Source organism: Haemaphysalis longicornis, unplaced genomic scaffold, assembly GCF_048455015.1.
Source record: "Haemaphysalis longicornis isolate Haplotype H1 unplaced genomic scaffold, Haemaphysalis longicornis Haplotype H1 scaffold_1, whole genome shotgun sequence".
NCBI classification, from domain to species: Eukaryota; Metazoa; Arthropoda; class Arachnida; order Ixodida; family Ixodidae; genus Haemaphysalis; species Haemaphysalis longicornis.
This window is the reverse complement of record NW_027526203.1, coordinates 169,084,508-169,156,596: the sequence shown is the minus strand read 5'-3', so window position 1 is coordinate 169,156,596 and position 72,089 is coordinate 169,084,508. Positions and strand designations below refer to the sequence as shown.

The following is a 72,089-nucleotide window of genomic DNA, read 5'->3' as shown; positions in this document are numbered from 1 at the left end:
GGTCCTTGGAACTCTTCCAAACGTGTCGCTCGTGCAACGAAAGCCTTATTGGCATACCTAAAAGACACAAGTCTCGATCAGACATTGTAATTAGTTAAAATCATATGTATTCCTCTTCATCATTATAATTATCATCGTCATCGCATTCATCTGGCGTAGCAAGCCAGGCATCTTAGCTGGGCTGACATCGCCAGTTTTCATTAAAGTCTGTTCTCTCTCTCTCTCCAAAACCAATGCATGAACACTTGATTCAGTAGAAGAAGTGACAACTGGGCTAGTGCGCTACCTTCAAGATGTCCCATATACTTGATTCAGTATCGCTTTGGCACTGTGCCTGTTCCTCTAGCCCGAAAATTAATACGCGCAGTAGCAAGCAAGCACCCGCAGAACAATACTAAGCACTCAAGGTCTGCACAGAATATACCACGCACGCATGCTCAGGTTATCAGTTCCGCGCGATAATCGCGTTTTTCCCCCCTTCAATGTTACCCGGGTAGCAGCTACGCTGAAAGAAAGAACCTCGGGCTCTAAACAAACGCCAAGGTGATCGTAGCTGACTAGTGCAACCGCGCATTGCTCGCAACGGCTGCCTGCAACAATCGCTGCCCGTGCAAGCATCGCACTCAGCCGCCGAATGCGCCGACATGAAGGGCGATAGCGCAGAGAACACACCCGCACTCGGCCCCACCTCATTCGCGCATTTACCATGGGCTACGCCGTCACCGCAATCACAAGCCGAATGTGGTAGTACGTCGAGCTCTACGCCCCGATGCACACAATCACCTTCACCTCACAGTATTCGCCATATCGCAGCACGGCATTTGTTCGTGTGGTGATCTCTGTCACATTGTTGCAACGTGGCTTGTAGGATAGGAAGTGCATAACTAGCGATGGCAAGTTTCGTCCTCGATTCTTCAGGAGAGGGATCGGTGTCGTCGTGGTCGCCGTTTCTCCGACGAGGGCTTAGCACGCCGGCTTCACCCGTGAGCTGGCTGGCTCAGGACAGCACACAACGCGAAGCCGAGCGTCAGCAGACCGACGCTACACTTGGTTTAAGTAAGGAAATCATCGTACTAGCGGACACTAAAGTAACCGGCCACGACAACGTAACGCGCGGATAGCATCCAAGTTGAGAGCGGAAGAAACTGGGGCGTCCATAATAACGCCCGGAAAAAGAAACTTGGCACATTCGGGCTTGAGGCGTGCGGACAATTTTAAAAGTTATCCGCGCGAAGCGTGCGGACAGTTTTAAAAATTATCCGCGCGAGGCGTGCGGATAGGGAAGTTTCACTCCCCTGGCGGCTTCGAGCATTATTCGCAGCATACTGCCATAGCCTCCTATAAAGGAGGCTATGATACTGCTCCCAGCGATGGCGCTGATGGTGGAGGCGATACCTGGCAGCGTCGCTCACACACTTTCAGCGCACGCGAGCTGCTGGAGAAGCATCACAATCGCAGGGATCTGAAGTAACAATTTTTCTGTTCTAATGTTCTTTAGGTGGCTCTGCTATCAGCCCCATCGCCGAGACCAGTATGCTGCTAACAACGCTGGAAGCCGCGTTAAAGGAGGTGGGTTGAGACGTACCGTGGGGTGCGTGGGGCTATATATAGGCGTCGGCAGGCGCGCATGCGTGTTCTGTTCCTTCAGTTTACCGCCGGTGCAGCTACGCGGCACCGCATTATGGATGATAAGGCGCCTGTGAACAATAAGACCTCCCCCCCCCCCCCCCCCAGCATGTGTTCCTGGTAAAGATTATGTTTGCAGATTATCTTTGAGGGCTAGGCAGGACTAGTGACACTAAATAGAGCAGCCGAGCGCTGGCGTCAGGCTAGGCAAGACCCAGCAGTTGCGCCGGAGAAGCCGAGAGTACAATCAGTAGAAAGTCAGCAACGGCGGCCATTATGGCGTTTGTTGCGAGATTGCCGTATCTACGGCCCGTCGCCGTATTAAACTTCGACTGGTCGTTTGTTAACACTACTGAAGATGCAGCAGAAAGGCATCTTTGGACACACTTCTGCTGCTGCTGAAATGCTGTTGCACGCGTTATCTTTGATTCGCATTCGGAACGACGTCACTCACGCGCAGCCACAGAACAGACAGGACAAGCTAAGCCTACCGGAGTTGACCGACTAAAACGCATAAACAACAAAATGGCGGCACCCATGAACCGGCGCAGTGTAAACAAATGTCCCGTAATGCGAATTGACCAATGATCATGGCGGCGGAACGGAACAATAGGAGAAAAGAGTGCCGATACTCTGTGCCCTTATCTAGCGACACTAGCCGACCGGAAGCGACAAGCCCGGCGAGACATACCATCCTCCCTCACCATTTGTAATGGTCTACAACCGCTTTGGTGTACATCCAATTTTGCAGGGCGGGATGGCGACCAATTTTTTTTATGTTCCATGGTCATTGAACTGTAGACGCGGTTAAGCAGCCGCAAAAAACAACGGTGCAGTTTTCTTTGCTGCAATGCTGTCTTTTATGGCACGTGTTGGAGCGGTCCATCAAAAAATATTTGCCAACAGACTCTCACAGAATTTGTATCCTTCCTGCGGATAAAAATGTGCAAGTCATGTACGATTTATTTACTCTTTGGTAATGCTACATTGTATACAGTGACACCACGTGAGCTTGTTATTTAAGTAGCAGGCTTTCAGGCATAGTCCAAGTACACGGGTTTAAACCAATTTCACTGACTGCCTCGTACTGTGAATTTGGTGCCTTTTGGCCTTTGACTATGAAGCACTAGAAAAACTATTACAGGCTTTAGATAACTTGCACCTACCAGCCATGGTATCGGACAGGTAGGCATGAGAGAAGATTGATGCTTTTGAAACCTGTGGTAAATTCACCCAAGGAATGGAAGTGTCTTTTGTTAGAAAGACCGAAGTCACTTGTCGGAGTTATACATCAATCACTTTACTTGATACTGTAGTGAAGCCCAAGCTCCGGCATTAGCTAACAAAGGAGCGTACCCTGTTTTTGAACGTAGATGCTCCTGGATTTTTATTTTCGTTCTGGTACCATGAATAGTGGTACACAACTACAAACCCTTCTGAACGCACGGTGCTCTGCATTCTGTTTTCATTCTAGCGTTTCAGAAAACCCGCACGGCCAAGTATTCGTCACCCAAATAAGCAACAGAATTAGACAGACAACTTGCCGTCAGCTTGAACTCGCATTCAAATCATTGCCAGACAGTTTGGAAAAAAAGGCAGCATTAACCTCCGATGATCGTCTTAAATTGAGGGGCACTGTTAGGCTTGGAACTGCTCACAGAATTACTTCCAATGAAAATTGCTTGGAATTTATACACTAATTTCCTGGAATTACTAGCAATTGTTCAAACTAGTTGGAACTGCAATGATCCCATTGCAATGAACCCATTGCATTGGAATTTGCTTCCAATGTGTATGTCAAATAACTTTACTTCAAATTACTTGTAATTGCTTTAAATTTCTTGCGGTATACTTTGAATTTTTCGGAACTATTGTTTGGCGTGGAAAAATTACTCACAAAATCACTCGGAATTATAAGCAACCCCCAGTTAGTAAGGAGGGTGTTATAATGATGGCTGTGTGCGTGTTGAGTGTGTATAGGCCTTATGCAAAAGTGCTGCCCTCTGTCGCAGCCGAATCGAACCCTCGCTTCGACGCCATGTTTAACGCCGGTCGGGAATACGTGTGCTACAAGATGCTGCGCGTGCGTGTTATCGCTTCTTGGTGACTCGCTGCACGTCTCGTGCTGTGTTGTCGCACGTAATGACTGATGAATGGTGTGTGGACTTGTCTGCGTTGCCCCGGTTCCCGTCCGGCTTCGCGGAGACATATTACGCGTCCAAAACGCAATCGCAACGGCACCAGGAGCGCAGTTACAAGTTCGCCACCGAATCGTACGTTTGCCTGCCGACGATGAAGACGAAACGGTGCGCCGGGTAAGTACTCTTGGTTTGTTGTTATTTGTATGTGCTTTTGAGTTTGCGCAGAAGTTCTTTAATGGTGCCTAGAATTAATTACATTCTAAAGCTTACCGAGCCATCAATGGTGCCGCACGCAAATCGAAGTTTTGAAAAATCAGTCGCTCGGGCAGCCGCAACACGCGTGTTCCGTTTCACTTATTGTGCGTTTCTTATTTTATGCAATAAATATTTGGCTCACGGCTCTTGTTTGTTCAAGTAGCGCTGGGGTATCGTGTTTTGCAACAAACAGTGCGGTAAATCGTCCTTATGAAAGTGAAAAAACATTGACGAATGCTCGCTCTTGCGCGATTCAACTTTGCGCTTGTTTTTGTAACAGCAATCCTGGATCGCTCGCAAAAAAAAAAACCGTTTTTAAGAAATCAAATAGCACTGCAATGCTGCAGCCCGGTGCAGAGTAAATTTTCGATTTATGGAAGCGTTTTGAATGAAAAATAAATACTAAGGAATTCTTGCCACGATAATGAATGCGCAGATTACAAACGATCGAACACAGTTGGTGATTAATTTTTATAGGACTATATATGGACTGCGGATTGCGCTTTCTGTCGCGTGAAAACACACCTGAACGCATCATGCGCAAGCGCATTGTTTGTGCGAGGGTCATTAAAAAGGCTGTCATATTTTCGTCACCTTTGCTTGTGGCGCTCGTTTCATTTATTTTGTCAGTGTGAAGACTCTGTTAATTGATTTTTACCCACGCTTGTTAACGTGTATACTACTTATGGAGTGTTTAAGGACTCTCTTGTTATGCAGAGCAGGTACTGTAGTCTCTAACATGGTCAAAGACTATGGTGCTCTAGTTGAACACTACGTAAATCATCTTGGATTATTTTTATAATCGTCATAAATGCTTCAACTACCAGCCGTCCTGTTTATTCCCAAGGGTCTGCATTAAGGCCACGTCACACCGTATTCAAATTTAGGTCTAAATGACGGCTTTCTCCCCTTCTCTTATTTGTAAGCACTAGTCTAGTTCTTGAACAGGTAATGTTTCTGTGCCTGTATTGAATTTCACGGGTCTGTTGTTTGGTTTCAGTGTCGCTGGTCCTGCTGTTGCTGTGCGTTGTGCCTGCTACCGGAGCCTACAAAACAGCTACCTACGAAATGTCTACGAAACAGCTACCCCCTCCTCCCCTTCGTTCTACCTCCTCAATTATGCACTGAAAATGCTCAATAATCATTTATTGCGCTAATTGCAGAACTAAGGCATACAATAAATGTACCTAAACTGCGTCTTTTTCCATGTATCTTTTTTCGTTAGAAGGGCATCTTTTTTTGCGCAGCGTTTTTTTTTTTTTTTTGCGTGTGCTTTTGGCCAGATAATCGTCATTCATGGCAAGAAAAATCGCGGATCAAGCGATGGTTCGTGTTCGGCACGGAGTTCGTTCACGCGACCACTCGAACTTATTTTGCCCTGCATTTGGTGTGAACGCAGAATGCTTACATCGCGTGCAAACTCCTCTTCGTTGTGAGAATGTAAAAAACGGAATCTTTCAAACAGTACATAAAGTACGTCCGGACATGAACTGTAGCAGCGACGTTCGCCTTGAACTCGCAAAGCATGTAAACACAGCGGTTGCACCCTCTATATATGTTCAAGCCAGTTGACACTCCTGCCTTCCGAGGGATCAAATAGTTTCAAACACCGGACCAGCAAGCACGAACGCTAATTTATCAGTATTACACGCACGAGCGCTGGCCGTTCCATTCAGCATTCGCTGTAATTCTTTTTATAGCTTCGATCGCGTTCGCGCCGATCACCGAAGCATGGCCTCCGTGATCGGCTGCCGGCGGCGAGCAACGGCGCGCCGCCGGCAGCCGATCGCGGAGGCCGTGACCGAAGTAGTAGTCCGCAATCGCCGCTGCGTTAGCGCGAGGTAATTCTGGCATATTGAGACAAGCAGGCAGTTCTTTGGTAACCCCTTTCATATCACAAGGACATGATTTGTTGTTGTCATTGTTACATGAACGAATTTTACACGGATACGATTCGCTGCGCGCGCGACACGCACGCGCGGCACGCACACACGCGCGCGCGACACGCAATAAACAATAATACTGTGACTTCTAGCATTCTTACCTTTGCCCCTTGAGCATCCTTGTTCCCACTTTGTGTGCAACATGGCACACAACAGTATGTAGGCATCCTGGACGACAGGAAACGATAGATCGCCGGGAACTCGCTGCAGTTCGATGCTCCGCTTTCCAGTTGAGCCCTTGAACATGGCGGTCGCGCTCGCGGTGGCCGCGAGAGGGCAGCAGATTTTGCATAAGGCCAATGGCAGCGTCTTATGTTAATAGACAGACAGAGCTCAAGGATAACCAAAGCGAAGTGGCGTAAAAAAAGCTTTATTTTCAAGAAACTGGGCATTGGTCCCGATGTTTAGTCAGAAGTCTCTACCTACACTGCCAACATCTCCGCAGGCTGTTTGCACATTATAGGCTCAGTAAGACAAAACGCGGCAAAATTATAAGAACAGCGTGGGCCCATACTGTGATGTGCCCATAGTTCTTTCTCTCAAGCAGGCATTTCTAGCTTGGACTCTGCCAGCAACCGGCCCTGTCAGACCAATCGGTCTCTTGAGTCTTGGGCCCGCACCCGCAAAACCAAAATAAATGACTAAATTGCACTTGGGTGCCCTTTTACAAGAAATTGAGCATGTGTGGCCACCTTCAATTGCTAGTCAATCACCTCCAACAACCAGCACTTCAGCTCCCCGTCCAATGTGTCGTCAGCCTACCCCGACGAATGCTGCACCATCGCGGACTCTATTCATTACTGTAGGGTTTGTGGAAATGTGCCCACTTGAAGGGGCCCTGAAAGGCTTTTGAGCACACTAAGTGAACTAGCGCAATCGTTAGGTTTGGTGGTCAACGTCATCTGTGCCATGTGTAACTTTTTTACGTGCACGGAAAGCTCACAATTTCGTTGCACAGTTCGTTGCCGCGCTTACACCCTCTCCTGCGTGTTTTTGGGCTCCGCCATGTTCCCGTGTGTACGTCATCGATTCCCCATGCGCGTCACACAGCATAAATTTCGCAATTGAACGGATTTTTCTCGCACTTCCGGTGAAGAGTAGCGTTATCTGCTCAGCATCGACGCATCGCGGCGGCGCCTTTGCTCAATTAGCGCTTCCTGCAGCACGCTTAACGCTATCGTGTTCATCCATATTTATCTTTTTTACTCTATTACCACACTTCTCGTTAAGGCGCGGTGGCTAGGCCGACCCGACGACGACACGACGGCGACGCCGACTTCCCGAGTTCGCAGAGCGCCAATTGTCATACGACGGCGACACGAACAGGTCGGCCGATCGAAAGTCCGCGTGGTGTGACTGGCTCGCTTACCGAAGACGCCGACAATACCAATCGGCCGAACGGTCGTCGGGAAGCGACCGAGAAGCGAAAACTGCGTGTGACCGGACAACATGCGTGCTGTAATGAATCGGGCCTGCTCTGTTAGTTTCTACTGTAATAAATATAGTAAGGTCCGTGAAGTTTATACAACTCGCAAAGCGCTAATGTAATCCGTATTTCGGCTTACAATGCTTCGGCACTTCGGCCGTTCGCTTAGGCAGCAATTCGTTCCCCAGAGTTGCAAACTGCCCATTCGTGTGCGAACCGCAAAGGTAGTAGAAAATATAAGCTCAGACACATTCTGTGGTCACTAGGAATCCGAAAGGGAAGTTCCCTCCCAAATGAAGTTGACCTCCCACCCAAATGGCGAAAATAGATTCGCATCCCGCCATTACCAAGAAATATGCACCCAGAGCTACACGTGGAAAGGAGACAAGCTAGAGCACGAGCCCTTGACAAACGTTTCCGAAACCATTGTGAGCCACGGGAGATTGTATACGTTGGCGCTGCCGACTACCACGACGGCGGCTCTTGTCTCAACGCCATGGCAATTGCAGTCGTCAGCTATAACGGAGTCACAATGGCGTCAGCATCCACGCCGGCCAAAGATCCCACTCAGGGCGAGGAAATGCCATAGCCCTTGCTTTAAATTCTACCCGAGCAACCACAATCATAAGCAACTGGAAGTCCGCACTTAACTCCGCGAAAGGTAGGATCTCCCCTACAGCAGCCTCACCGTTAGAGAAGACTACTAACCAAATATGGACTCCGGCTCACTGCGGTCTACAGAAAAATGAACTGGCCCACGCAACCGCTCGAGCTCAGGCCAACCGAACTGTGTTACCTACGACACCACCGCAACCACCATCATGCCCACATCAGACCGCACAGGAAAGTCAACAACAAGCACACATTATTAAATCTCACAAAGACAGACTAGTCACAGGGATATAATCAAACCCTACAGGTTATCCAGATGCAAATCTCCGCTGCCACACCACACCCTTTCCAGGAGAGAGGCAGTCAGACACTTTTCCAAGCCGTTTCCCTCAACCGCTGTTACCCAGACCTTTACTCAAACCTCTGCACTTTGTGCAACAGCAGAGCGAACCTACACCACATGATATGGTCCTGCCATGAGCTCCAAAAAATACGCCTCGAGCGCTGCCTGAATTGGGGGGGGGGGGGGGGGGGGGGGGCGGCTAAGGCAAGGGGCCTGAGTAGGGGCGCCACTGAAATCCACCTAGCGGCCCGTTTCGAAAGCAACCGCGGGAGACTCCGGCGCGCGCTCCTCACTCTCGCCGCTGTTTTTGCGGCACGTTCACGACCGAGATTTTACGTTTGTATGCATTGGAAATACATATTTATGTGGAGCAGTCACTCTGTTCGCAAATGCGGTGCATTTATGACAGTAAATATTTCTGACGCGACCTCAGTGTGGTTAATTCGGTCTGAACAAGCGACAGCTCTGTGTCACTGGCCGACGTCGAGAAACCGCATATGCATGGAGCTGATTGTAATTTTACTGCCCTAAAATTTACTAACAGTGTGCCCGTAAGCAGCATTTCCGCAGATGGTCATGCTACGGCTATACACAATGATGTAAATCAATTTTGTGTGCTTACATAATCTAATGCAGCGCTCATACCTAACAGCGTGCCAGTTACGCTTGCCAATATCGTACCTGAGATATTCATCCCTACCATTGACATGCCAGTGTGGCATAAATTTCACGAACATTCTACATGAGAAATGGAAAATTATACTCGGGGATATGCAAACGACAAAAAAATTAATGCTGGGTCGATCGTTTGTCCTGACGTGAGCGCCGGCAAACATTCATCTGCTACATGCATCCTCAACGAGCAGCGCGGAGACGGGCTTATCCGCGACTCAAGGCTTCATCGAAACAGTCTTATGACGCAGGGAGCCTGCAGAATCTAGCACAAACTGAAATTACAGGGCTTATCAGATATCAGACATCACTTGGCTTTTTTTAAGACCAGCCCCTTCTTTATAACCGTTTTCTGAATAGCATTTCTGTCAAACAAACACAGTGAAAAAAAAAAAAAGAAATGACAGGAGCAGTCTGAAATCGCGCCAAGTTGTCCAGTAAGAAGCCTCCATGGCCATCAGTTAATGGACAGTTCCTTCGACTTGATTTCTCCTGCCGAGGCGGTATGTGTGCTCGCGTTCACGAAGGCAGAGACAAGAAGCTTGCTGTCTTGCCTGGAAGATGGCCCTTCGTCAACGGTCTGCAGACGACTCGCGGACTCTCCTTCTGCGCTACGAGCTCCGCCGCCACTATTCTGGCCAGCCGAAGGAGCACATGGTCGTCTGCACCAGCAGAAGGGAACGACAGCTCCGGAGTACCGCCACATGCTGACGGCTCCTTGTGTGCTCCAGGGGACCGCCTGTGGGCTGGAGGGCTCGCTGGCGTTGGTAGAGTGGCAAGAAGGCCAGCCAGAGGCCGAGCTGCTCGCTTTAAAATTCCCGTACTGGGCACCGTGTCCACTGGCTGTTCTTGTGAGGGTACACCACGGGACGCCTCACCAGCTCTTCCTATATCTGTCTCGAAATCTTCAAAGCAGAGCGAGTTCTCTGCGCCCTGCGTGTAAATCTGAAGCCGGAGCCCAAATTCTTCAACACTCAACTGCCAGACACCTTTTGGTCTCCTGCCCTCCAGACGAGGTCGCAGCGCATTTCTTCCCTCATTCCTTTGGCGCCAACCATGTAGTAGAGGAACACCGTGTCGCCCTCACGAAGCCCTTCGTTGAGGTCGTCCTTGAACATGGTGCCGTTTTTGTAGGAACACCCGCTCGTGAACTGGATCTTTCTCGTGGCTGTGCGCTCCCGAACCTCGCAAGTACCGGAGCACTCCCTGGTCTTAACGATGGTCCCCTTCGCATCTTTGTAAATAGAGATGGAAAGCAGGCAGGTGGAGATCCCGGGCCAACATTTTGGGTGCTTTTTTCTCCGCTAAAATCACCGCTTGGTCTCGGTTCGGCTCTTGGCAATGATATCTCACTCCCAAAGATCTTGTTTTGGATTCTGTTAAAAATTTCCTCGCAATCGCCGCGAGGTGGTTTCTGGGACCTCTGTCGATCCAGCGTAGCGATCAATTTCTCGTCTTGCGCTTGTACGGCATCGAAGCGTACTTCCTGGCCATCCGCCACTTCCCAGAAAAGGTTGTCGATTACCTTCATGTCGCGGTACGTGACGTCGACGGCCGCAGTAGCCGTCAGGCCACGGCGGGGTCCGAACTTTACCGTACCGACCGACTCGGTCACGGGGTAGAAGAATCCCCGCTCCCCGGCCAACTTCCGCGTGCCCTCCCACTCCGACAACGTGTCTCTAAAACCCATTTCCTTTACCGCGGAGATCCTGGGGTCCGCGTTAACTGAGATTGCATCCCATTCTACGCATCCAGCAGAACGCTCCTCAAGGTCAGCTTCTCGGCCCTCGTATTCATCGAGCTTGGCCTGAAGGAGGTTCTGAATGTCGCATTCTTCATCAGACATGAAAACCTCGTTGACGCTCGGCTGACCTGCAGAGTCGCCGGCACAACTGCGGTTGTCGCTGCGGCAGAGGCGCACTGCTGTGGCCTCAAACCTGACCTTGCCGGACGTCGTCTTGATGCGCTTGGCGTAGAAGCGGACCTTATCTCCAACGGTGAACACGCCTGCGAGATTGTTAATCGACGGGCCGAGTGGCTTGTCCACGGTGTCCGCATGGAAGATGGCCCGGTCCCTGTGATTGCGGTCGAATTTTATGAATCCATAGCTGGGCTTGACCGTTTCTACCACACCGTACTGCTTGACAGTGCGCGTTACGGTGTTGCGCCGTCCTCCGTCATTGTCGGCGTGGAGTGAGGGAGATGGCGACGACGAGGGCGTGGTCACGGGGGCACGGGTGACCCGGTTGGCTCGGAAGCGGGCTTTGCACTCCTTGGGCCCCTCCTTGGCGTCGAGAGTGACGCAGTCGCCCACCCGCAGCCCTGAGGATCGCAGGCTTCTGTGCAGGGTCTTCTCAAAGACCTTCACGTCGTAGTAAACGCTCGTACTGATGTGATACTTGACGGAGATGAAACCGTAGACGCTGAATATTCGGCATACTTTGCCCGTGACGTTGGCCAGGCAGGCGACTTCATCCTCGTCCGTGCAGCTGTGCGACGTGGTGGCCATGAAGCCTGTGCCTTTGAGCGTCTAAGTCGCCCTGCGTTTTCTGCGCCGCACATACACCTTGCCCTGTTTGCCTACGACAAACACTTTGGGGTACTGCCGCAGAAACTCCTTGAGGGACTCGGCGGGGTTGCCGCGCTTTGTCCTCATGCGAGGCGGCAGACTGGACAAGTGGTAGGTCAGCTCCTGGAGCGAGATGCCTTGGTTCTGCTGCACTCGCCTCTTCAGGAATTTCACCGCAGCGTTGCTCGAGCAGCCCATCCGCTTCGACGTGGGTGGCACGTCGTGCACCGGTCGGATAAAGCCTCTACATCGGCGCAGTATTACGCAAGATTCTGTCTTGATCGCGGCTGACTAGCTGCTGGTTCTATCTCGCGCTGGGTGTCGTGGCACGAACAGCGACTGCGCGTGCGAGGCGTCCACTGCGCCTCGGCTCGGAGCACCCCTTGTTTGTGTTGTTCGCGATGACAGCTATGAAATAATATGGTTTAAAAATGCTAAACGTCATAAAAGAATAAAGAGAAAGTAATGTACCGTCACCGTGTCTCGAAGCCAGGTATTTATTTGGGGAGCGAATCGCAGCGCCCCTAGATGGTTTGACACATTTTTGCCTCACTTTATCGGGCCCGTTTGAACCACGCGAGAGTTCTACTTCATTCTAATAATGGTATGGCGGCATCTACAAAATATTGATACCAGCGTCTCTTCGTAAAAATTAGGGTTGAGTAAAACTTGCACCGTTTGTTAATTCCTGCGTCAAACTGCAGCGTAGAATTTGCGGAAAGAGCTGCTGGAAAGGACGAGGAAAACGACAAACACGGGCATGAGCTAACTAGCCGGCTGCCTGTTTCCAAACGCTTCGCTGCACAGAGCATCCACGTGACATGTGTGATTTCACTGCGCGCGCTATCCTTTGAGCAACTGCTAAAAAGAACCTACGGTTCGGGCTCTGTGGCCCTCACATCTTGAATAGGGAAACTTCTTGAGCATATCATACATTCTCGCCTCCTCAAACTCATAAATCAAAGGAACTCTCTCCCATCCACAATGTTTGGCTTTCGTGCTGGGCTCTCAACTAACGACATTCATCTTCAACTTCATCATGACATCCTAGCCACACCACCGCGGGCCGACACAGCTGCAATTCTAGCCTTAGACCTTACAAAGGCCTTTGATAGAGCCACGCATCAGGCAATATTACAGGGCCTTTCTACTATCTCCCCCGGCATAAAAACATACAACTACATTAAAGCCTTCCTCACCTCACGAACAGCGACGCTCCGCCTTGGCCCTCTAGAAACGGAAGAATTTAGCTTACCATCAATAGGAACACCGCAAGGAGCGGTGCTTTCACCGTTACTCTTTAACTTAGCCCTACTTCAAATCCCGGAAGCACTGAACAAAATACCAAATCTTCACCATAGTCTCTATGTGGACGATATTACATTCTGGACGAAGGGGGGCAGTGACGCCGAAATAGAAGAAATTCTCCAAGCTGGTGCGACAGCTGTAGTAGAGGGCGCTGCCCTCGCTGGCCTCCAATGCTCCCCCACGAAATCTGAGCTATTGCTTCTACTCCCAAGGAAAAGACAACATTGGAATCCAAATATCCATGTTTACATTGCGTCAACCCCTATACCGATTGTCTCAAAAATCAAAATTCTCGGACTCACTATAAATCGCTCCAGAACTACTACGGACTTTATAAAACAACTTTCTTCTCACGTCACCCAAACCATCGGGTTAATTAAACGCATTGCTACCCGAAATAACGGCGTTAAAGAAGCTTATCGACTACGTTTAATCCAAGCATTTATCATCAGCCGTATAACTTACTCCCTCCCGTACCTCCTCCCAACTGACGCAGACCTAGCGAAAATAAATTGCCTAATACGGAAAATCTATAAGGTTGCCTTACAACTCCCACCCGGCACTTCCACTGCCAGGCTTGAGGCCACCGGTACCTACAACATGGCACAGGAGCTCATAGAAGCGCACCGTATTGGACAACTGAATCGAATAACCAAAACACTTCCCGGACAGCATCTGCTTCAACGCCTCCAACTCAAAGCGCCCATCATCACAGCTTCCAAGTCTTCTATCCCACTGGAAATCCACGCTGACATCAGAATCCGCCCCCTCCCTCGAAATATGCACCCTGATGTACACCGGGGCCGCAGGATGCACAGGGCCAAAAAGCTTGCTAAAAAGTACCCGATACGCCCAGACACAGTGTATGTCGATGCAGCTGAATATCGGCACCGCAATGCATTCGCTATAGCAGTCATCAACGCCCCAAACAATCCGCCACTCACTTCTCTCACGATCCGCACGGCAGAACCGGTCACGGCGGAAGAGGCGGCAATAGCAGTAGCCCTTGCAAGTCGGCCACCACCCTCAATCATATTTTCTGATTCGAAAACGGCCATTAGAAATTATGCTGCGGGTACCATCTCACCCCAGGCCCTAAAACTTCTCCTCCAAAACCCACCTACTACCCAAGTTGAGCTGATTTGGACTCCTGCCCACACTGGGCTTAGGGGTAACGAGGTGGCACACACGACAGCCCGAGCACTCACCTCCCGGCGTGCGCCACCTCCGTAGCCTCTCACGGAGCCAGATCAGCCCGAGATAGCCTGAGCTACAACGAAATAACTACTCATTACCGCCTCTCTCGCCTCAAATACCCACCGGCCCACCCCTCACTGACGTACACGGAAGAACGACTATGGAGGCTCGCACAGACCGAATCACTTCCCAATAGGGCCCTCCTCCATCACATACACCCCTCAGTTTATCCCTCTCCCTTTTGCCCACTATGCGGAGACAAGGCCACGGTGCAACATCACATGTGGGCCTGTCCATATGATCCCCTCCCTCAAATCAATTCCTCGGAGCTCTGGGAGGCAGCGCTGAGCTGCTCTGACCCGGAGAGACAGAAGATCATCATAGCCCGGGCTACGAAGGTCGCCACACAGCTCCGGCTGCCGGCCACCTCCCTCGCTTAGAGGTCTTCTTTAATAAAGTGCTTCTCTCTCTCTCTCTCTCTCTCTCTCTCTCTCTCTCTCTCTCTCTCTCTCTCTCTCTCTCTCTCTCTCTCTCTCTCTCTCTCTCTCTCTCTCTCTCTCTCTCTCTCTCTCTCTCTCTCTCATGCATTGCTCTCCCCACAGGGGGCACCTTGACCATGGGTCGGCAAACTCACTCATGAGTGCACTCACGCACCCCCACTCACCACTCACGAGTGAGTGGTGAGTGAGCCTCACCGTCGTTTTGGCCTGGTGAGTGCGAGCGCGAGTGAGTGCGAGCGCCACTCACGGTGAGCCCCGTTCACAACTCGCGAGTGCTAGTTCCACTCGCGGCGAGCCGCGCTTAGCACTCGCGAGTGCGAGCGCCAATAGCGGCGAGTGGAACTCGCCACTCGTGAGTGCGAGTTCCACTCGCGGCGAGCCCCGCTCAGCACTCGCGAGTGCGAAAGCCACTCGCGGTGAACCCCACTCACCACTCGCGAGTGCGAGTTCCACTCGTGGTGAGGTCCACTCACCACTCGCGAGTGCGAGTTGCACTCGCGGTGAGCCCCACTCGCCACTCGTGAATGCGAGTTACACTCGCGGCGAGCCCCGCTCAGCACTCGCGTGTGCGAAAGCCACTCGCGGTGAACCCCACTTACCACTCGCGAGTGCGAGTTCTCGCGGCAAGCTCCGCTCACCACTCATGAGTGGCGAGTGAACGCGCGCTTCTTGCGCGATGTGCGGGGCTTACCGCGGTGAGCATCACTCGCTGTTGGCATTCGTCGCAGGATCCGCTTGCTGTGGTAATTGCTGCTGGCGATATCCACTCGTACGCACAGCCACTAGTTAATGGAACGACTGCGCTTAGCTTCGGGAATATGTGGCTACTCTCCTTCATAACCCGGCAATCGGTGATGGCCGCGTGCTTAGGCGTAAAATACACGGGTGAAAATATCGCGCGGAAAGCCTCTCATGCTAAAAAATTATCGGCTCACGTTGGCGTTCAAAGCCGGCAAGTTGCTCTGGTAACGCCTGATAACGGCGCTACCGCCGTTATCAGCCGATTGTGAAAGAGAAATCGGTGGTGGCGAGGGGAATAACCGTTGTGAAAGCGGTGTCAGCAGTGGCGAGGAAAAGCCTAGTTGGGTTCGCATTATTGTGGGCTGCGTTTTAGGTTTCATGGTACACAAAATTAGCGAGAGCACACGAACCAAGAAGTCAGCACAAACGCAGCTATCAACTTATTTATTACAATATTTGCATGGACATCATGAGGGACAGCAAGATGCCTCAATAAGAAGCTTCAAGAACACCGCTACACATGCCAGCAAACAGCCCCCTCAAGCAATCTGTCGCTGCACTGGATTATCGAGAGTGCAGCCCAATGTTTGAAAATTCTTGCTTTGGAAAAATAACAGATCAACCACACGCGAAACTTCGGAAGACTATCACATATGAAGCGAGCAGAGTGCATACGTGAACTCATGCTCGGTTATTCTGACCGCGCCTGAAATAGCCCTAATGAAACGCAGCTTACAGAAAGTCGACACATGGAAAGAAAAGGCGCCAGGTACGCGGGTTCGATTCCCGGCCCCGACGGCCGCTTTTCTGGTGAAGGCGAAAAGCAAGAACGCCTGTTTTTTTTCGAAATTTAGGCGCATGTTAAAGATCCCCAAGTGGTAAAAATTAATTCGGAGCCCTCCGCTACGGCGCGAATCATAACCTTCGTAGTTTCGGTGTGTTAAACCATATAATAAATCAAAAGCGTCATGCAGAGAATATACTGCTACTTAAAAATTAAAAGAAAAAGTGCCTTTTACCAGCTTATGATGCTTTGCCGCCTGTCACCTGTGAGTTATAGTGAAAAGTTTTCCCACACTTCCCCCCTTCTATTTGTATCTTGTAACACTTCCGACGTGTTTGGTCTCCAAGGAAATAAATCAATTGTAATAAATCAGTTTACAGTAGCGCTCACACCGCCCACTTCGTGTGTCTTAATTTTTTTCACCATGTAACCAAAGCGCACTCTTCAAAACGGAGGTTAAATTCATTTTTATGCATTGAGGGCGCAATGATCGGCCTGGCAAAGTAGCAGACGCCACTGCCTGGAGCCTGCCGTTAAAGCTGAGACTGTTGCCGTAGAGAAATATTTTTTTAGCTGTTGCGCTTAGCAGCTGCATTGCCGCTTTGGGAGGTTACGTGTTACTCCTTTTTCAGCATGTGCTTTTAACAGTGAGGCTGTTGCTGCTGGCCGTAATGTGCGCGGTGTGCGGCGTCATCAAAAAGAAATTCCCGCGCCTTCCCGCGAGGGGAACACGAGTAAATGCAGAGCATTGGGGCCTCAGTACTGATTGAAGGCAGTGTTGCTTCCATCGCTTCTTCCGTGATGCTGGAGTAGCAGACACGAGTAAACGTGGGGGCGAGCGTCAACCAAGGAAGGAAGGAGCAACGCAGTGACTGAAACACGAGCGACCGCTAGCCGCTATATTTGCAGCGCGCGCAGTAGAGGGAGAGCAGTACGGGGGGGAGAGCGCGCATGCGCAAGCAGCGCGCGCCCTTCCACGCCCCACCGCGCTGCTATCACGCACCTGTTACGCCGAGACCGCGACGGAGCGAACGGGCTGACTACGACGCATGCGCGCGTCAGCTGCTGTTGAGAGAGAGGAGGGAAGGAGAGGCGCACCTGCTGCGGACGCGGAACTGTTGACACCGTCCGACGCAGGAAGAGGCGAGGCTAAGAAATGCTCTGCATTTAAAAAACTTCGTAATAGTTACTCCGGCTGTTTACCGAGCGCACGAGCAAGCGTCTCACGAGGAGCGCCCGGCGTCGTCCTGGCTTGCGCGTGGCGCTAGCAAAAAAAAAAATACCAAGACAACAGTTCACGTATGTCTGCACCTCAAGGGGGAGCACAAGGCAGCTCGCGCTACAGACGCCCAGTTCGCGAAGTCGGTTTCACCTGCGGACAAAACGACACGGACCCGCCAGTCATGCATGAACAACGGTATCGATGGATGTGACAATGACTACTACTACCGCAGTGAAAAGCGACTATGCAACATGTAAACAAACAATTTCAAACCTAATGCAATGCGTCGTGGTGCTTACATCGAAAAAGAGTGCCTACAGAGAGAAATAATCCAGCTTCGTTGTGGTGTAAGCCTTGCGCAACTTAGTGCAGACTTCGCCATTTTTTTATGTGAAGCTTTTACTCCTCGCTGATGGCGTGGGAGCCTGAGTAAAAGCCCTGTAGGAAAGCCAACTTTACGCAGTGGGTTTCAGAAAACGATGATGATGATAAGCGAAGGCATATCAAGCGCCTCAACAAAAGCCTTTCCCTTGGTGAGGATTGAACCGGGTTTCTTGCAATATGAAGCCGACGTCTATTCAATTGCACTATCCTATCAGTTCCGATTTTAAACTGTGACTTTGACTCAGGTTGCACGGGAGAAAGCTTCGCGCTTTAATTCTCGTAATAAGTTGGATCAAGTTGGTAGGAGTTAATGACTGTTTTGGGGCATGCCTCATAGCCAATGTGAAGCTTATCTCTTAAAGGAGCCATGAAGAGAAAACACAAGTTTGGTTCATTCAAAAGATTGTCTCGTTAGAATCATACTGACACCACTTTTAACGTAAACTTCGCTCAAATAAGCTACATAATTAGGAAAAACGGGAATGGTCATGCGACCCACCAGCTCATTTCCCGCAACAGAACCTATGTCGTCACATGAGCTAAGCTCTGCGATTGGCGGAGGCTGACAGAAGCAGACGCAAATTAGGTAGAACTTACAAACTAGACGAACGAGCGATTTGCGCTTAAATTTAGGGCACATTCTTTACAAAGCAATAAGAATGATGGGACAAACAGTGGAAGTTACGAAAGCACATGTAAACATAGAAGTACTGATGCGTTCTGCTGTTCGTACTGCGCACAGCATGCTTGGTTTAGCTGTACAGCACTACGGGGCTTGGGGTTGTCTCAGACGACACTGGCCGATTGACGCAAGCAACGGTGTCTTACGTGACCCCATTTGTTGAGCGAGCACTGTTTCAGGGAACGAATATTTTCTCCCAGAACAAAAACAAGTCAGGTTTAAATGCGGGCAAAAACAAACCAAACGCTTGCCACGGTATGGTGGCGCCATCTAGGTTACGGAACGTAAAGAAACGCGGGAACAAACCAACACCGCTGTACAGGGTGGAGACAAACCTTGAACGGTCCCGTGCCGCCGCAATTGGGCCAACGGGCTCAATGCGTTATTCTTTTCGTTTCCCACGAGACCTAGCAACGCGAAACAGACAATATGATTCAAACTTTTTCAGTAAACCGCGTTGCGGTGATAATTTTAGCGCGGTTTTGACACAATGACTTGCTTCGGCGGCGAGCTAGCAACCGAAAATGGCGGCGCCAGCGTATACGTGTCTCTACCCTGTACGGCGGATGCGTGAATGAAGCCTTGAAGGTACTCTAGGCTGCAGAGCGGTCGGTTCCAGTGATGTCACTTGGGACCACGAAAACGCACGATTGAGCGGGAAAATCAAAATTTTAACCGAAATTGTTTAATTTCTCAGTGAATAAAGCACCGTTTGTATCCGGACAAGCGCTGGGGGCACTATAAAACACGAAATCTTTGGAATAAAACCAACTTGCATTTTCTCTTCATGGCTCCTTTAAAACGCCCAATTTTTTTCTCGCTTCTCGTAACGTATACTGGTGTCGGTGTCAATAGGGCCGCATCGAAGGTCTCCGCAAAATGGAACGATTCATGTGGTTTACAATAAAGACGAAGTTTAAACTCCGGTGCTGTGAAAAAAAACAGTCACTGGGAGTGTGATTTTGCAGTGGTTGTGAGTGAGCGTGAGTGGGGGATGGGAGTGGAGAGTGCGTGAGTGGAAGAAGCGAGTGGTGAATACGAGTGAGTGTGAGTGGCCATTGCAAGTGGTGAGTGCGAGTGCGAGGGAGTGTGAGCGGCGAATGCGAGTGGTGAGCGTGAGCGGCGAATGCGAGTGGTGAGCGTGAGCGCGGATGAGTGCGCGTGGTGACGATGAGTGGTGAGCGTGAGCGCGAGTGAGTGTGAATGGTGGGGATGAGTTGTGAACGTAAGCGTGAGTGAGTGCGAGTTGTGACGACGAGTGGTGAGCGTGAGCGCGAGTGAGTGCGAGTGGTGAGGACGAGTGGCGAGCGTGAACGGGAGTGAGTGCGAGTAGTGAGGCCCGAGTGGCGAGCGTGAGTGCGAGTGAGTGCGAGTGGTGGGGCAGAGGGGTGAGCGTGAGCGCAAGTAAGTGCGAGTGGTGGAGACGAGTGGAAAGCGTGAGCGCGAGTGAGTGTGAGTAGTAAGGGCGGAGCGGCGAGCGTGAGTGCGAGTAAGTGCGCGTGGTGAGGGAGTGGCGAGTGTGAGTGCGAGTGAGTGCGTTAGGATAAATATATTTTTTTGGGGTGAGTGTGAGTGAGTGGCATTCAGTTTTGCCGAGCTATGACCTTGACTAATCAAGGTGTATGGTGAGTAGCGCCACCACAGTCCTAAGCTCCGCAGGGGTGCCTACATCTGTAGGCATTTGATATTTGCAATACCACGGACCTGAGCACACATGGGTTGAACCCACCCACGCCCCAGCTGTGCGTGGCTTTGCCGTGTCCAGGGAAAAGGGCATCCTGGTGGCTGAGCCAAAGCCAGGGTTGTTTTGGACCTTCACGGCCCCCTGGAAGCGGCAACACGCCATTTTGTCTCCCGTTTCCCGAAAACGGTGCCCCCGGTCTGACCTGCCTAGGGGGTAATCAGCCAGTCACCCTTTCCTGTCCTCCTCTCAATTCCTTCTCTTTCCTATTTCCTTTCCTAACCCTGTCCTGTCATCCCCTTCCTTATTTCTATGCTTTTCCAGGTGGCGAGGGTTAATCCTTTGCAACGACATCACTCTCAATTACAAGTAGCAAGATACGGTGTGCTTTAAAGTCACATTCCCTCGTTAAGCTCAGTGGTGGGAGACCGGCCTTGCTACCAAATGTACACCATGTATTTATGGCTTCCTTTTTTTACCCCTAGAAAAACCTATCGGTCCTTGAAAAGGGGCTCGACCGAAGTAATTAGCATCAAACCTGCTTTACCAGTTCAAACCTTCAGCAAATACCTTGCGATAGATTCAGAAGAAGAGAATGCACCTCTAGCAAAAAAGTATGTGTTCCTCATCGCAAAATGCCTTGAAGGGCGTTGTTGCGAGAGATTATCACGCAAAGAAACTTGCCTCAGGTGACGTGTTGGAAGTACACAGAAAAAAACAGTGAAAACCTTCTGAAACAGAACACCTTGGCTCAACTAAAAGTGACTCTCACACCACATCGTAGCCTAAATACAACCCAAAGCATCATCTGTGAACAAGAGCTACTTTTTGAGAGTGAAGATGATCTCCTTGAAGGACTAAAGCAGCAAAACCACATGGAGCGGTTCGCTCGCGTCTGGTAGAGTTCCTGTATATATACGCCTCGAGCTTCGCGATCGCTGCGCCGCCTGCCGCCGCTTCTCCGCGGCGTTGACGGGATTTGCGCTGCGTGACTGATAGGGGCTCGTGCAGTGTTTTGGTTCTATTTCGCTTCTTTTCGCCTTTCCGCGCCCTAAAAAAACTTGTTATGGTGACGACTATTGGCAAATGGTTCGTTTAAGTCACTTAAAAAGCAGTTGCGTCTTCGTAGAGTACGCGATCGCCTGCAAGAGCTACCCGGGGACGCGGTTCTGCGCGCTTCGTCGCCGCTCTTCCGGGCGTCGGCGACGGCAGCAACATATCACCCATGTCACCTCCAAAACATCAGGCACAAATGAATTCTACTGACGCCTCGTTTAGACCTCATACTGGCACAATGAGAGGTTGGCTTCATTTTGCTGCGTGGACAACGAATGCGGCTTCGTTTCGAATATATACGTTGCAGAAAAATATGTTTCGGGGATGTGATTACCCAATCCCGGACAATAACTTATGCCTTTTATAAGAATATAAACCATGCGAAAATGTAAAGTATATTCCAAGCCTGTGCGTCGTTAAATATGTGCCCACACACGCCATAGCAAGAACCAAGGAAATGAAACCACAGAAAAATAAATGCTGTGCCAATGCGGAATTTAGAAACATAATAGCTCTAACGGAAATGAAAAAAAAAAAAAAACAGTGCAGCTTCTGGCACACTAAAGACGTTCGTCTAAACTTAAGCCAGGTAGGTTTCACTAGACCAACTATACGCGAAATGCACTGCAATTTCGCGAAATCGGTGGGGGGGGGGGAGGGGGGGCGGGGCGGGGAGGGGGACGCCGGGTACAAATGCGGAGCGGAATCAAGCAATGAACGTTTTAGTAATTCCACATATAAATCTGACGTTCACTTTCCTTTTGTTTTTCTACTTCAACGAAGAGCTGATCGCACGGCGGAAGCATTTTTGGAAGTATACAGGGTAGGCTGTTAATTCAACGAGCGATGAAATGGGTCGTTGGAAGAGTGTGGTATGTGATAAGGCCCTCTGATTTCAGTTTCGGGTTTATTCTGCAGGCTCCCTGTGCCATATGACGATATTTCAAAGAAGCATTTAGTCGCGGACGCGGATTATATTGTAAGCCCGTCTCCGCGCTGCTCGCAGAGGATATATGTAGCAGATGAAGGTCTGCGGGCGCGCACCTCACGACAAGACGACTCTGTCGTGTGCTGATCCCCGAGTATAATTATGCATTGTCCATCGTACTTTTGTTGAATATTCCCGTAATTAACACAGGCTGGCTTGTAAATGGTGGTGATCAATATCTGAGGTATAATATTGGCAAACGTAACTGGTGTGCTGTCGGGTATGAGTGCTCCGCTGATTATGTAAGCGCACAAAACCGATTTAAATCGTAGTGTATAGCCGTAGCATGAACATCTGAGGAACCGGTGGTTACGGAGACACGGCTAGTAAATTCAGGTCAGTGTAACTACAATTGGCTCCATCATACGCCGGTTCCGCGACGCTGGCCTGTGACACACACCTGGCGCTTATACAGACCGAAAATACCACACTAAGATCGCGTCGGAAACATTTACACTCTCGTAAACACACCCCATTTGCGAACCGAGTGACTGCTCCACACAAACATGAATTTCAAACGCCCACAAACGGTATATCTCAGTCATGAACGTGCCGCAAAAGCAGCGGCGGCACTGGGGAGCGATGCGCGGACTCCCGCGCCTGCTTTCGAAATGGGCCGCTAGGGGGATTTCAGTGGCGCCCCTACAGGCCGCGCTCGAGGCGTATAGCTCCCGCAGGGAGCTAAGAGTTGCGCGACCGCCCGCCATCTTGTTATCCGGATTGCTGCGGGAAAGCCGCCCGTCGCGGGTGTAGGAGCCTCGCCGCCAGACTTCCGACAGCGGCCGACGCGCGGTGGGGGCGCATCGGTCGGCGGCGCCTTACGGCGGCGGCGGCTACGCTGGATTCCTGCGATGTCGCTCACGCTGCTGCTGCTGTTGTTCCTGGGCGGGGCGCGGTGCCGCCCGCGTCGGCGGCTGCGGCGCAGCCGTAGTGGGGGCTTCTCTGCGCGGCATGGATAACCGGAGTGTCGTCATCACGGCGGCGCGTGGAAAGGGGTCGCGCAACTCTTAGCTCCTCACCTCACATCCTCACCAATCACAAACCACAAATATTGTGCCTCCAAGAAACACACCCGCGCCCATCACAGACAAACTTCCTAACACAGTACATTGTTTACCGTAAGGACAGACAAAATTGCATCCAGCCGTCCAGTGGTGTGGCAGTAGTACTCCAAAAATATGTGGCTTGTCAATATGTGGCTTGTCAGTACCCCCAGCTACAGACGTCACTCGAAGCTGTAGCTAACAGTGTGCTCCCTTTACATTCCGCCTGACTATCACTTCTCCAACTTCAAATTTGAAAACCTCATACATCATACATCATAAGTGGTGATTTTAATGCTCACAACCACATCTGGGGATCTGTGCGAGCGATGCTCGAGGGCGGCTCTTTGAAAGGTTTGTTACGTCGTCCGGATGCTGCATATTTATTAAGAGGCACCCCACATATTACAACATCCCGCACCCCTCTCTCCGCAATCTTACTGCCTACGTTTGAATGGAACTTAATTAACAAAAACTTAATTAGCAACCCTATGGCAGTGACCATTTTCCTGTAAAACTACTAGCTACAAACAATGACTCTCAAGACACAGAACCACTTCGAATGTTCAAATTACAGGCGGTTGACTGGAAAACATACAAGGAGCTTTCCAGGCTACCCCCTACAATAATAAGCCATTTAGATGTTGAAGCGGCCACTTCACTGATTTCAGCCCACATTCTTCACTGTGCTCAGAAAAGCATTCCAGAGACCACTTATAAAACTCTCCCAAAACCCAGACCATGGTGGAATGAGGAATGCGGGCGTGCACGGTCTGAACAGAACAAGGCGTGGGCACTTTTATGGTGCTATCCCACAGCCGACAACTTGCTCAAATTTAAGCGGGCAAAAGCCAAAGGAAAGCGTGCGCAGTGCATGGCAAAAAACTAAAGTTTGACCAGGTTTATATCTTCATCTATAAACTCTTATATGAATTCTAGGAAAGTATAGACTAGAATAAAGAAACTAAAAGGCTACAAGACCCATCTCATTCCCCTAGTAAGTAGTGTGGGTAACACTGTAAAAGATCAAGCAGATGCTCTTGGGAAACACTTTGAACACGTATTCAGTTCTTTGCATTATACACAAACATTTTTACTGCTCAAAAAGACAGCTGAGCATCAGCCTCATTGTGTGCTCCATTTACCATGCTTGAATTCGTGAGTGCATTCTAGACACGTGATATCAGCCTCTGGAGCTGACAGAATTAGCTATGACATGATCAGACACCTGCACAGTGACATCCTACATGCAATACTCTCTTTTTAACAAAATATGGCAAACAGGTCACTTTCCAAGAACATGTAAAGAGGCTATCGTTGTACCGCTTCTAAAAGAAGGAAAAGAATCCTGTCTCGCAACGAGTTACAGACCTGTCGCCTTGACTAGCCGTTTATAAGCTGCTCGAGAAAATGATAAATCGGCGTCTTTTTTACTTTCTCGAGCTTAATGATCTTTTAGACAAAAATCAGGCAGGCTTCAGGTCTGGAAGATCAACTACAGAAAGTCTGGTTGCTTTTGAATCATATGTGAAAGACTCCTTCACTGATAAACAACGCTGCTTTTCTGTGTTCTTTGACATGGAGAAGGCGTATGATAGAACATGGGGATACGGTATGTTGCTGGATTTGCAGTCATTTGGCCTTACTGGCAATATGCTGAATGTTATTAAGGACTATCTCTCTGATCGTACATTTCGTGTTTGTGTGGGTAACGTGCTGCCTACAACCTTTGTTCAAGAAAATGAGTTCGCTCAACATGTTCTATCCCGAACTGTCTCGTACGCCACTTATGTTGATGACATTCAAGTCAGTTTTAAGACCTGTAATTCATCTAATGCGTACGCCAGATCCAATTAAGTGTCAACAGACTGGTTGCATGGGCTCAGAAAAATGGGTTCACGTTTAATGCTGATAAAAGCGCTGTTGTGGTATTTTCCGGGAAACGCAGCATTTATCCCCTTCCCTCAATTACGCTAAAAGGTCAGCCCATACCAGTGAAAAATGAACACAAGTTTATGGGCATTTTACTTTACCACAAACTCACATTCATTCCGCATATTAAATTACTAAAAATTAAATGCCTGAAAACGATGAACATTTTAAAGCTACTATCCCATCAGTCATGGGGAACAGACACAAAGTGTCTGCTTTCACTTCTTAATTGTCTTGTAAGGTCGAGGATGGACTATGGATGTATTATATACCAGTCTGCTACCAAAACAGCCCTGAATATGTTAGACCCAGTATACAACTTGAGTCTTCGCTTGGCCACAAGTGCATATCGAACAAGCCCCATTCCATCCCTCCACGTTGAATCCAATCAGTGGTCCTTTGAGTACCAGCGCACCTACACAGCTCTCATGTATGCTGCAAAGATCGCTTATATGAAAGAACACTCTTTGAATGCCTTTATAAAAAATAGAACTAGTATTCAACTCTTTGAAAATAGACCATCCATAGCACCGCCCTTTTTTTTGGCAGTGTCACGCCTCTTAAAGAACCTCCAAGTTCCTTTTACTGAAGTTTACTGTGCCTCTATTGATGAGTTGGCTGCTCCGTGGGACATTTGCCCAAATCACATTTTGACATGTCATTCAGAGAAATACAAAAAAAAATGTACCAAACTTCGTTATTACTCAGCACTTTCTGTCCCTCAGGGACAAATACAAGGCAGCTGAATTCTACACGGATGCCTCGAAGACCTCTGCAGCCGAGTCTTGTGCTGCACATGGCCCCCTATTTACTTTGTCCAAAATTATGGACAGGAACACTAGTATATTTACTGTAGAGGCATATGGTATCCTGCTAGCTTCGAACCACATTCTCCAACACAAAATTAAGACCACAGTTATCTATACTGACTCTGAGTGTTGTTTCAATGCTTTCATCTCTGAAGGCTAGTAGAAACCCAATTTTTAATGCTGTACTAAGAGCTGTTTACCCGGCTTATAGCCTCAAGCTTGCTGTCACAGTGTGCTGAATTATGGGCCACTGCAGCATTGTTGGAAATGAAGCCGATGACCGAAGTGCTGCAGCTGCTGCTCTTCGTGACAGCATTAACATTTAGCTGGTTTCGTACCAAGACCTCAAACCTTATGTGAGGAGAAAGCATCGAGACCACTGGCAACAACAGTGGGATAAAGCAATAGATAATAAATTACGTTATTAAACCCAAAATAGAAAAAAACTCCTACCAAGAAGCATGCCAGATCCATAGAGGTGGACTTATGCAGACTTCGAATTGGCCACTCATGCCTGTTAACTGACACAAACAAGCCACTGTGCTATCGATGTGGGGGGCAGCTATCTGTCTTTCACATACTTATTGAATGTGTAACACCAAAAGGAAACGTCACTTTAATGAAGCTTACACATATAACATTCCCTTGTACCCTTCATTAGTCCTATCAGACCATCCCATGTTCTCTTATAAAAAAGTTTTTAGTTACCTTGCAGATGTAGACTTTTTAAAATACATATCATACAGCCCATAACCTCACCTGCATTTTAAATTACCTGTTTTAAAACAGTGGCAGAACCTGAGGCTTTACCCCTTACGTGCCAGTACTCGTTATGTTTTAATTATGGCCCTATACACCAACTTCCTTAGTGAAGTTTTTTGAACTATTTCCTTTGCTACAAATCCTTCTCAACTCAATCCACCATTGTCACGGCACTCTTTGCCTTTGTCGGCCTTTATGCCATTAAACCCAAAATCATCATCTTGCGCATTGCTCTAAGCTTTCTCAGCACCGTGCGAGATAACTTCGTAGCCTTCCACCGCACCAACTTGACAGCCACAACAGAAAGCTACACGCCGTGAGCCGTGCTTTGGTATGCTCCTCAAGGAGCCATTTTTCTATCTTAGATGCCAACACCGGACGCCGGATTTTTCGCACAATGGGCCATTTATAGCTTTCGCATTAAAGGAAAACCACTGAGCCACAAGGTATTTCATGAACACAGTGACTGAACATAAAATGAATAGTTTTTAAAAATTTTTAATATGGAAACATGATAAAAATGCAAAAAAATAGAACAATGGATGCATAAATAATAACAAGATAAAATTAAAACCTTTGGCTACTAGCTCAAAATCTCACTTTGATTGTCACTTTGATTGAAGAGATACAAAGGCAAGGCGGTTGTCTCTAGAATTTGAGTAGCCTGCTTTGGGCTGCACGAGCGGCAGCTGCCGATAGCGCTTGTTTGAGACCAGTAGCACGTCAGCATGCGTAGTCCAGTGAACGTGAATGCTGTCTTTTCTTGATTTGCCCTTTGCCCTGGCTTTGGCATGTACATTCGCTGCGGGAAGCCACCGAGAAACAACACTGATCCCTTTTTGTCTCCATGCCTGGCACAGTAGAAAGTACTACTCATGCATGCCAAAGCCAGGGTGAAGGGTGAAGCAAGAAAAGACAGCATTCATGTTCACTGGACCGCGCATGCGGACGTGCTAGCGGTCTCAAACAAGAGCTATCAGCAGCTGTCGTCTGTGCACTCCACAGCAGGCACAAGCATCCTTGCAATCACAACGTCGGGCACATCTCGCAGCCTTATTGGGCCAGAGGGCAGGCAGGTTAGTCGTCATCATCCGAACTAATAATGAGCGGGTTCGAGGCGGTAGTCCCCAGGGGTTCAGTGCTGGCCTTCTTGTTGGGTGGGCAGCTGGACTCTGTCGAAAGAGATCAAACATCAGGTAGAGTTTCCCACGTGTAACAGTTGACTATTTCTTAAAGGGTCACCGACTCCAATTTTTCGAATTAATATTACTCTACAGTTCTATTTCTTAGCTCAACAGAATACCCTGGCTGAAGTATGAATGGTCTGCAATGCGTGGAACATAATTTGACCTCATTTATCGCACCGACGAAACAGGTTGGGGAGCAGCACGCAGCAAACCAACATCAGCGTGACATCACCAAGTGGTAGGGAAACTGGGTGACGTAGATGAGATTCGCCAACGTTTGGCAGGAACTTGTGATTTCACTACTCACGCTTGGCTTAGCGAATGGCCGGCACGGCACCAGCAGCGTTCACGAACTGGTGCACACGGCCACTTCTACAGGTATCACCTGTCACCGGGATTGCACTCTTAGCGAAACAAAGTTCCACACACGGGAACGGAGTCAATGATATAGCTGAGAATCGCAATAAAAGTCTCCCTCCGTGCCTCTATTGAAAGTGGTCATCAAATATACACCGCAATGGTAGGCCTACATAACACCTATCAGGCAGCACAGCTTGAGCACAAGGACGCCGGTTCGATTCCCGGTCGCGGCAGCCGCTTTTCTGATGGAGGCGAAAAGCAAAAACGCCCGTGTGTACGAGGTTTCCGCGCACGTTAAAGATCCCCAGGTGGTCAAAATTAATATGGAGCCCTCCCCTACGGCGCGCCTCATCACCTGCGCCGCGTAGGCGCATTCAACCCTACAATCAATCATCAGAAACCAACACCTCTACCGGCCTCTGCACCATTATGATGTCGGCGCAAAAAAGCAAGGTCACCGCATGGTTCTGCTGATGCACTTCTCGCTTCTTGCTTTCTTTGTCAATTGTTGGTCTTGGTTTTTGACCTTTTCTTTTCCTGGTGTCAATCACTAAGCTGGCCTTATTTCTTATGGTACAGCCCGTGAACTTGTTAATGATAAAAAGACAATATCTTCTTCCCGCACAAACAGTTGTGGGGTCAAGGCATTGAAGTCAGACCTGGTATATATGGTACACCTGTGGTGAACAGTTATGAATTGAATGAATAGATTATCAAAATAACGAAACATGCATGAAGGAAATTGGTGCAATAAGCTAGCCAGAGTAGTGTGTTCAAGAGCCACCGATGAGAAATCGTGGGAGCCATGCAAACGTATTTAAACTTAGTGTCATACACTTCACCTTGTCAAGGGAGTAATTCTTAAAAACCCTGACATGTTGTAGGGCATTTGTGCGAGTAATCTTTACATGAAAAAAAAAAATTGAGATTATAGAAACAAGATGCTGTTACAAAGACACATTTAAGCTAGGTTTTCTTCCTTTTAACCGGGCCATGCATGAAATTTCTGAAAATCCTGAAATTTTTAAATATAAATGCTTGCTTTCAAAAACCAATTCGATTAATTTACCCACTCAACAGTTATTGATATTTGTGAAGACAGGTTTAAGCCAGGTCTTCGTTAAAGGAGCCCTGGTACAGGATACACTGCAACTCCTGCATTCTCAGCAAATCAGCCCATCATACCCACTCCTGTAAGAATACTTAGAACGCCTGCAGCACCAACGGAGTTAGAATTGTACAAAATTTCCACAGGTGATCTCTGAAACTCCCTCCTCTGCACAGCACTAGCTTCTCAGAGCTCATGGGACAACTTCAAAATAAACGTAGCACCTCATGCCAAGCTCCTGACCATGATAATGAGTCCATCCCCCTGCTGCGGTGGTGCAGTGGCTATGGCGTTGTGCTGCTAAGCCAGAGGACACAAGCTCGATCCCGGCCGCGATGGCTGCTTTTCTGATGAAAGCGAAAAGCGAAAACGCCCGTTAGTCGAGATTTCGGCACACTTTAAAGATCTCCAGCTGGTCAAAATTAATCCGCAAAATCCGAACTCCCACAATTTGAATTTGATGAGTTTCTACCCGTTTCCATCAGCATAACCAGCACGCATGTGTAAGTGTGAGCATTAGACTTCAATGTAACTTTCGAAAGTGACCGGTGCGTGGTTGGCAAGGCAACCAAGGCTTAAGGCTGCCGAAGCAGCAATGCTCTCACCAGCCCAGCACTAAAAATAAGCGCTGCTTCGGAGTGCTCCCTATGAAGAAGTGGCAGAACCTTATTCACATGCAGCCTCTTTTCGCCACGCATCTGCACCAGCCTAACTGATCACGCCTAAAGCACTAGGAAGGTGTTCACAAATGTGTTCACATTTAAATTCACATTCCCATTTAAAGGTGTTCACAAACACATTGGGGTCTTTTCTTTGTTTGCAGTGTATTTAAATTGAAGTTTGAACATTTGAAAGCCAAGAAGGAAGTACTTGCAAGTATTTCTTGCAAGCCCTACATGATGAGTTTCCATGCTTTGTAACTTTGCAGAAAGGTGACAAGCATGGATTCTGTACCACGTGTGCCTAGTAATGGCCACGTATTGTGCACGGTGGCAAGACTGGCATCAATATTCATATCACACCACGAAAACATCACAACTGTCTTCGTGCCGCAGAAAGGAAAGAGTACCATTGGCAGTTTTTTCCACACAACTGCAAGAACTGGGCGATTTGCGCAGAGTGCTTGTTTACAGGATTTCGTATCGAACACAACCTGCCAATAAGCGCGAGTGATCTTGCAGGACCATTATTTTGGAAGATCTTCCCGAAGTGTGAAACCGCGAAGCATTACAGACGCAGACAAACCAAAACAACTGTCACTGTCCGAAGGAATGGCTGTGGATGCGGAAAGCTCCACGATAGTTTTTGAAACAGCATGCTTTCGCAATTGCGATGGACGGGAGTAATGAACTATACAGAGGAAGCACAGACCATCAAATGCAGACTGCTTGATTTGCAAGCTTTCCACAGAGAAGCCACAATGGAAACTTGTTCTGGACGCATTGAAGTCACGTGCTGTACACGTGAAGAACTGTATACCAACTACTGCATTTTGTGCCAACAACGTGAATGCCATGACTTGGAAAAAGAATGGCGTGGCAGCTGTGCTAAAGGAAGCCAGGCAGAGTTTGATAGTGGTTGGCTTCCCATGTCACCTTGTCAATCGTGCAGCCAAGGAAGGAGCTGCCTGCTCATGTGCAAAATTTGACAAGTCCTTATTAAAGGGACAATAAAGGGTGAATGAAATTTTGTTTTAACTGAAAGATCATATGTGTCGTAGCTCTCTTGGCTTTTGTTCGACGAGCAGCAATGCGTTTTTTCAGTTTTCAATCAATCACTTGAGAGTACAGTGATCTGTACATTTGTCACACATGTAAGGGGCAAGGCTGGCAAAAAGGCAAATTAATGCCTCACAAAGTGCTGTAACCTTTCCCACTCAATAAAGCGCACAAGGAGCATGTTTGAAACGTAAAAGCAACCAGTTTCACATTTTTTGTAACAGTTTTAAAACATCGTCTGAAGAACATTCATACTCTGAGACCTAGGTGTCTGCAAGACTTAGTTTATAACAATGATGCATTGTAACGTTTTTTTTTTTTTTTTTTTTTTTTCAATTATGCAATGCAAGGAATATGTGCAAATACCCAGACTTATTCTATAGCAGATCATGCCTTTTTTTTTCACTAAAAAAAAAGCTAAAATCATTTGACTTTACTACTTGAAAACTCATTTTTACTTTACTTGGACGGAAACTCATTTGCTGAGAAATAAGTAAATAAAGCTGGCAATTCTCTCTTCCGCTTCCCTTTCATTTTTTAATGACGTAGCCATTGGGTCACAAGTAGGAGCGAGGCACCGCTGTGGTCTAGGCGCTCTCAAGCTGGCAACGGTAGCTTTTATGCCTGCGAAGTGAAAAGATAGGCCTGTCGACCTTCCAGATATAAACAGTACTAAACTGTGGAAGATTTCAAAGCGTGCACCAAAGTGGCGGTGGCTATCGCTTGGAAAGTGCCTGATTAGCTCACTGGATCAGTAACCCTTGGTCAGCTTCTCCTTGAATGAGACAAAGCCAAAAAAAAAAACAAAAAAAACAAGCAACGTACCTTCTTTCTTGGATCGTACCACATCTCCAAGAGAGCTACGGATTTGGGAGAAGTCGAATGAAGTCGAGAAAGATTGCCAAAAATGGAAAAAGCCCAGAGACAACCAGAATGCTACAGTGACAAAGAAAGTCAAGCTTTCATCTGAGAGTACAGGACACACCAGCTTTACCCATGAGGGACAGTTCCACGTCCTCGCCACTGAAGTCAACTTGGCAGATGGCCTTTTCCTGAGTGTGTAGGCCACCTGTCAACCTTAATCCCAGGCATGTCAAGTTCATCCGCTCTAGTACCTAAGATTGCAGCTCCCGAGAGACCTTATGGCTAGGATTGTCCCTGCTGTTATTATTCAGGGCGCCGCTACCCTGTGTGCATGTGCTACAGGTGTGGTGCAGTGCGGGGAAGCTTTGCGTGCTTGGCGGCAGAGCCCACCTTTCTCGAACATGCTGCAACAGGCCGGAGTGTTTCCCTCGCGCGGGCGCTGGCTGCAGTGACTCCCGCCACGGCAGTTGCAAAATACAAAAGACTGTTCTACGTGTAAAGACATGCATCTGTGGGCGGCCACTGCTCGCTGAGATATCCTCCCCCCTCTTTCTCAGACCCAACGTGTGCCGGCTTCCACGACACCAGGAAAGAGTGTTTGTGTGTGTCTGTACTGTGTTCCGAGTCGTGTGCACAGCTGTTCGACCGCTGGCACTTCAGGTTATAAATACACGTTTCCTCCGAGCGCATTTTCACTCGGTCAACAGCATCGGATCCTGCTGTTGCTCTGTTCGAGTCGTGCTGTGAGCTCATCCGGAAGGGTGCTGCTCCTGTATCGTGGCTGTTCATCTCTTGCCATGCAGCAAGACAGCTAAGTTTTGCCTCCATCTTCTTGCCGTCAACACCGAGGCAGCTGCTTCTGCTCGCCGCTCATCCACCACGCTACCACTACATGGCTGAGGCGACTGAGCCCGGTTCGTGGACGCCCTCGCCAATGTAACACCCCCTTTCTGCCAGGAAGGCCTGTGCTTCACCAGTGGAGGTTCTCTACCAAAATTTTAACCAAAAAACGACCCGAGGCTTGGGGTCAACATTGTGGTGAGGGGCCTGGCTACCAGTGAGAGCAATTTTCTGCTGGATGAAACGAAAGTGGAAGTGCCCAATTTGACCCCTTCAAGAGTTTTCAAGAGAAGTGGCCTTGGATGCCCCAGAAGTGGAATTTAGAGAGCTTGAGGTACATGATGCAACTGAGGGCATCTTGAATAAAGACAGGATTGATGTTCAGTAGTCACAAGTGGGAAGAACTACTAGCATTGATGGGGAAGTGAAGTTTGGTGGAGTGGCGAAGCTGATGGTGCAACTTCTTGCCATTTCACTTGGCAATGCCGAATATAAGTGGATGTTCAGCACAGTTAAGAAGATAATAACCGAATTCCAGCCTTCACTTACCAACAAGCCTCTTGGAGGCCTCCTTGTCGTGGAGGGTCACCACTCGAGACATTCTTTCAAACAGACATATTATGAGAACTTTTTTTTCTGAAGCTTGCAAAATTGGTGATGGTCAGGTCTCTTCCAAAGTAAAGAAGTAATACACCTGTCACACAGCAAATCTCGTGTCATTTAGAGTGAATTACATTAGCTGTAAATGCCATTATTTTTGGAGATGCATGAAACTGACGAGATTGACTTTGACGTGAATGGCATTTGGTGACTGAATTAGTTCGAGGAACCCATTCACATTACCTTCAGAGCCGAATGAGTAGCTTGACAAGAGTGGCCCATCACTAAGCCACAGGGTTCGTACAGTATTCGGAGACAAGAATTCAAGGATATTCCAGGATTTTCAAGGCCCTGCCAAAACATTTTCAAGGGCGCAGGGGAGCACGTGTCCTAACATTTACAGACTTTGCAATGGTTTTCGATGGGAAAACTTTAAAAACTCGCATCATATAACATTTGCAACCCGACATTGCGACTTTCGAAAACATTATCTCAAGGCCGATTTTGTGCAGGTTTTTTATTGAATGATCAATCAATTAAACTTTTACAAACAGCATCACCTTGGAGGTGCTGGAAAAGTATGCCGTCAGGAAGCATTTGACCCACTGAAACTCTCGGGAGTGTTAAAATCCTTGGCTCTCAGACCGTTTTGGAGCAGTTTGGTGCAATTTTCTAAATTTTCAAGCTTTTGGTGCAGCCTGGCGCAGGAAAATGAATTTATCAAAACTGCGCAATATGCGCAGCTGTCTCACCCCTGTGCTAAGCACAGTGCCTCCACCTCGAGGCAGGTCAGAAAAATCGGTCCGAACATTCCCCATGGCCGGGTGCACTGTCATTCTACCTGGAGAAGTTTCCTACCACCATGCCGACCACCGTGCTGGCAGGCGTTTATAAGTTATTAGCGATGGTGGAGAGTGCTTCAGGACCCCTTTATGTTATTCCGTGGGCCCAATCGACAAACGTGAAAAGTGGACCAAATCGACATTTTAATTAATTTAATGCCTCGTTGCTTTGCAACTGAGAGCAGTGCAAGCACAACACAGTCTCGGCATTCAAAATAGCACAAAATATAACTGTTTCCCTTTGAAAATCCTCCAGTTTTAAAGAGGGAGTCAAATCAATGTGTTCCCGGAATGACGGTGCTGGTATAGCAAGTTAGGTTCCCAAACCCAGTAAAAAAAAAAAAAAAGTCACAAGATGACATTCCACAACCATAAATCCCCCCCAGCTTTATTTTTTGGTTAGCCCAATTTCATTCAGACTGAAGTGGTTTGTGCCAGACACGACGACCCACTGGGCTTACCTTCACATACCACTGATTGGTGCACTTGACACGCTACGACAAGAGATTATAGGTTGCTAGGCCCACACAGTCGTGGCCAACTTGTTTTCTGGCATTGCCTAAAAAAGTGGGAGGGTGGGAGGGTGAGGCTGTCCTCTGGCGCGAACACCCCTCTGTCATGGCCCTCACCTTCGTCCTGGTCGTCGTCAGAGGGCTCCTGCTCCGCCTCCTCCTCGTCCTTCTTCGTATTCATCCGTTCCTCCTTCTGTTCCATCAGCTCCTGCTCAGACTCGTCATCCTCTTTGCCATTCTCATCCTCTTCATCCTCCTGCACACACAGATTACCAGATGCAGCCGTGGCCAAACCCTTTCAAAGGACATAGTAATAGGCTTGGAACTGCACAGGAAAAAACGCTCTAGTTAAACATACTTTCTCTTTTTGTTTTTCAACACTGCACAGTGCTGAAGCAGTGCAGCAGCAGAGACCTGACTTTTGAAGCTGATTCCACACAGATTTCTTTGACAAGCAACATTTTAGGAATGCCCTCTATAAATTTCAGACTATTTTCTATTGGGCCATTTCTGATCTTTTGAGCTACGTTCCTTTGTGTTCCCAACACAGCAAGCTCTTTCAGGGCTCATTGAAATGAAGAAATTGGTTAAAAAAAAGAGAATCCTTAAAATTTTCTTTAAAAGATTCAGTTGCATTGGTAGTACGCAATACACTTATAGCCAGACTGTTTCACTTCGTAGTTCTCCCATGAGGTATGCGGACAAACATGGGAAATATAAATTCTAGAGGTGTATTGCAAATGACAGGCTGTGTTGTTCACAAGGTCAGCTAAAGTGGTACAATGGTACAATATGGCAAACAGCGTCCCCACAGTGAAATTTATTTAGTTCAAAACCTTGCCTGTTTTGCAAGAAAAATTGCCCCAGGATTGGGCAGCACTACTTTTGGTTTGCCTAATGCGGCACATTCAGTGACCCCTCAGACATAAAAACTAAACTGGGTAAATTTTTCAATCTTTTTTTTGTTTATTAAACATATATTTATATTCAATAACTATCCTTCCGTATTTTCTAAAATTGGGCCCTCCATATTTGTCTTAAGGAAATAATTTTAAAGCATGGTCCAAAAGCCCTCTTCTTCAGATTGCCACTCTTACAAAGCATTTAGCTCGTCTAATTCAAATTCTCCAAAGCCTAACAGATCTGGATATGCTCAACATTCTGTGTGCAGCTCATTGGTGTGCAAGAGTAACTTTTTATAATGGCTTTGTTGTGGAATTCGCAGAAAAAAGCTAGGGTTCTTGTCATTTTAGGGTCCAATGAAAAAAATGAACGTTTATTGTCGACTTTCACAAAATTCCCACAAATGAACATCCTGTAAACAAACACACATAGCAATAAAAATGCATTGCCGTATTTTGTTTAGGCTTATTCTAAAAGTAAAATCCCAATGAACACTGTTTTTATCCACTAAAGAGCAGTGTAGAAGCTAGTTGAGCCCCCTAAAACAGATATCTGAAGAAAGCAATACATGGCACTTGAAAATCAGTGGGGCTCTTCGATTTAGTCTCGGACTCGCCGTGGGTAGTCCGAGGATTCCCCGAAGTCATAGGGATGCATGGGAAAATCGAATGCCGGACTGCTTCTCTGGGAGTCCGCGGTGAGTCCGAGACTGTAAATTGAAGAGCCCCAGTGGCTGAATGGGCTACACTTCACCATGACCACGTCTGTTAACCGTGAATTTAATTTTTCACCTTGCATCTGTACTTCATTCCTTGAAGTCATTTTCTACAGCAGTAAGGGTATTATGTTCTCAAAGTTACGTTAACTCCTGATGTGAAATGTGTCATGGAAATGAACTAGAGCCCTCAATTCGCTTCCCTGCTTACCCACACATTCTGAAGTTGTCCCATTTGAAAGCTAGGGACCCTGCCACTCTGCCCAAACACTGTCGATTCTCGCAATAAGTTGCTGTGAAGACTTTCTTGGAGGGGGGGTAGGTCTTTTGCAGTAGTCAGCCTTCGGGGCCCCCATCCAACGTAAATGATTCGTCTCGTCTCCTCTAACTTCCCGAAAAAGGAAACAATATCAAAATTTTTCCCCGCTACAAAATCGGCCCGCCTTTCTTTAGGCCCACACAGCTTCCACTGGGAGACCAGCTTCCTTCCTTCCAAGCCCCCTATACAATCTCAAACCTCTGCTCCGTATTTTTGTGGCCACCCCGAGTCCACACTGCGTGCTGCATTCCTGAAGGTGCTTCGTTTCATGTTTCACATTTCCCCATGCTGGACGGCTGTAAGCTGGGGTTGTATGCCTGGCGTCTTCCCCCCTCCTTTTTGCTCCAGTGCTCTCGCGGCAGGTTCTTGGTTTCTCCAGTGAACTTATCTGTGACCTGACTCGAGCTCCGAGTAGCTGCACTTGAATGTGAATGTCAGTTCTGTGCAGCAGATGCTCATTCATGCCGTCATACGTGAATTTTGCTGCGTTTTATCAGAGAACAGCCAGTTTGTGACAATCCCTTCGCTAGTCTGCAGCTCGTCGTGGCCGATGTTTGTTCTTCAAATCGACAGCAGCTCCCCTTCGCTGACACCCGTTCAGTGTCTATACAGGGGCATTGTCTTCATGCGTGCAAAGTCACGATGGAGGTGATGACGATATCACTTCTTGTCAGCTTTGATGGTACAACACATGTGAAAACACTGATTTTCAGCTTCTGCCATGGCCCAGTGGCATGCTTGAAAGAGCAGTTATGCCCTTCTTCACTGCTGCTTTTGCTTGCACGCGTCTTGCAATGTTACAAGGCATTCATTTTAACATCAAGCTTTGAATGCTTTTTGATAGCTAGCTAGATTTCCGACATGCCATGACCCCCTTCTCTTCACTGCCAACACCATGCTTATCTAATGTCAAGTTTTTGGCTTCGGGAAAACATTTACTCTCCAAGGAAACACTTGTTAGTAGGCCACAGGCACATGTGGGATGCCTGTGCAAGAAATAACCTCCACTTGCGTTTTGCGGGTAGAAAGGCATATAGAAAGGTCATACAATAACATATCAAAAGCATACCTGCTAGCATGAACAGTGTCTTGCCCAGTGTGGGCACAGTGAGGCAAACATCGGGAGGCCGACTCCGGAGCTGGGGTAGGCAACCTTGTAGACGTAGTAAACTTGTTTCTTGGAGAGGCTGCGCTATGAAGTGTTCACAAATCCATTGCACAGCTCCCAAGACCCTAGCATGCGCAACATTCTTTTCTGCAGGGGGGTATTGCCTTGATTGCCAAGGTATTGCCAAGGGTATTGCCAAGGGTTCGTGTATGGCATAGTAGGGTCAACACAGTGTTGATGTCTTCACCATTCACTCTTTGTCTTCTGTAAGTCTCCACTGGGGACCGGTGCTTTGTTAGTCGCACTCCTTTCTTGACTGTGTCCCTAGTTGACTCAAGAAGTGTTTTTCACCTCTACTGCTGTCATGCCGGGCAGTAAATAGTGTATGTAGCCGTGCAAGGAACGTTGGCCACTTTTGCGAGTTGTTTCTCCAGCTGTTGGTCACTGCAGCTTCCTTGTTGCAACGTGCCTGCGACCCTGTATGCTGCCCGCACCCTGCATAGATTCCAGCGACCACTGCATTATCATCTTTTCCTTCCTGTTCCCATAGGCCCCTTTCGACTGAGCTTGGCTGCTTTAGCTGTGAAAGTCACATGTCCACTGACGATTTCCTGTACACTTGTGACAATTTCTTCCCTAGGCTCGAATCAAGTGCCAGTTCAAATTCTTCCCATGCACTTTGGGTGTCCCTATCAAATTTGCAGGAAATGTTGTGATAAAGCACGTCATTTTCGTGCACCAAGGTGATGGGGGGAACCATTTCACAACTGTGGGTGGACTGGTGTCCTTTACACAATGGCATTTTCTTCGAACTTCCAGCCTCCATTAGCTGTGTTGTTTGCAGCATGCTGCACAACTTTTGTCCAAGAAAAGCCAACTTGTTTGTCCAGAGTGATCAGTCAAGTCTGATGCGGAAGCAGCAAAACGAAACCACTGGAAGAGACAACTGTGTCCAGGTACTGAGAATGGTGTCCATTGGCAGAGGATGCTTGAAAAGCGATCAGATACTGCACTTGGAAGTGTTACCTGTTCCTATACTGGGAAAGACGCTTAGCTGGGTCCAGTGACTGCAAGATGCGCACGTGGAGATTGTGGGAGTGCGACACGAGGACAAGGAAGCACAAAAGACAGTGCATTCACAGGTATCAGTACGCCTTGCATTGTTTGAGCCGGGGAGATCCACAAGGGAGTCGGAACAGAGAATGTGAGCCCAACAAGTGGTTAAGAACTTGCGAGATGAGCAAATGGAAGCAGACTTCTGGCAAGACAAATTTCTGACTGTGTGTGGGCTATCGCGAAACAGCTATTGGAGGTGTGTGCAGCAAACGAGAGGGAGCTTTGCACAAACCTTTCTGTTCTCCGACAACGGGCCCTCATCCTGTGGGGCGATCGCGCCTGGCTCCAACTCCTTGCGAGGAGGCAGTGGCTGCAAGAAAACAGAAGGGAAGGCAGGAGCGATCAACTCAACTCTGCCCACTGGCAGCAATTTTCAACAGACAGTGCACAAGGGGTCAAGGACGGAGCTTGAAGATGAACGTCCCTAGATGCCTTTCCTACATGCATGGCAGCCAGCGTTGTGGCTTGTACACCAGGACACTGTTCCATGCTTTCTTTTGCAGTGTTTGCGGCAATATTCACGTGAGAGTACTAAGGAGTTGAAACACTAGCAAGTACAGCAGATGGCATACGCAGCCTTGGCATTACTGTGGAGAAAAAGTTTTGTTTCCGCTAGAACATTACCTTTAGGAATTTCTGCAGTAGCGAGCCAAATCATACTCGCACATTGCCACCATGCTTGCTGCTCCCTTTATCAGACAGACAGTGAGCCAACAATTCACCCTCAAAACACTGTTCTAAGTGCAATCATTTATGTGCTTCTGGATATCCATTTATTGAAGGCAGACTGGAAAAAATTTCACGAAAATCGATTCTTTTTTTTTTTTCCACACAAGTACGAAAACTGCCACTTTTCAGGCTTTCACACCTGGCAACCCAGCATTGAAACTAGCGCTACCCTTGGACAATGGTCCAAGGCATCCGTGCCTCTATGTTGGCTCCCCAAAAAGGTCGGTCTGGAAACTGCCTATAATGCTAATACTCACACGTCCCGACTTCACTCGTGACAATATAAATCACAGCCTGCATTTGTGAATGCAAATCACGAGACGAGTGTCACCGAAATCATTCAGGTGCCATTGCTAGAACTCTGCCACTTCGCTTATTCTCCACTACAGCAATGCCGGTGTCTACCACCACCTCGGCTCTTACTAGTAAAATTGCAAGAATTTGGCGACAGTGCCAGTGTTTTAGTAGACTATTGCTGTACTTCTCTGCTGCATTCCAGTCTTCGATACTGCGTATGCGTCTGGTCCCATTCATTGTAATTTATAAGGTGAAGCTGTGTGCTAGCATTCTCCTTTCGTTATAGTACATATTCACTTGATCATTCATGTGGGGGCACAAACCAACTGGAATGAATTGACCTTGTTTATGCACAGACCCTTCAAGTAAGATGCCGTCACTGTCAAGTGCAACAGTGTGATCTGAACTGTGTCACCGAGCCCATCTCCCCAGTGCCAGATTTGGTGCCAAGCACCTGGACGATTGCTGCGCGTCTACTGCATTACTGGCGCTTCTGGTGGGCGACTTGGTTGTGCATTGCTCAGGTAGGTGTAGTGCTAGGACTATGTATTAGAAATTTGGCAACATGTTGGATGTCGCAAAGAGGAGCTAGCTATGAATCCTGGCATGCTTTTTTCGCTGAACAGTGCAAAATACCTTGTATTAATTTATGTTCTCTGGTTCTCTGCAATCTTCTACATTCCGGTCTGTGGATATCAAAAGCCTTGGAAACAACCATGCAACTGCTTGTCCGTTTTTTGTTTTTTTCTTTAGTGTTCTGCACTTCCAAATAAATCCTCTAGAAAATTACTCCGAAATCAGTCTTTCTTGAAATATTTAGTATTTGAAAACAAACTAAACTTCACCACTCTTGACCTTATCTAATTAAGAGTGGTGAAGTTTTGTTCAATAGCCGCCAGAAAGCAAACTATTTACAGTAAAGCAAGCGGCTTGAACACCTTTCACACACTCTGCGAGCTACAAACTGCTTGCAGCTGATTGTTTGTCGCACGTTGATACTTATATGAACAACAACAGTTGAGTGGCTGTGAAAGCGTGGCACTTTGGAGAGCTGCTTTCCTCGTGTCAGAAACAGCAGCATGGTGTTATCCAGTCAGGAACAGCATCCCTAGCATATCAAACACAATTTATTAAATGAATTCCAGACACACAAAACCCTCAATATCGGGGAACTTTGTGGCGGTTCTTAGTGGCCATATAACCAGAAAACTTGTATGAAGTCGGTACGGAAATAGCGGAATCAGATTATACTTACTAAGTGCAAGTAAGGAAGGAAGGATAATATAGTGCATGAAAGGCAGGGAGGTTAACCAGGTTACAGTCCGGTTGGGTACCCTATGAAAGAAAGGGTATTAAAGGTAACTACAAAAACAAAACCACTGGCGGTAATAAAGCCTAAACTGAACCGGTAAACTAAAGGTAACTACAAAAACAAAACCACGGGCGGTAATAAAGCCTAAACTGAACCGGTAAACTAACCAAATGATGAGTGAAAAAATGGTACACGGTGTCTCTACAATCTTTAAGACAAGCCTGTGTCCTCTAAAAAACGAAGAAATGCTTTTAAATTACACCTGTATACCGGGGCAAGCTATGGGCTGCATTGAAACTTCCTATGAGCAAGTACAAGAGTACAAGCAGAACATAGTTGACATTGCACAAAAAATGGGTTGTAGCGTAAATATAAACCAAACAAAATTATACAAGAGAAAGCAGCTACAAATCAGTGACAGCATGGAGTTCAGGCGAATTTCAGCAGTTACGAATCAACATTGCTGAGAAAGAGTGTAACCTTGCTCAATCCTGTTTGACCTGACCACAGATGCTGAAACCTATGAATACACCTATTCATGCATGACAGTGCTTATAAACAAAGGGGGTAAAGCACCACATTTTGACCACAAACGAGGCAGTGTGAAGTTGAGTGGAATACTACATGCTGCTAAGACTGGAGAACAACATGCAAAACCAATTTCTTCAAAGAGTGTGGCATTAGAAAACTGGCCAGCTGGGCAGATAAAAATGGTAAAGAAATTCTCAAAGAAATACTTGTGTTTTCTTGCAGGCGCGGGAGACTTGTGTGTCCGTCCTTTTGCCCCAGTTTTTCCTTCCTCTCGCCCCCCAAGAAAGGGAGGGAGGAAAGGGCAAGCATCCACCGTTGGTTTTCAGAGCGTGTCTCTCCGTGCACATCTGCCCCCGCGCCAGCTACCTTCGGAACATCCGGTGTGAGCAGACGTGGCCGCTCTTGGAATGCGCGCGCGCGACACACTCTCTCACAGTCCGCGCTGCTCTGACGAGGGGTTGACCAAGTTAGTTTGTCAACATGTCAGACACAATTCCCATTAAAAAGGAACACTAGTTTTTAGGTGATGTTAGACGGAAAACTGACATTCATTCTACACATAAAATTACTACTACTTACACACAAATGCTTAAAAGTAATGAATATCCTTAGGGTCCTGTCCCAACACTTCTACAAGGCAGACAATTCTACTTCATGTCTTAACCAGCTTCGGAGGATATCTGTCGAACAATAAGAGTGAACAACTTATATGGGTCAGCCACAAAAACAGCTGTAAAAATGCTGGACCCTGTTCTGCATCTGGGGCTTCGTCTCGTATCTGGTGCTTTCCATAAAGAGCCTGTACGTTGAATGTGACCAGTGGTGTTTGAACTGGCATACATATCCCGCTCTACAGTACGCATTTAAAGTGACATCCATCTTCTGATAACTTGTTTTTAAGCTGTTCATCACTCTCTATGCCTTTCTCACAATGTGTGAGGGCACATGCAGAAGAGCTTAAAATTGTGTTTGATGACATCTACAAAACTGATATAAATGATCTTGTTCTGCCTTGGGATATGCCTCCTGTTGCCTGCGACATGTCATTCAGAGAAATTAACAAAAAGCAAGTGCCAAGAGGATTGGTTTTACATTTCCTACACTTACATCACAAGTATCCCTACCCCATTTTTTACATGGATGCCTCAAGGACCACCACTTCTGTGTTGTATGCTAAACATGGAGTCCACTTTACTGGCACAAGGACACTACTAAACAGAAACACCAGTATCTTTCCGGCTGATAAACATGACATTTTAACAACAGTAAAACTCATAGCACAAACAATGACAACAATCCATTATCTTTGCAGACTCTCGAAGCGCTGTCATGGCCTTGCACTCATGTCGACCCAGCAAAAACATGCTGCTGAACAAACTGATAAAGGCCATGCCTGCCTATGCCCAAAAATTGACCATTATTGTGTTGAGCGCCTAGACACTGCGATGTTCTGAGCAATAAAAGTGTGACCAGAGTGCCACTGTGGCCACACTAAGCGGGGATATAGATGTCCCGCACGTCCCTTGCAAGGACTTAAAGCCATTCTTACGTAGAAGACTGAGGGAACGCTGGCACAAAACGCAGACGCAGACAACAAACTACGTGCTATAAAACAACGTATAGGTAGTACATACATAAGACAAGCAAAACAGATTCTTCGAAGCAGCCTTACCCAGGCTACAGATAGGCCACATACCTATTCTTCGAAGCAGCCTTACCCAGGCTACAGATAGGCCACATGCCTATAACACACACCCACCTGCTCACTGGTTCTTCAGGACCTCTGTGTACCAGGTGCAGAGGGTGCCTACCCGTAATTGACATTTTAATTCAATGCAAAGCACTCGAAACAACAAAATACACTTTTAAGAACTCTACTGACAACATAGCCCACTCCACCCATCATTCTTTTTATCCAACGATCCCATGATCCTTTTAGGGCGCATTTTAAGAGAATAAATTTTTACAGCTCATACGTGCATCATCACAAACTGGCCCTATACAGCAGCCATAACCATTTTCTGTTACTTCACTCCACTGTTATTCTTACTTAACGATTTTAGTAGTCACCTTTACACCACTTTCATTCAACCATCTTTTGGTGCTGTTTGCCCTCATTGGCCTTGCACCATTGAAACTCATAATCATCGTATTTTAGTAGCTGTTTGAATAAAAATAAGCGTACACAATATGTTTTATTTAGTCTGCCACCCAAGAAATAAGTGGCATGCTCCGTGCTTGCGTGCCTGAGTAAACGCACTTTGCGGCTTGAGTTCGCTGCATCCTGACATGTCTTTTGTACACTCGGCTGGACTGGCCGGCCACCGGTTTACACTAAGCCGTGAAGAACAAGACACAGAAAAAAAAAAGCACCCATGCATTCCATGCAGATGGTTACTGTGCAAAGCACAGCTCAATTGACAACGACACAGCACGCTGCGCACGTGCTCTGCTGCGAGAGATACTCTTTTTCGCTTCCTCTCTCCCATTACTTCGAACTACTGCCCTACCCGATTTTTTTCGCGCATGCACATGGCGTTGCACCGGAGTTTTCTGCATAAACAGGAGCGCCGGGTTTTCCTGAAGCTTCGCTTTAGAAGGCTGTGGAGATTGAGGCCGCATGCTTACTGAGAAAGCAACAGTGTGTGTGAACAGAACAGGTAGTCTTTGCTGACACTGGCGCTGGTTCACCAAAAGCAGCTGCTCCAACATGATTTGTGTGGTTGCACTGTAAGCTCCTGACTTGCAAGGCACAGACTATCATAACACATCTAAACACAGCGGGGCAGGGTCACTGTGCAGATCCACTGTCCACTGTCACGCGGCAGATCTAATAATGACATTTAGAGCAAATGTCATTCGCTCTAAATGTCATTAATTCGGCGCTAGATGAGAATACCGAATGACATTTGAGGCGAATGACATTCAGTGGCAACTGATGTTCGAGAGCTCATTCAGCAAACCAAATGAGTAGCCTCCACAGCAGTGGGGCGTCACTACAGTGGAAAGTTCAGTTATAAACCAAAGAATACTGTTTCTAAAAACTGCAAGTAAACTTACATTTCCCCCCTTCATGTTGTTTTTCAAATAAAGAAAGAGAAACAAGTACTAACAAAAAAGAAAAAATCGTCCCCAGTGCACACACCAACCTAATACGGATTTTTTGCAGACTTGTCTCCGCTTGTGATGTCTACTGATGTCACCTAAGACGGTGATTTTCTTTTTTATTAAAAAATAATAATCCTTTATGTTTTGAAAATATATTATGTATGAAAACATTCTAGATGCACTTGAAACACAATTTTGCGGCTTTGTGAGCTCACTAACTGTCACCGCTATCACTATCAAATGACATTCGTTTCGCCGTGTAGACCCGCACGGCCAAACCGAACAAGGTCGCGGGTTCGATTCCCGGCCGTGGCGGCCGCTTTTCTGATGGAGGCGAAAAGCAAAAACGCCCATGTGTTTGAGATTTCGGCGCAAGTTAAAGATCCCCAGGTGGTCAAAATTAATCCGGAGCCCTCCACTACGGCGCGCCTCATCGCCTGCGTTGCGTCGGCGCGTTAAACCCTACAATCAATCATCAATCAATAATGTCATTCACCTTGAATGACATTAGATTTGTCATGTGACGGGTATAAGATTGGCTTTCTTGCATGGGTAGCCCTTTAAGGGCCTATCGGGAAGAATGCATTTGAAGCCCCTTTTGAGGCCAGGTCATCGCCTTGCAATGCTTATTGGCTGCACATGTATTTTTCCTAGGGAAGATATGTGTGCAGCCAACAAAAAAACTAAACAAGAAAAAAAATTGGGCTAGCATTGCACAAGTCTGAAGGCACGCTTGCTGGGCCAAAAATAAAATAACCTAGCAAACACAATGACAAGCCTGACAACCAAGATCTCACCAATAGCCTTTTAATTTCTTCAGGATATGCTCCAACAGAGAAAAGAAGCCCGCCTAAAATGCACCCGGGGTCCAGTTGTTTTGCTTTACGAAAAAAGCCTTGCACTCTTTCACGGCGCAGGCAGATGGCATTGGTAGACATGCCCAGTTTGAAGTGCAAATGACTCTGTACGTTCACCCCTGCCACCTGTCTGCATCCCCTCAGTAAATAAGAAAACCTTTTCCTGATGTCAAATGCTCTCTTCTGCTAGGCATCTCTCCAACTTTAACTCATTAGCAGGGTTTAGTAGTTCCTTTATAGCTAGCTGCCTTATGAAACTGAAGAGATGAGTGCTAAAAAAATACACAACTCTGAAGGTGTTTTGCTTTGTGAAGGCCTTGCAAAGCTCGCTAACCAGTAGTACCCTAAATTCTTGGTCTCCTAGTGAGAGCTAGCTGGACACAGATTTTCAGCAGTTTCCAACTAGGACTGTACTTTTCCTAGGTACTTTTCCTACTTTTCCGCTGGTCACAGCTAGGCATATTTCCTAACAGAAAAGACACTGGCTGAAAAAGGCGAATTCCAGCTGGTAATGTGCCCGAACTCAACATATAAACCGTATTATACAATCAGCCGTGATGATCTCGAAAGTGTCTCTAAAACCTAAACCCAAATACGAAAGTTCAACTAATAAATGTTCGTCAAAAATGTAGAAGGCCAAGCATATACCATAAGTAAGCCCTTTAGATTAATATAGTGTGCTTCATCATACATTTAAAAAATATATAGAGAAGATGCTGAAGCTTCAACTCTAAGCATGAAAGGTGTTCGCGTTATCGTACACGGAGATGAGGAAGACTTTGTAGAGAGCCCAGAACGGATATACGGCAGGCCAATCATTACAAGTGTATAAGAGCGAATGCGTGCTGTGGGGCATGATGTTCTCGCACCCCTAGTGGCACCCCCAAGCGATCAAAGCCTTACCTTATGCTCCTGCCCGCACACCATCTTTTTGAGCAACGCCTAATGACCCAAGCTACATTGGGCCCTACGAGGTGGCACTATGGGATTTTTCTCGCATGGTCAACGCCATCGAGTACGCCGGCTTTTCTGCGACATGGGGCCCTTAAAGGTACACGTTAAAGGTTTCTTGTAGCCCTTGCCTTGTGTCTGACCAACATTGACCATCTAATTTGCTCACACATCTCGCTTCTGAACGTGACACAAGTTAGTTTGCATCTAAGACTAACGTCACGCCAGATAACAGTTGTCTGATACAAATTCTGAAGCTACAGCTACGAGTTGCTTACATGTACGCAAAACAAATAAAAATAAAACAGGGCACAGATGGAAATGTTTTACAGCATGCACTATAGGTCCCAAAACTCCATGCGGAATATTAAGAAAATAAAATCAGAGCCGCAGCTAGGATCAGCAGTTGTGAAACACAGCACTGTCACTGCCTTTCGTACTGCAGGCCTATGCATCGCAAGGCAACTCTTCTACATGCACAGAAAAACCTTGAAACAATGCCTACTGAGAATCCTGTGATGAATTTGTTTGCATTTCTCTTGCTTGTGTGCAACACCTACAACTCTACTTTCTGATTCTTCCTGAACAAGGTTCTGCTAAATCCGTTCAGGTCGTGGTGCCTTAGGGGCACTACCAGCGACAACATTCAGAAACCCAGATAAGCATGAAGGCAGAGTTCCTGTTGTCATGAGCTACACCCCCAAAGGAGCGTGTTCCAAACAAAGAAGTATGAAGTATGTAAACATTTAGATGAACAGAATGAGGAGAGGGAGGAGGATGAGACGCTCCTGAAATGGCATCCTGTTTCCTCAGGCCCTGGGCAGTGCCAGGCAGGAGAACGAGATCCAGGCTGCGTTCCTCGACTGAGACCCCGTGGCAACCCACAACACCGTCAGCAGTTCCAGGCGGCACTAAGGACCAGGCAACGAGAACCAGTTGAGCTGCTGGCCTGGAACGCTTGGGCTTTGCACCCACGGTGATTCTGGCACGCACCTGGGGCTGCGCACCTCTGGCTTTTGTCAGCGATAGTTGATTTTGTAACGACCGGGCCCCATCAGACGTGACTATCATCAGCACCACCAGAGCCGCAACTGACAGCAACTAATCACGTGAGAGATGTCTGGGTGCAAGATATCAGGTCAGGCTCTGCGCAAACATTTTATCAGGGACATCCTGGCACAGTGTGCAGCTAATAATTTAATGTCTTGTAGAGTAAATATCGTCCTCGTGAATTAACTGTTTTGTTTCCGTGTGTCCGATCACTGCCAAGCTAATTGACATGACAACACCCTACCACTTGTAGAGGCACAGGTCCTCAAAATTGGTGCTTCTACAAAGGTGTTAGGGTAGGCTGCAGCGTGCTTCCATGCACAAGGCCCCCTTCCAAGCACAATGCGATAGCGGCTCTTAAAGGAGCCGTGAAGACAAAGTACAAGTTTGTTTTATTCGAAAGATTTGGTGTTTTATATTGCCCCCAGCGCTTGTTCTGCAGCAACCGATAGTTTATTCACTAAGAAATTAATCAATTTATGTTAAAATTTTGATTCCCCCGCCAAATCCTGTGTTTCGTGAGGTCGTCTGCAATGACGTCAGAAAAGCAGGCCTTGAAGTGAACACAAACGCAGCACTAGGCATCCAGCGATCTACAGAGCCTTGTTTACCATCAGTCCTCCCAGATGGCGCTACCATACCGTGGCTGACATTTGCCCGCCTTCGCTTTGTTTTTGACCGTATTTGCGCCTGGCTTGTTTTTATTACGGTAGAAAGTACTCGTGTTGTGAAACATGGGGTATACTTGACAAACAGGATCACGTAAGACAATGTCGCTTACGCTAATCTTCCTGTGTCGTGTCAGACAACCCGAAAGCGCCATACTGCTGTGCAGCTATGACAAGCCAAGAGTGCGCAGTACCAACAACAGAACGCTCTGGTACTTCAATGTTTACGTGTACTTTCGTAGCTTCCATGCTTACCCCACCATTATTACTTCTATAAAATGAATATATGCTTTACATTTAAGCGAAAATACCTCGTGAAGGAAGATTATAAGCCCTGCATAACTTGCATTTGCTTTTGCCGGCCTCCGACAATCGCAGAGCTGTAGGTTCTGTTGCGGGAAATGAGCTAGTGAGTCGCATGGCCATTGCAGTTTTTCCTAATTATGAAGCTTATTTGAGTGAAGTTTACATTAAAAGTGGTGTCAGTATGATTCTAACGAGGCAATCTTTCGAATTAACCAAAGTCTTGTTTTGTCTTCATGGAACTGGTGATGCTGAACGGTGAGCCAGAACACGCTGACAACAAGGTTGCAGCCATTAAGGGCACGGCCCATGAGAAGTTCTTATCCCAGAGTGCAAAGGCGGCCACACTCAACGGTAGCAAACTTGTGCAAGCTAACGGGCTAAGGTCTGGAGATGTGCTACCAAACGTGGGAGTGAAAAATTCAGTTCACGGATGTGCAGCTATGTTTTGGACACGGTGAATGACATCTGTGATGAAAAAATAAAGGCCACACTCGTCTTTCATTTTCTTTCAAGCAGATGATGAGAAAATTCAGAGAGCTAGTATTACCTTTTGTGCCTCCCTGGCTGGGAGAAAAAAGAAAGAGGAGAAAGGAAGAAAGCAGGAAAGGAAGAAATTAGTTACCGGATAATAGGACAGTAAAATCAAAGATGTAAGAAAAAGAAGACACCATTGTAGGAAACACTAACAACACTTAATCTGTTACCTCCTGCTCTGTCACGCCGGCAGCCACCGGTGCTGGCGGCGAAGTCTGGAAAAAAAGAAAGAAAAAAAAGGCATAAGATAAGTGACCTGACCATAGGACAGGCAAAAAGCTTGCAGGCTTTTGCCCTCAACGTGCAAAACAAGTAGTACTAATTACAGTCGGCTCTCACTATTTCAGCCTCCGTTGATTCAGTTTTGCCACTTGTTCAATCATGTTCAAGGGTACCGCTAGGGCACAAACCTGTGCATTTCGCATTCAGTTCATCCCATTTTCAAATTAATTCAGCCTGACACCAGTAGGGTTGAATTAGCAGCAATAGACTGTACACGCAATGCAGCTGAAGTGACCAGCATGCCACCTAACTGTGGCCGAGTGGTATGCGACAGGAAATTTCGATAATTTTAAAGCGGTTATTCAGCGCAGCGCACGTTCAAATGTAAAGAAGTTCAACGTTTCTACCTCACTACTATAGACAGGGGCAGCAGAATTTCTCAAAAGTGCTCAGAAGTCATTATCATCAGACAATCTGTGGCACCGTTTACACTTTTCAGCTTTCCTGCCACGGGCACAGATAGGCAATTAATTTTATGGCACAGCTCGTAGACTACGTCCCAACAAACATGCACTAATTCAACAAGAAAGAAAAGATAACTTCTGCATGCAAATGAGCACTTTGTGCTGCAAAGATAAAACCCAACTCTGAAATGCCTCGTGCCTGCATTTTTGAAGAAAATAAAAAGAGAAGACAGGTTATGAACAAACACAAGCATCCTCTTATCTACTCTGGCCGATAACACACATGTCGAAATTTAACATTCGCTCGGCTGTGTCTGCAACGATGACGTTACCTTGTACATATATGTACGGAGCATGGGAATGGTTGGCTGTTTGGCTCACTTAAATGCTCAATATCACAGTGGCGATTATATAGAAGAAGAAGAGGGAAAGAAGCGTGATGAATAAATGCATTGCCTGAAGATGAGGGCACCAGAGCTGCATTGCACCGAAGAAGATCGAGTTGAAGATGGAGGGTTAGATGTAAACAGGGAGAGCCAAGAAGAACAAAAGAAAGGCTGAAAAGCGCACTATGACCTAACACACTGAGAGCAGAGAATGAAGTGCAGAAAAAGCTAGAAAACTGCACCCAGTAGTTCTTGTCTACATTGCCCTGTAAAGCCTCCCACTGCCTTTGCAACTTGCACGGTGGAACGCCATCTGACGGCCGCCTAGCGCAATTTTTATGTTGTCCATGTAGCATGTGTTCAGTCATTTCTCCCTACTCTTATAGACACCAAATTAAAACGGCATTAAAATTAGAAAGAAATAAAAGTGACCTGATAATGGGACAGTAAAAGAAAGTTAGAAATTAAAAACAAAAGACACCATCTTGCGAAAAATTTAAGTGTTGTTACCCTGTCATCTCTGGCAGGAGTCGCCTTGTCTGGCGAGGCCGGCTGAAAAAAAAGGTAAAAGTGATTTGACAATGGGCAGCCGGAAAATTAGCACGCTTTTTGCTCTAAATGTGCAAACAAGTTGGTGCAACAGGCTCTTGCTTATTCAGCCTCTGTTAATTTGATTTTGCCACTTGACTCAAAAGTGTTTTGGGGAGCTGCAAGGGTACAAAGCAGGGGCACTGCGTTTTGAAATCGGTTAATTTCATTTTTCGATCAATTTAGCCAGATTGCAGTGGTCTTGGCAGCACTGAATTAACAAGAGTAGACTGCACACACAGTGCAGGTGAAGTGACGAGCATGCCACCTAACTGTGACCAAGTGATACGCAACACGACATCCCGATCAATCATAAGTAGCAATTCAGTGCACGTATCATTTCTACTGTGCCAGTGTATTCACAGCAGTGTTAAGGCGGTGTATTTCTCTGCGCTACTCCATGGGGTCACCTGACGGAGGGTACCATGCTAGTTGTGAACACACCAAGGACACAGTGCAGCTTGTGTCATCCTTTGTATCTATCAGTGCACATCGTTGGCCTTGCTTTAAGGTTAGCTTTTCTGCCACGCATCCTTCACACTTCTCGAGCAAGCGATTTCAAAGTTTCTGCCTTTGACCATCACGCAATGCTGCTGATTCTTTGTGGTTTCTGCACCTACCCACTGCCGTCAACTACAATCTGCATGATGTTGCCTAGTAGCGAACATCTGGCACAGTGTTGAGAACATGTCCGCCAACTGCAGGCTTCTGCTGCCATCTCCCGCTTTTTTGTTACACATTAATGGTTTTCATTTGATGCGCCTTCGTAATAATTTTTCAGGGTGGCGTCAACAATCTTGCTGCTTTTTTACAGTTTCATTGGCTAAGGTAATCCTGAACGAGGGAACCCAGCTGAAATTGTTAACTCCAAGTTGTAGAGCATCAAAAGAAACTGTCAATCCCACAGGTCCATGAAAATTTCCCAGCCAAGCTGCCGGCTGCTGGAGAGCACCATTCAAGCACCATAAGCCTTGGCATGCTCTCGCACTGGAAATTGACATGCTGCATCCTGCATGATTGCCTGCAGTTGTCAGCATGCACATACCAGCTGCAGTTTTGTTACGTACAAACAGTTTTATATCGTCCGCTTGGGCGCAATAAAGTCCCTCGCAGCCCAAAGCACTCTCACAGTTACTTCAGCATATGGCACAATTTTGAATATTCTGCAACGTTGTAACTGAAAATTTTCAATGGGTTCAAATGTTACAGCATCCTCAATAAACCGCACCATTGTGCACCAGACATCCTCGACAAATCCGGGCACACCATCACAGAGTGGTTTTGCGTTGCTCAGGCACCCACCGCGAGAATCGACGGAGCGGCAAAGTGCAATCCCGACATTCATCGCGAGAAAGCGACTCCCTCCGCCGCCTGCTACAGTGCACTGGCCACTGCCAGTCTGGACGCAAGTGTCCAGACCGGCCGTGCATTGGCACACACTTGCGAAGGTGAGAACCATAGGCGTGCGCACAGGGGGGGCAGGGGGGGCGGCCGCCCCCCCTAATCATCTGAAGGGGGGCGCCAAATTGGCCCATATTTTGTCAATGTAACACATTAAAGTAAAAATTTCTGCTCAGAAATATTTTCTATGTGGTGCAATTCCATCGCATTGAAATAAAAATTTTAAAACCATCCCTCTTTACACTGCGTTCGGACCGCTAGGCCTTCAGTGGGAAGAGGTCGGGAGTTGCTGTACGGGGGGGGGGGGGGGGGGGGGCAGCGGTAAGACTTTGCCCCCCCTAATCGAGAACTCTGCGCACGCCTATGGTGAGAACGAGTGTATATTGTTGCTGACAAGGATGAGTTGCTTGCAAATTCATCAGACAGCAATGCAATGGGCTCAAATTGGGTGCTTAAAACTGCAGAGATTGCAAATGAGCACGTGAAAGAGCATTATGTTCCATGTAGGAATTTCGCTTACTGCAACGAAAGCTGAATGACCGCCTAGTAGGAGGAATTTCAGTTTTATCTTTGTTTTGTTCAACTGAATTATCACGGAGTCTCTGCAGTGCCTACACCATTCAGGGCCTACATGTTCTGCCATAGCCGAGGGGTGAAACATGTATAACAGGCACTTACATTACTATGGTTTTCGCAAGACGAGAAACAGCTTGTAGCAAGGCTGTTTAGTAGAAGTACGGAGACACGCATGTGTGAGGGATATAGGCTGTGTGTATATATCATCAGTGGTTTCCAGTAAGCAAGATTGTAGCAGCATGGTGTGACACTTGCAATCTGGCGTTTTTATGAGTTTCTTTGATAGCCCAAAAGAATGCACTTTGGTTGTAGTGCTCAGTTTGTCCTCGATCAACGTTCTGTGTCGGTGCGCAACGCTGTGGGGCACTGTGCACCGTGCCGGTTTTGGGGGCAACCCCGGTTTGTGTTCACCGAAGACGCTATAGTAAAAGTGCAAAATTTTACTTGACTAGCTTTCCAACTAATCGATCTAAAAAAAGCATGAGACGGCTCACAGCCTCTTAAATGACTATTATTTGTAGCTGAAAACTTCCACGTCCCTTATTTTTAATCTTCAGTCCAAGTTACATGAAACACCCTGTGTATTTGTGACTGGTTTCATAAGCCAAAAGCTTTTACACAGAGTGGCTGGCCAGTACACTGACATCCAGGCTCGTGCATCCCACAAAATCACTTTCTTGCTATTGCAGGCAACTGCAGCAGAATTTTTAAAAAATCCCAGAAAAAGTTTGGAGAGGTCGATGTCCATATATCACAAGAAAATTGTGCTTGGCAGTTCTCGTTTTCACTGCCGTGTAAGACCGTGTTGCGTTTCAAACCTGTACGATGATGATAGTGATAATAATGATTATTAAAGGCTTCCCTTTAAATTTGGGTGATGGCATATACTACCTCACCTGTGTAAGTTACCTAGAACTGCATACTGGTTTTAATACTTTAACACACATTTTGTTACATTGTGTCCCAACAATAACTATAGTTTCAATGGCCCTTGTTCGGCCCCTTCTCTGGTTTCTGCTAAAGTCCACTCCAGACCAATTGCAGCTTTCCTCAATGGTCAAACACAGCGCCTCAGGAAGGTGGACTTTCTCCTCATTTCGAGCTGGACGGATGCTTTGGCATTCCATTCCTGTGTGTTCTGCATATACCTCCATTATGCGACTCCACAGCATACACACGCCTCATCCTGTAGTGAATATTTAATCATACAGGTCCTTGTTTTCATGCAGTGAGCTTTAGCCTCCAAAAGTGACTCACTTTCTTTGGTATTATCATATAGTACGTGTAGACCATTTATAACGTAACCGCAATTATAGTGCGGGACCGGGTATAATGCAGGTTTTTGTTACTACCGGTTTGCCTCTCATAGAACTCAATGCATAAGCATACCGCTTAAAATGCGGTTGCCCAAAGCACAAAACCGTTTATAGTGCAGTTTTGCGGCGGGTCTGCTGATCGAATGGTGCAGCTGGGGCATCGTTTTAGGGTAGCAAACGAAAAAAAGGAAGGATGAAATCGGCCATCTGGTGCAGAGCGCACCACTTGCTTTCCTCTAACCTCGACACGCAAAAAAAAAAAAAGGCACCCTTTAGTTCGTGCGTACGTGATAGCCACAACTGCAGTGATGTGATAGCCGCACCAATTGCGCCTAACTGCGCCGAGAGGTAAATCCTGCTACATCCTGCTACAAGGACTCTGATTTCAAGCAATCTTCGCCAATCTTGCGCCGAAGCTTGGTTTCGCCTAACTCCCGCGATATGGCGTGCTCTTTACGCCACAAGCGTTGAAGAGGGGGAAATCTTGGAGTGTTTTCTGCTCGCGAAAACGCGCTGCGCACACCACAGTCGCGCTGACGCTCTCGCGGAACACCCGCATGCTGCGCGCGGCCGGCCGCGGCAACATAGTGGCGGCTTCGGTCGCGAAGTGGCGCGGGGCACTCGAGCGGCCGCTTCTAACTGATCTTTAAAATGCCTCTGAAGGCACACACGAAGTTGCTTGTGCAGTAAATGAGCTAATCATGTGGGCAAAAACGGTGTTATGAAAAATTATCCGCACCGCTAGTGAAAGCACCCATGAAATAACTGCCGGGGTGCTAAGCCTAAACTAGAGCCAGCGTAGCTTATTTAGTGGCTCTAGCCTAAACATCTCCAGCGGAGCCAGCCGGCTGTCTCGAGCGCTTCGAAACTTCCGTCATGAGGCGCGCGCCTCCCTATTGGGGCAAGTCGGCAAGCTCCTCCCACTGTCGCGCGCGTCGCGCGTCAGTTTCTGACCGAGGTAGGGTCCGCGGGCGCGATATCGTCGATGCGGGCATGAAAATATCCCACTCGCAACGCCGACGCGCACGAATCGCGTGTAAAAACGCGCCATGCGGTTCACGCTTTACTATGTGCTTTGCAATAAAGCTTGGCAAGTTAGCACAGGACCGGGATATTTGGAGGTTAATGGGAGAGGCCTTTGCCCTGATTGGGTGTAGGTAGGCTGGTGATGATGATGATGATAGCTTGGCAGGAGTTCACGTGACTAACTCAGAGGGCTCGAGATGGAGAGGGCGTTGCAAGAGGGCGTTGCAACGCGCACCTAATGGCGGGGAAAGGGGGAAGGGACGAAAGTTCAAGATGGCTTAATTTGGGTCCGCCTGTAAGCCGGTTCATTGAACAGTTTTGAGCTTCAAAGAAAGTGATCTTGCCTGACTCAACATGTCGTTCAGGAGGAACGCTACAGGAGCGCTCCAGAAAAGCATTTTATCATAAAACTTTCTTTGCAAAGCTACTCTTCATGAAGAATGTGGTCGACGTTTTCATTGATTTTTTTGGCTTCGTTTCGAATAAGTTAGCCGTTGGTCCACCTACTCAATGATCATCATAGGTTACCCTCTTTCAAAAGCTGGGTGGGCGCTTCATGAAGACAGTCTTACCACTCAAAAAAGCCGGAGAGTTTCCATTGTTGCAAAAGTAGTCCCCTGCAAATTGGAAAGCGAGTGTAGAAGTCGGAGAGGACATGTAGCATGCGATTTCGTCTTGGGAACCCGGAGAGAAACACATTTAGGCTGGGCCCTAGAAGCTTTTACATAAAATGCACTGAGTACATTCTGTCATGGTCATTCTGTTCCGTTCATTATGTACGTTCTGTAGCCTACCGATTGGAATGCTACCCCGATATTCATTTTTTAAATAAAACTTCAAGTTCTTTTTATGATCTGTTGGCTTATGCAGTGAATGCACGTACACACTCGCACGAACTCTTTCGGTGCTTGTCTTGAGGCATTTCATAGTCACTGCTAAAAGACATCTGTGCGACAGAAACTTGTCTGCACCGAAGGCATTTCACTTGTTTAAACATTTCTGTGTGCCCAGGATGATGGTTTTGGGGCTCTTCTCGGTTGTTTTGCTCCCCTTGTAGCATTATTTCTCAAGTCTTAATGCTCGTTCTGGCTGCTCCAAAAGCCGATTTTGCTGCTCCAAAACCTACTTTTGGCTGCTCCAAAAGCTGCTCCAAAATGACTCGACCCAATCACATCACTGCAACTGTCCTTGCTTGACACACCTCAAAAGATAGCGACCCCCACTCCCCGTCCGCGCGCGACAAGTTGTTTCTATTCAGCGGGAACCGCATGTCCCGTTTTCGCACACGATTCGTGCGCTCGCGGCGGCTTCTTCGCGTGGCAGTGGGTGGAGGGAGGCGCGCAGACGCGCACCTAATGGCGGGTGATTCGAAGCGCTCCGAGCAGCCGGCTGGCCGCGCCAGAGATGTTTAGGCTTAGCACCGCCGTATTTTTTAATGAGCGCTTTCACAAGCAACGGGGATGGCATTTTATATTTCACTTTTCGCCCAGATTATCAGCTCTTTTCTTACATGAGCATCTTCACTTGCGCCTCGTGCGGCATTTCAGCGAGCGGTTAGGAGCGGGTGCTGCCGCCCCACTTCACGGCCAGCGCCGACGCCATGTTGTCGCCGCACCGCACCACACCACGCCAGTTGTATCCGCGCCGGGGTCGCCGCACCTGCGGCGTGCACTGCACGTTTTCGCGAGAAGAAATCGCTCGATGTTGTTCACGCTTTAGAACGTTGTGCAGATAAGCCCCCGCCCTTTCCCTTTCCGAACACCTGCAGATAGCGAGCCGCGCAAAGCCGATTCCCACCACCAGTATGTTGCGCTGATAAGCAGCCGCCTTCAGCATCGTGAACGCAAGGTGGGGTAAAAAAAAGAAATCACGCTGACGTTCTTATCGCATTAGTCCCGCGGCACCTGTTCATAGACGCTAAAAACGTTGCCATGGTCCTTCAAAGTACAAACACAACGGAAGTTAAAGCCGCGCTTGCAATGTGTAAGACCCTGCAGCAGTGGCTGATGTAAAAAATATATATACAAACGAAATCACGACTGTACCTTTGTTTTTAAGTCTGTGAGTTTGAGTGATGATAAACACAGAATAATTGAAAGATATATAGGTTGCGATGTGGTTGGGTTCGCGCATGTTTTGGTTACAGTGCGGTAACGGCTTCCGCGACATCCGTTATAAGCGGTCTACACTGTAATTCTCTTTCTTGATCTCTTGTTTGCTGCTTCAGACTTCTTATGACCTTTTCGTTTCCTCTTTCCACCCAAATTTCAGTCACTGCTTTCTTCACTTTCCTAATTATGGCCCCTGATTGGTCGTCTGCCCCATTAATTTTGTACTTTGTCGTGAGCCTTCTCATCCTCTACCGCCATTGAGTATCCGCATTTTTAAGGCACTCTCTTTGCCCATCTTTTCTTAACCAAGTTTCTTAGTCTCACGTCAAAACATATTTTACTTCGTTTTTCTGGTCGCAATAGAAGACCAGCCGATATCGCCCTGTTCTGCCTCATTCGTTGCCTTGCCATGAGCTCCTATAGCTAAAAATTCGACTGCCTTATGGTTCACTTCCAGCCCTGACAAAATATCTCACTTTAAACGTAGTATGGCATTAAAAAATGTGAGTGCCAGCCCAATTAACCCTTCCCAAATTCCTCGTAATACCTCCCACTAGTGTCACTACCTCCCACTTATTGTACTAATAAGTGTAACTGTAGACCAATCAAGATGAAACAAGTTGGAAAGCGTTTCCTGTGCTCTGCTGAAGACCCTGCAAATGACACCCAAGGGCACTTCCTTCATGGCACCCCTCTGCCTTTGGTCTGCCCTAGAGTGAACTAGAATAGTCTGCCCAGAGATTTCTTAAAGGAGCCATGAAAAGAAAATACAACTTCGTTTAATTTGAAAGAACTAGGATTCAGTATTTCACTCACCTCCATTACAGCCACAAAAGATGTTTTTTTTAACGAAAAAAAAAAAGCAAGAAGTATTTAAGAACTTTCAAATTTTGCGCCACAGTGACGTGTTATGAGCAAGAATGCCGTCATACGGGCCGACAATGAAACATAATTTTCAGTGCGTTAACTGCACATTAGCATTCAAGTGATGCGGTCAAATGGAACTAGAGGCCCCATTACAGACGTCCAGTCATGTGTCGTCGCGACAGGTCAGTTAGGCGGCCGCCAATCGTACAAACAAGGTTCCGTGACGTCATAGAAAAGTTGCGGGAAATTGGCTAGGGTGTCGCGACTGCTTCACACGTTTTCTTTAATATCTCTGTTATTTGTTTGAATATTGCGATGAGATTGGTATCATTGTTATCGGGACTAAGCAGTCTTTCTAATAAACCCAACTTGTATTTTGTCTTCATGGCTCCTTTAACACCAGGCTTTTCCCTGCTTCAGCTGCTCTTTCTGTAAGGCGGCTCTTATCTAGGACAACGCTCACTAAAATTTCACGATTAATGCTCAGACAGGCCTCTGAAGAGCCAGGAAGTTATTGGGTCAATTTCCATCGGCGATGGAGGAGGAGAGGGAAAAAGCCGTGCGAACAGCTTGACAATCCCTATCCCCCCTCCTGGCTACAGCGATTGGCATAGCACTGACAACAATAAAAAAAATAAAATAAAAAGAAACCAACTTTTCAATATGCAGTATACAAAATAACAATCAAAAATAGCTAAATAGTTAAATTTGAAAATTCCTGTAAAGGCAGATTAGCATCCCCCACCCCCCTTCAAGGACATTAAACTTTAGCTGAACGATGACAAACACTGCTTTGCTTATTTAGAAACAAAGCTGCCATTCCTCTGTCTGCTTTCTTTTGCATGTTTACAGTGGCCCAGGAGAAGCAGCTGAAACGGCTCACGTCATTTACCAGCACAGCAGCTGACAGCCGAGCACGTTGGTTAGCTGATCAGGCCAGTACTCTGAGAATTTTGCAGCTGGTTGTCATATATCAGTAAACATAAACAGCGAAAAGGGGCAATAGCTCGCACACTCCCTCACATAGTTCTGACGGTATTTACGACTATGCAAAAGGACTGAAATCAAAGCTGAAATAAATCTTTCCAGCAGTTGTAGTAAAAGAACCTGCTTAACACTGAGATAAAATCCGTGCCTTTTTGAAACACGAGTGCTCAGTATTTACGACTGTGCAAAAGGACTGAAATCAAAGCTGAAATAAATCTTTCCGGCAGTTGTAGTAAAAGAACCTGCTTAACACTGAGCTAAAATCCGTGCCTTTTTGAAACACGAGTGCTCAGCAGAAGTTCCTGCACGCATTTATTTCACATTTAGATGTACCCCCAATCATGTTTGTTTCAGAAGACTGTTGAGAGAAGCTCTCTCAATCCCGTACTTCACCATTCATAATTTGTGATGTCATAAATTGTAATGTGGGAAGGCGATACGGCGGCAATACCCGTTTTGTGCTCTTGTCGTTGTCTGGATTAATAAGCAACCGCTGCTGCTGTGAGTGGTATATTTGAATTCATGGCACCAGAATCTATCAGTGGGGGCCAGCTTGTTTCTACACATCAGTGTAGAAACAAGCTGGCCCTCATCTAAGCCGAACTCCAGGTACACTGCTTAGAACATTAAAAACTCAGTCACCAAAACTGGGAATGCTGAAGACAAACATGACACCAGTGCCACACATTTAGTGAAGTCCCACTGCAACAATTCAGTGTCTTTGTTCCATCCACCCTAAAATGTAATGCACTGGCTGAAAATGCTCAATGAAACAGCTTCTAGGCTTGCTCCTTTCGCATACAATGCAATAATGTTTTGCTTGGTCTGCTCACATTTAAGTCTACTTTGTCTGCTCAGCCAAAAAATGGAAAATAACCGTCTAGCTGCCTTTTTTTTTCTTGTATTTTTGTAACAAGCAAGCCAATAAATAGGCACTTCTCTGGGGTGTGTTGCACATGCGAAACAGTTGCCTTCAATCGCACTTTTAAACAAAACGACAGCATGTGTGCACATGTCACTGTTATTGTACAAAAGTATTAAAGTATAGTTGGTGTAGACTGGCACCAAAGCACGTGAGGTCCAATTCCCTTAGCTGTGCATCACTGCTACTGGAAGGCCACCTTATAAGTGATTTGCTGCATTAATACCCCTCCCAGATGACAAACTGAATGACATCATCAGCAAAAGGCATTCACTGTTCAAGTCATTTGGTTTTAGCATAGGAGCCTACACAACGAAACTGCCATTTTATGACAGCAGCATCGATTGGTAAACTCTTAGACTAGCAATTCATTCAAATGAACTGCCACATGCCTGAAAGAGAACATAACCCAGGGTCTCAAAATTTCAGTGATAAATGGTTTGTTTCCGTACAAAGTGCAAGCCACCTTTCATTCATATGCATTTATTGCTTGTGGCACTGAGTTAAAGAATGAAATGCCACCACACCATGCCTTCTGACCACTAAAACTAAAAACCTTCAAGGTTTTCGATACGTATTTTCCCTGGTGTCCCTAGGTTTGATGTATGCGTTCAAACCAATACAGGAGCCAACTTCTCCAAAGGTCATTCGTTTTCCACTAAATTACGCTTGCACTGTTCATAAAGCAGCCCCGATTTTTGGGGTACAATCGTGTGATGTCTTTATTGATACTTCTAAAAGAGCAACGGCTTTATTTGAAAGCAGTCAGATCTTTTATGGAAGAAGAAAGAAGCATAGCGCAAGTCAAGTACCACAGAAGAAACACTTCCAAAATATTCTCGCTTTTGGAGTATTTCCCACTGTTCTGCAGTGTCGGCACACAACACGCACAACATGGGCTAGCAATATTTCGCTCAGGGAGTCTTGCACTTTTTAAAAGAAATGTGCATTTAATACCACCATCAAAAACAATTCCTAGAGAGAGAGAGAGAGAGAGAGAGAGAGAGAGAGAGAGAGAGAGAGAGAGAGAGAGAGAGAGAGAGAGAGAGAGAGAGAGAGAGAGAGAGAGAGAGAGAGATGCAAATGTTCACCAGAACAAAATCATGAATATTGGAGCGACAAGGTAATCTGGCACAGCCTACGCACACGGGGCTTAAAACTTGCCACCGTCTTACATCAGCGAAGAAGCACATATTGGGCATCCTCGATTTACCAGTCCTGGACAGTCCAAGTCCCATAGGAATACATGGGAAAATCGAGCGCCGGATCGCGTCTCGAGCACTCCGCGGACGATCCGGGACTGATAATTGAGGAGGCCCATTAATTTGGCACAACACTCTGCACCAATTCATCCTGTTGCAGAAAATTTAGAAAGCTGCTGTAAGCTGACTGTTGCTTTTACACTCTAGCCAGCAGTCATTTTGAACAAAAAATATTCTCTCTTCCCTCTTGAGTTGTTCAGTTCAAACTTCATGATTGACTGGCACAATACTTCTAGCACGTGGCAAAATGCATTTACATGCAGGAAGTGCAAGGCCGACAGCGTCAGCTGAAAGCCCATTTCGTTGCACCTTGCCCACCATCTCGACTGTAGAGGTTCGATGTAACAATTCCATCAAAGTGATCCACTTCCACGCTGTGTATAGTAAAGATGTCAGGCAATGATGTAACCTAAGGATATCTTGCACCAGCTTGTGGAGTGAAATTCAACATGGTAGCACTGGCAGCTTTTATGATGGTGGCACAAAGCAAAAACACACTGTCTAGGGTGCCATCCAACGGCTCTTTAACTGGGTGTTGGAGCATTGTCAAATGGCACTGCAAGGGTATACTCCCATGCCGTCCGATGGCGTGTTAACTTGGGAGTTGCAGTGCCATCTGACGGCGACACGATGGAGAAGTTTTAGCTGGGGCAGCTGGGGTATTCAGCATGTGATGGAGAGATGTCAGTGAAAAGACACTGGCTTCGTAGGCCGCCGGTTAGGGACAGAACACGGGTGGTTTGCGGGACTTGGAGGTATAGGCTTTGTAAGCATCAATTGTCATTTGCTGGCAGCAAATTACAACCTGTCGCCGCATTTATATGCGGGCATGGGCTGTAGACCGCCACGATGGGCTCCCATGCATTCACATTTTTCACTACTGGGCGTGTTCAGAATCCATTCAGTAGCAATTAAACATGAAATGAAACAACGAACGTCAAAGCTTTTGTGCCATGGCGAAGGGGATATTAGGATTAAAAGTAAAAAGGCCGGGTGAATTTCCTTCAACATTAGGGCAAAGCGTGTTAGTTTTCTAACGGGGTTATTCCACAGAGTCCTTTTTGAACCCACACTTGCGCCTAACAATTCTAGCAGAAAAGTTTTTTACATACATAACTATGAGTGGTGTTAGCAACGTGAGGAGCCTCATTTTATGCCTCAGAAAGTTGGTGCAAATAAGCTGTATGCCCGCCATGAATTAAGCAAAAATTACAGAGGCATACACTGGTATTAAAGTGCAAGGGGCCATGCACCCACCTCCCTTGACTGCTGGAGTCAAACAGTGTAAGACTATTTTTTAGAAATATAAAAGCAGTTTTAGTTAGGTCACTTTCAGCCTCCGACATTCGAGTTTCTGCTGACAAGACTACAGCCGAACAGTGTTGTTTTGAGTTATGTCAAAAGTACACAAGGACATTTTGGGGAAATCGGAATGGGAGGAGGGGCGCTCTGATGAGAATTGCCCCCACTTATCCTGCGCACGCCTATGAGTACATTGCAGCCCTGGTTCTCTCCTTCAGCAGCTTTAACATAACGCCACCAAAAGTGCAAGAAATTTTCTTGGCCGTTCTCTTGAACAGTGCTTTCAGTTCGATGAGCATGTAAAACCTGCCCCCGACTTAAGACTTTCCGAGGCCATTGTGACAGCAGGTCAGATTGGACAATACACTGCAGATTGCCTAATAATTACACAGCGCAAAAAGACGGCAGCACAATAAAAAGTTGGCCCCGCATCTGCTCACTTCGTTGCAACTGCCTAAAGACGATAGTCCTCTGCTGCCTTTGCCATGTAAATGCCTCGTCTTTCCCGCTCACCTCTATCTTCCTTCCCATCTCGCTCCTCCTACGATAAACACAATAGAGGTTTGCTGAAGTCGACTCAATTTTACCACGTTCCACTGCTCCATGCGCGTTCCACGCGCCACCTACTAGAACATTTCGTTACTGTTGCTGTCTAATTTCTTGGAATATGTACCACCAGGAGAGGCTAGTGCAGCGGGCAACTGCCAGGGCATACTTAATTAAACAGCCATGTTTAACCGAGCATCCATGCATTTTTTAATAAAGAGACACTGCAAATACCATTATGTATTGATGTTTTGCATCAAATATGCATAATGTTTTGTTGTTGCTGAGCAATGTTGCCACCAGATTTAGATGTTTAGAAATGGCTGTGTCTATATAAACGCTTCATTCAACATCTGCCTTAACTTTGGCCGGGCGGCTGAATTGGGAAACAGACAGACATACAGACAGACAGACCAAAATTTCCGCGTTAAAGCAGCTCAACAAAAAATATCATTTTTCAAGAAACACAGATGCGGGTTCAGTTCTTGCGCTCTGCTGAGTTCACGTCAGACAACCTTGAACGAAACTTGTAGCACCGCGTACGGCACTCCAACGTCCATTCTAAAGAGCCGTCGAGCAGCACTCTCTGCTTCTCTTTCCTTCTTTCTGTCCTCTTTCACTTTTGTCTATACCCTTTCACTCCTCCCTGTCCTATTCTCCCGGACTGAGTTGTATGTTGGTTGTATGCCGGTGAACTCCCAGGTGAGTTTAAAATATCCCGTTTACCTCTTTCCTCAGCTAGAATCACTCCTCCTCCTCCTCTAGACACTGCGAAGCACGCAAGGCTGTGAAGTATGCGCAAATGAGAATTTAGGTGGCTGTTATATCCCTGCTACACTGGCGTCCGAATGTCATTCGAACCAAATATCATTTGACTCAAATAAAAGGCTTCGAATGCCATTCAGAATCCACCGTGCTCCACTACAACTTCGATGGCATTTGAAAGCTTTAATGACCGCTCGCCATGCTATGTGGCGCTGCTGCTGTCGAGTTCTATTTTTACACAATTATGCAACAATCAAATTTAGCAGCAGTCTTTGGCATTAAAATTATATTAAATTATAAATAACTTAAGCTTTGACATGGTTTTTTGTGCTGTCTGGCCGCACTGGTTTGTCGCTTGCTCGCACTAATGCTGAGAGTATGAAATTATTACACATTGATATCATGATTTAACCCTTTCGGACCTGGCGTCCCATGTTTAGGAGATGAACCAAATAACTTGTACAAATTTAAGAACAAAACCAAGACAGCTAGTTTTCTCGAAAATAGTGCTTCAAGGATACCTCTTTCGATAGATATCACCATTGGTCATTTTAAAGCGAAGCTTTTTACCTCTACGCCACCCCCCCCCCCCCCCTTCAAGGGTTCTGTCGCGACCGTTGGTGTCAACAGAAAACTCCATCGAACAAATAAAAGAAGTTACGGGAACCACCAGGAATCAAACCTGGAATGAATAGAGAAATGTAGCGAGAGCCGTTGTCTTATTGATCAAGCTACGAGCCCGCACAGAGACAGGGGAGACAGACTGTGCACTCACCAGAGCACATCTGCGGGTTTACCCCGTGCGTTCTCCCTAAATGCCAAGTGATCGTGTCACGCGACCCTTCGCGCCACTGTGTGCTCCGCTCCGCCCACAGCACGTGTAGCAGCCCTGTGCACGCCTTGCGCATGCACTAGAAGTTATAGAAATTAAAGGAAGCTCACACCAACGCATGGCATCGCATTTCTCCTTTGTCTCTGCCGCCGCCAACGGAGGCCACGAGATCAGCGGTAGAGACGGAGGAGAAGTGAGATCGTCTAACACCGGGTTTGAGCTCCCTTTAATTTTATAAAAAAAAAAAAGATATCCCACTCATGTGCTTCACCAATACAACTCAACCAACCACCATTCGTGGGTCATGCAATGATTTTACCTAGGCAAACAATATGTCTTTGGAGTAATAAAGGGCGTGAGAATTTCACTTGTCTCTGGTTTCATTCTTTGTAAAGCCACGCGTGTGAATTTCAGTGACGTCGCATAAGTAATCGTTCTGGGCGTCGTTTACAGCTGCGCTTTCAAACTACCTTTACAGGGTTAATTGGGTGCTTTTTTTTTTTTTTGGATATAGCTGAACGCAAGAAAGAGGAAAACATTGCAGTAAAGGCCAAGCTGACGTATGGGTGACCCCAAGGACCGAAGTTCTAGTTTGATTACATGGCTGTAAATCTACAAATACTTGCACTACCAGCCTTATTCTTTGTCTGTGGGCTTACTGGTTTCCAAAATCTAGGAAAACAAGCAAAAAATATTTTCTGCTGTACATTAATTGCGTGATGACCGAATTAGATGTCATGCTTGTATATCTCTAATTACTTGCATCACAAGCTCAATTTTTCGTTTTTAAGCTTATAGGGTCCAATTAATAAAGAAAGTAGACAGAAAAATTTTTCCTGACTCAAAGAAAAAAATTCAGGTCTGAAAGGGCCAAGTGAAAGAGAAATAAACAGTCCCAAAATTAAGAATATTTTGTTTGTTTTAAGTACGCCAGCAATGTCTTTGTTTATGCTGACTGGGAACGCTGTGTGCGAGTGCTAGAAATAGCATTCGCGGGCCCCAAGGACCCGTGCTACACGAGCATTTCGAAGGCCTTCGAGTTGAATGTCACTTGACTCAAATGCAACCTTTGAGCTGCTACACGACACTTTTCAACGGCCTTTGGTTGAAATACCATTTGGGACAAAGGAGCACCACCAACGACCTTTGAGGTTCTCAAACGCCTTTGAAACGCAAACGGTCGTACTCTCGGGTGCCGTTTCTGCATGCCATAAAAACAATTATTCACGAGTCAACTTGGTGTTTAAAGTGCACGTTGTTCATAATTTTTCACTTGTGTTTGTTTTCTATCACTCACTCTACGGTTACAAAAAAACTAGATAATCACCGGTGGTGCAAAAAAAAAAAGAAAAAAACTGGTTGTTAGTGCATGTTTTGTGCGCCGCGCGCTTGTAGGTCGTTATCGATTTGATAACTAATAATTGTTTTTTATTGCCCATGTTAGCTATAAAATTAACTTTTTGTCGAGAACGAAACAGGGTGGCAGTGGTGACACCAAAACATGGTGGGCGAATGCGGAAAATTTCAAATGCCTTTGAGAATGGACCTTTTTCCAGTAGCGATCTGCGCATGTGCGGGCTGCCGGTACGCCATTCTTGGCAGGCGCCTCGGGCAAAATAAACAAAAGGGCGCCCCTCAGTTTTCTGCTTAGGGAGCGGCTATTCGCCGCGAGATCGACATGTAGGTGGCGACAGCGTCGTGCTGCTAGTGTGGATGGATGCTCCGGTGAGCGGCCTGTAAGAATGCACACTGTGGCCGTGCTTCGTGCCTTTTTCCCAGCGTATGTGCGCACGAAAGGCGCAAACAAGAGTGGTATGCTGTAGTTCGGTTCCTCAACGTTCAATGTACAGCATGGAAGCGGCAGTAAGTTTTCATTACTATGCCAAAAAAGCGGCGACCCGTCGGGAATCGCAGAACGGCCATAATAAGTAAAACCTCGTTACAAGAGACACTTGGTTATAAGAGACATTTGAATGAAAGCGGTTTGGTTGGTTTTGCTATGTTCGCCATGTTAGCAACATTGCATACAAGAGAGCTTGGTTACAAGAGACACGTTTTTTGGTTCCCTTGAGTGTCTCTTGTAACGAGGTTTTACTGTAGTGACAATGAACTTGTACGCCGTGGCTCATAGCAAGCTCGATCTTTCCAGACTATGGCTTTGAGCCTTCAATAAAAGCATAAGCAGAAACAAAGCATGAAGCCTCGATCTCTGAAATTCAGTTTACAACGGCAATCTCAGTCGCTTTCACTGGTAGCATGACGCATTCTTGCATTTGTGGGATGCACTGAAATGGTAACACCACCTACCTGCCCCGACATTCTTTCTAAGAGCTTACAATATTTTTGTGTGTTCGAAAGGCAACATAAAATTACTGAATTTTTATCAGCGCAGAGATATAAATGTAACCGCTCTAACGGGTCTTTTATGAAATTTTAGCGACTCAAGGAAGGTTTGATGAATAACGGTGTCGGATCACTTATTTACGGTTTTCGCCACAAGTGAACTTGCGAATTGAATTGTCAACGCCCGCAGTACAAGCAACATCTCATGTTTAGCTAGGTTTTCGCAAAGTGACAAGCAGGTTTACAGTGTGCAAACCAAGCTTCTGGGACCTCACAGTGAGCACAAATTTTCTGTTACGGCTGCTCTGTTGACCATTTGCGTTCCTTTTAAAATCTAACAGGTGCCTGCAACAGCGAGATGTGTTTGCATTCTTGCCTATAAGGTCGCTTACGAATCCTAAAGATGGCATATAAAGTTGCGCTGTTGCAGATGTAGTAAAACGTTTCCTATTTATTTCTCGTTGCGAATCAGCGCAACTGTTTACCGGTAATTACTTTGTTTTGTAAACTTAACATCGCCTTTGTCTTGGCATTTAATTCTTAGGGATTGGTTAAAAAAATGCAAGGATAAAAGTTTTCTGTGCATTTCGTTCCTTTTTTCTGGAAGGGGGGTGGTCTGCCAATGTTGCAAGAGCAGCGAGAAGAGAACGCATGTAACGCGAAAAGCCAAACGTTGGTTATCAGTATTACTTGCGATCGAAAGTACGCTAGGCGTCGTGTTCCGTAGCGGTGAAAAAGCAGTACTTCAACATGTATTTTCAAAACTGATTAACCGCCCTTTGGTGCGAGATTGTCCAGGAATCGTGACTCGCCTTTTTCAAAATTGTATTGAAAGCAAGCATTGTGGGGAAAAAAAAAAAACAGCGAGCCATGGCACACACCCCTCACACATGTGGGCAACAACGTGCATTATATTACGCGATTTTTCCTCTTTCTTCAAACTTAGGTCGAGCTTAAGGGCTTAAGACGTGACCATATTAGGCATTTGGTTATGCTGAGTGAGACACGTTTCTGGACAAGGTGATTCATGTCGGGATTTGAAAATGTTATATATGAAAATGACACACGTACATACATGACAGACGCAAACTCACAAATGCTTAATTTTACCGCAAAATCCCCCCTAAATACTCTTGCGCATCCATAGAAATGTATTTTAAATAATACGTAAAATTAGCAACTCAGTATAAACAACGACTGTCCAAAAATGGTATTTATTTTAGAAAAGGTACGGGAAGAACACAATCACACAGGCGCTTGCGGGTGTAAAATACGTCCCCGGTAATGTATGTGCGATAGCGCACGGGTCATGGGCAGTGTAATTGTTTTTGTTTGTTTCTTCTTTCTATAAGGAAACAGCGTAATTTTAAAAGGGTGTGGCAAATGCACGGGTATGCACAGGTCTTGTCGCTTCTTAACCGTTTCGCGTACTAAACTTTTATCCTTTAAATAATCACCACGCCACCTCCAAAAAGCACCCTTCAACGTTCCCGAAACGGCAGACGGCTTCACTCAACAATACGAAAAGTGCAATGTGTGGAAGCAATGTTTATAACACGTTTCACACTCAAGCGGTGACCACGGCGAAGATGTTTCGTGGAATTAAACCAGCGCATTAACCCGCAACGGCCGCTGATTATTGCGTTTCTAGAGGAAATGCGCAAGCAGAGGTAACTATGTCATTGCTTATTGTCAAACGAGTACATATATTGGTTGTTTTGTCGTGTGCAGCACGCATCTTGCGCCGCGCGCAACGTGAACAAGCAGACGACCCGAGAGCGCCATCCACACTAGGAGCGGTTCGTCCCGCCGCCGCCAGGGGCCGACTGTGTTCGCGCTCGAGGCGAATACTGCCTAGCGCTGCACATTTTCTTTTTTTTTCTTCCCTTTCGACAACTCGTGGTGGGTTTGTACGTCCACACAATAATGGCTTTCTACGAAAAGGGGCAAGGACGTTTGAGGCTGACCACGCTGCCAGCACATGGCTGCCAGTGAGAAGGTAACAAAAATGAAAAAAAAAAAAAAAAAAAAACGAGAAGGGGCGCTTTGAACACTGCAGATTAGTCATGAGAACGCGCGCCTGCTACCGTGACATTACAAAAATGAAAAAAAAAAAAAAAAACGAGAAGGGGCGCTTTGAACACTGCAGATTAGTCATGAGAACGCGCGCCTGCTACCCGTGACATTCATGTGAGAGGTACTCGTTGACGGGTCAGTGCGGGAGGGACCGCAGGGCCAGGATATTTCATGCACGGGTTCCCCGAAAGCCAAATATTTTTGGGGGCGTGCCATTACTGCCATTTTTAGTTCGCCGTGGCGGCCGCTAGAGGGACCGGTATTGGAAAAAGGTCCATTGTCGCGCAGACCGGCGGAACCAGGAACTCCTTTCTCATCGAATGGCATTTGAAATTTCGAAGGCCATTCGACTGTAATGCCCTTTCAACCGCTCATGTAGCACAGCACAGCTGAAATGTCATTTGAGCCGAATGACATTTCAAAACGCAGTGGAGCAGCATGACTTGGAATTTGAGTCAAATGACATTTGGCTTCGGATGCTTTATCCCTCAATGGGCCATTTAAGGCTTTCGCATTAAAAAGGCACCGTGGTCACAGCGAAGAGTATAGCACTTTTGTACTTACGCGTTCTGGAGAAACGATGTGGTCTCCGGATGTAGGTGTCTGCGCGAATACAAAGCAAATAGGCACACTGACATTGTGAAGTAGAGCTCCCAGCTAGGTCATGAAAGGCCCTAGTTTGGCCCATTTCTTATTCAGACTGAACAGTTCTTCTCTTTTTCGTTTTATGTACCGTGACGAAGGCGCTCAATATGGAGGATGCTCGCACGCGCGTTCCTGCGGCGTTCACAAGCCTGAACTCCCCATGGTGACATACAACATCTAAAGAATCAAGGACTCACGTTGCTGTTCCTAGAATCTTCGTCCGAACCCGAGCTTACGAGAACAACGACTGACTCCATTGCAAGTACTCGGATGCCACAGCCACACAGCTTTGGAAGTTAGCGGGTAGAGTCAGGTAGAACAAGCTTTTCTTTCCTCCATGGGTAGAACTGAACCGCTGAACTTCGTAGTCACACAAAGCATAGTGTGGAGAGCGGGCCGGCCGAGCGGAAATGGTTTGCGATAGAGCCGCCATGTGGCGGGACCGTTCGCTGGCGTTCTGCTCTTGCGCCCAGCCCCGCAGGCAGCGAGCCGACAGAAGCACTTTGCACTGCACTGAAATATTATTTTGCTGCACTCGCTTCACTCATTCAGGTAGTGCAGCACTAGCCTCTTCGATTTTCGAGTGCAGCGCGCGGCGCCTGCACTTTTCTCTTCGATTTACCGACGGTGCCGAGCAGGATGATTCCCTGCACCTCCCAGGGAGGAGGTGCAGAAGCAGACGACAAAAAAAGTGCAAGACCACGGTTCTGCAGTGGCGGCGCCTGCGCTGAACTGGCTTAACTCATTCTGAACTCATGCAGAAAGTGCAGGACAAATCGAAGAGACCTTGTATTGGGTGGCTTCACGTTTCGCAACACCTACGTTTTGTACTTGTTGAAATGTTGGTGCTTCGTCCTCTCCTTTTATTGTTACGTATGATCACTATATTGTTTGCAACAAAATACCTTTACTTTTTTTAACAGCGGAGCTGTTGTTACTGGCCGTAAGTTCGCCGTTGCAGGAAAAAATACCAAGAAAACGCCGAGCGCTCGTGAGCGCGTGTCTCGAGCGGCGACCACCGAGTCCCCGGCTCGCGTAGTGGCGTTAGAAAAAAAAAAAAACCTTCAGCGCTGTTGTCAAGCCGCTTATGGTCACCGGATCCAACGGGTCATTAGATCCAACGAGCCAAGAGATCCACTAGGTCACGTGATGCCCGAGTCAGAAGATCCAACGAGTCAAAAGATCCAACCGCGTCACTAGATCCAACGCGTCAATAGATCCAACGGGTCAAGAGATCCATCCGAGTCACTAGATACAACGAGTCATTACTTCCAACGGGAAGAACCGCGCGTGCTTGTCTTTCTTGGAATTGTGTGTTCATTGCGTTTATCGGTTTGCTTTTGTTTACCAGCCTCCACGAATAACCGGTTCATGAACTACTAGCGCTCTCTAAATGCCTGAGTGCGAAAGCAAGAAGTAAATGACTGCAAGATTTTTTCAACATCGAACTGGTACTGATTTTGTGAAGGCCACAATTAGGTCTCAACCGTTGAGGAATTGTCGTTTGTTGTAAACATGTGAACATCTACGGAATGAGAACGGTTACAGAAAATGCCTGTAACTCTTGTTTTGCTGAAGAGACCCCGAAGCATATTAATGAAGCCTGACTGCTGAGGCGACTACATGATCGTGGGGAGTTTTATCAGTTTTATCTGAGGCGATATCACAGGTAATTACAAGTTGTAGTTTTAATACAAAGAACATGAAACCGCTGCTCCTAAAACATTCCATTAGAGTTTCGAAAACAACGTAAAACAGGCAGCCTCATGTTTGTCGGTTAGAATAAAACTTCCGCCCTTTCAAATTTGATTACTTTATCAAACTGAAAAATAGCTTAAATAGCAAATAACAATCGTATTGTGTGCCCTGGGTTCGTTCGGACTACCTCCGGTCAATACGCTCGCAAACAAGATACAATCGACTTTCGGTAATTAAAAGTCGCTTAATTAGAATTTTTGGTTAACCGGAAGTGATGTTTTGGTCCCGGCAATTATACATGCGATTCGATGAAAACATTGCCCGATAACTCGAATCCAAAAACAATTACGTCGGTTAATTGCCAGGTATTTTGAATAAAAACAAATGCGGCCGTCATTTCTCAATAAAATTCAATTTTTTTGCGCCAAAACACCACCGCGCTCTATGTTACGACGGCGCCACGGACGGCGCCATCGCAACTGAGGCTGTGCGCAGCCAGTTCAGTAGAAACTCGCGCTAGCGTACGCGCCCCTACGTTCTTTG

The 72,089-nt window shown here is 46.9% G+C and overlaps 1 protein-coding gene across 1 annotated transcript; it reads right to left on the bottom strand.

The window, feature by feature from the left end:
- Positions 1–27,158: 27,158 nt before the first annotated feature.
- Positions 27,159–70,190, bottom strand: LOC144139273 (uncharacterized). Its single transcript, XM_077671679.1, has 7 exons — positions 70,046–70,190; positions 69,768–69,806; positions 50,794–50,835; positions 49,382–49,426; positions 39,101–39,178; positions 34,825–34,963; positions 27,159–27,848 (listed from the first exon to the last, which is right to left on the bottom strand). Exons 1-7 carry the CDS (start codon positions 70,103–70,105, stop codon positions 27,754–27,756), a joined length of 498 nt encoding a protein of 165 aa, XP_077527805.1. The 5' UTR covers positions 70,106–70,190; the 3' UTR covers positions 27,159–27,753.
- Between the last annotated feature and the right edge of the window lie 1,899 nt (positions 70,191–72,089).

Excerpts from the sequence above, each read along its gene's own strand:
- LOC144139273 (XM_077671679.1), bottom strand. The coding sequence starts at position 70,105 with ATGGAGTCAGTCGTTGTTCTCGTAAGCTCGGGTTCGGACGAAGATTCT. Across the intron at positions 69,807-70,045 it reads AAGATTCTAGGAACAGCAAC|ACACCTACATCCGGAGACCA; the intron begins GTGAGTCCTTGA and ends GTATTCGCGCAG. Across the intron at positions 49,427-50,793 it reads CTCCTGCCAGAGATGACAGG|ACTTCGCCGCCAGCACCGGT; the intron begins GTAACAACACTT and ends CTTTTTTTCCAG.